The sequence below is a fragment of the Bos indicus genome, chromosome 1, assembly GCF_029378745.1.
Source record: "Bos indicus isolate NIAB-ARS_2022 breed Sahiwal x Tharparkar chromosome 1, NIAB-ARS_B.indTharparkar_mat_pri_1.0, whole genome shotgun sequence".
NCBI lineage: Eukaryota > Metazoa > Chordata > Mammalia > Artiodactyla > Bovidae > Bos > Bos indicus.
The window spans coordinates 97,889,681-97,950,628 of record NC_091760.1 but is presented as its reverse complement, the minus strand read 5'-3'; the positions used below and the strand labels follow the sequence as shown (position 1 = coordinate 97,950,628).

Below are 60,948 nucleotides of genomic sequence, written 5' to 3'. Positions count from 1 at the left end.
TTAATATGAGTCAACCTAGGTTAGGAGAAAGAGGAATCTACACTTCGATTTATCTTCCAACATGAAACACAAAAACCTACATTTTATGTTGTGTCACAGTGAGCACTAAATTTAATCAACTAGATTTTAATTTGTTTCTCTTAAGGATACTAAATCTGGTGACAGGTAAAACTCATACATTTTTCTTTCTTTTCACAGTATTTCAGATTTTGAATATTTGAACTTTCCATCAGAATAATGTCAAGTGACAGCGAAAAATATGAACATTCGTCTAGAATTCAGCAGAAAAGTGATCCACAGCAGGTCTCTGATAGGATATTTTTCATTGACGCTTCGAATCAGAGCTTGCTTACTATTCCAGAAGACATTTTAGCATTAAGAGAATTAGAGGAAGTGCATTTGGAAAACAACCTGATTGCAGAAATCCCCAAGGATATTCAGCATTTAAGGAAGATCAGGGTTCTCTACCTGAACAAGAACAAGCTGAAGAATCTATGCCCGGAGATGGGAAGGCTGAGCAACCTAGAGGGCCTGGACCTGAGCGACAACCCGCTAGAAGCCTCGTCCCTGCCGGTGCTTAGCGGCATCCGCCAGCTCCGCGAGCTCCGCCTCTACCGCACCGACCTAGCGGACATCCCCGTTGTCATCTGCAAACTCCTTCACCATCTCGAGCTGCTCGGACTGGCCGGAAACCACCTGAAATCTCTGCCCAAGGAAATAGTGAACCAGACCAAACTGAGGGAGATCCACCTGAAGCATAACCAATTTGCAGCGTTCCCTCTGGAGCTGTGTGATCTCTACAACCTGGAGATCATCGACCTGGATAAGAACAAGCTCACGGTCATCCCGGAAGAGATTGGGAACCTGACGAAGCTGAAGAAGTTCTACGTGTCCTACAACAGCCTGGCTGTTCTCCCGGAGTCGCTGGGCCGGTGCACCAGGCTGTCGGTGCTGGACGTCTCTTACAACCGCCTCCACGCCCTCCCGCACACCCTGGGCGAGCTCTCGCAGATGACGGAGGTGGGGCTGAGTGGGAACCACCTGGAAAAGATCCCGCGCCTCCTCTGCAGGTGGACCTCGCTCTTCCTGCTCTACCTGCATAACACCGGCCTGCGGGTGCTGCGCCGCTCCTTCCGGCGCCTGGTTAACCTGCAATTTCTCGACCTCAGCCAGAACTTTCTGGAACATTGTCCGTTGCAGATCTGTTCGCTAAAGAACCTGGAAGTCTTGGCCCTGGATGATAATAAAATATGCCAGGTACTGATTCCTTTCCTGGCTGTCACTATGCTGCCTGGCCCTACATTGGTGTGGTTCCGTGTCTAAACATCAGAAAATTCGAGTGAGTTTATGAGTGAAAATCGGGATTGACAGATCTCTCCAACAAGGTCATCATGTTACTTTTCCCGCCTGAATAGCAGTAGTAATCATAATGGTAGCTGATGTTTATTTGCAGTATGTAGGTGCCAGTCACTGGGCTAAATGTTTTTTGTGTATTATCACATTTAATCCTCACAATGACTTTTTAAAAATTTAAATAGTCTTTCTTTTTTAGGATAGTTTCAGATTTATAGTAAAATTGAGAACATATTTCAGAGAACTTTCATATATCCCACACTGAGATTCCCCAACAATTAACATCTTAGATTACTATGGTACATTTGTTACAATTAATAAACCAATATTGATACACTTTTATTCACTGAAGTCCATAATTTATCCATGTTTCCTTAGTTTTGATCTAATCTTTCTCCGTTCAGGATCCCATCCAGGTTTCTACATTACGTTTAGTTTTTGCACCTCCTTAGCTCTTCTTGGCTATGAGAGCTTTTCAGGCTTTCCTTGTATCTGATGACCTTGCCAGTACATCTCAAAACTGTAGGATTTGAGGATGTAGGATGCCCCCACTATTGGAATTTGTTTGATTTTTTTCTCATAAGACTGGAGTTATTGGTTATTGGGAGGAAATTAATTTATACATTTGTAATACAGTTATATTGTCTTGTTACACTCTGCTTTCCTTCCTGAGATCTTCTGACTTCCTGCATGATTTTTTTCTTAAATTGCATACATTACTCACAATGATTTTCTGATGTGAGTGATATTATCCTCAATGATATAGGAGGAGAGTGAGGCATGGGGCTTTTAATGTGTCAAGGCCACACACCTGTACGTGATAGAGTCAGAATACCAATCCATAGCATTGGACTGCAGGGTTCATCTTCCAGAGTTCTGACACATGCAACCTTAGGCCCTAATGTTCCAAAATCAGATATCTGCAAAACCAGATCAGTCCCCAGAGAAGCTCTCCCATACGTGTGCAGGGTGGTGTGTTCAGACATTCATCATAGTATTGTTAATAATCATGGCTTATGGGCAATAATGTGAATGTCAGTTGGGAGAGGAATTTGCAAGTAAATTGTGATATATTTATAAAATGGAATACTATACAATAATTTAAGTGAACTGGAGCTGTATGTGCCAATGTGGATAGATCTCAAAACTGTGATGTTTATTAAAAGTAAAATACCAAATTACAGAATATTATGCCACATAGAAATCTTTAATCACACAAAACTACATACACAACATATAAAACATATTTTATGTCCCCTGCATTGCAAGGAAGATTCTTAACCTATGGACCACCAGGAAAGCCCCTTATTGTTTTTTAATATTTGAAAATTTGAAAGAACAGAGTTCTGTTAAAAGCAAAAGACTATTCTGGAGAGAAAGAACAGAAGGTTTAGAAACCAACAACGCTAACCAAATATCATGTCTGTTTTTCCTGGTTGTGAACAACACTCTTAATGTGTATCTCATACATTATAAAAGTCGTAGCTTTAAAGTTGTTTTTTGTGTTTTTTTTTTTGAATCTTTTACTTGATTTTCAACTTTTAGAACTTTGGGATTTTTTGTTTTGTTTTCCTCATTGTTAGAGAGTTTCAAAACTGGAAGTAAACATTTTGATGCTGACTTTAAGATTTGGGAAGAGGATCTAGTACTTAATTTCGACTTATTATAGGTAGCAACCCATCTTGGAGGATTTTAGAGGTTCTACGAGAAGGCCTCTGCCCATCCCCAACTCTTCTGCTGCCGATGTAAGAATTCCTGTTACAGTGAGCAAAGTCTGTCATTCCATAGTGGGAGTGAAAGTATCAGAATAGAAAGTGCCCTTGGGAAGTATAACACAGTTCACTTAAATCCTGTTGAGTCATGAATGATACCTAATCCTCTCCTGTGACTTTTTAAGAGGTCAGGGTGGAGGAAAGAATCACACACAGATGTGTGTGTGTGATTAGCAAAGATTCAGTTCAGTTCAGTCGCTCAGTCGTGTCCGACTCTTTGCAACCCCATGAACCGCAGCATGCCAGGCCTCCCTGTCCATCACCAAAGATTTCAGTTCAGTTCAGTCTCTCAGTCGTGTCTGACTCTTTGCGACCCCAGGAATCGCAGCACGACAGGCCTCCCTGTCCATTACCAACTCCCGGAGTTCACTCAGACTCACGTCCATTAAGTCAGTGATGCCATCCAGCCATCTCATCCTCTGTCATCCCCTTCTTCTCCTGCCCCCAATCCCTCCCAGCATCAGAGCCTTTTCCAATGAGTCAACTCTTCGCATGAGGTGGCCAAAGTACTGGAGTTTCAGCTTTAGCATCATTCCTTCCAAAGAAATCCCAGGGCTGATCTCCTTCAGAATGGACTGGTTGGATCTCCTTGCAGTCCAAGGGACTCTCAAGAGTCTTCTCCAACACCACAGTTCAAAGATTAGCCTCATCCAATACCAAGCTTTACTGCAAGTCAGACTGCACCGAAACGTGGATATGTTCAGTGTTACTATGTTGAACATGGAAATTTCCATGTACCAGCATTTATGATTCTTCAGTTCTTATGATGGTATTACTGTGTTTTTTGTCTTCCTTTCTAAATTTCCTATTATTCCAGTTCCTCTAGGAACCTCCCAATCATTTCTCTCTCTAATGACATGTGACCTTTAAGCCAGCTTCTTCTCTCTCTCTCTCCCACCAGCCTGGTAGGCTGTAGTCCATGAGGTCGCTAAGAGTCAGGCATGACTGAGCGATTTCACTTTCACTTTTCACTTTCTCTCTCCCACCCCAATTTACCTCATGGACTTTTGGCACTTGAAGCCTAGCCAGTAGCTTTTTCTTGCCTAGGTGGAGACAAAAATGGCTGACTTTTCATGTAAACCTACATGGATTTTATGTGTATGGTCCATTCCTATTGTTGACTGCAAAAGTGATGGACAACCTAAAAGTTGAGTACTGTGTTTTATTTGGTGGACAGAACTGAGGACTTAAGCCCAGAAAGCAGCCTCTCAGATAGCTCAGAGGGACTGCTCCACCGAGATAAGGGAGGAGCCAGGATATGTAGGACTTTTCACAACAAAGAACACGTAGTCAAAACTTCATATGATTTAACTGTTAATTAAAGAAATTAATTCACAAATTCTGACTTCCCTGGTAGTTTAGTGGCTAAGATCCTGTGCTCTCAATGCAGGGGCCCAGGTTCAATCCCTGATTGGGGAACTAGATCCCACATGCCACAACTAACACCAGGTACAGTCAAGAAACAAAAACAAAACAAAAACATTCATCCCTAAAGAAAACCAAATTCTCAAGTTAATGAATTCAGTACTTTTCTATATATGGGAAGATGCAAGAGTCTGGGTTCATGGAAATCATGTATTTCAATGACTTCATTGAAATCATTCTTTTGATATGAGCCTTAGCTATCTAAGGCCAGTATTCTGTTCTTCCCATCCTGAGTTCCCTCAGGGTTCATGGTCCAGTGGTTGCAGTGGCTCAATGGTTGCTACATCCTTTGTTTACTGATTTGGCAGGCAACACTTTACATGCACACAATTAAGGGAGAAAACTCAAGTTTCAGAATGGCTACGGCTCAGTTATACTGTCAGCAATAATTGTTCTCACCTGATTCTCTGCAGGCTTTCTGTACATCCAAATTTATTTCTGCTATAATATGACTATGATGGTATTAATTATTGGCTCTTGAATATCTTGGGAAAAAAATCTTTAGATATTCAGTGGGCTTTTGAAAAAGTAATGCTAAACCCATGAGCTAAGAATATAGTAGTACGAATGAAATGACTGGGTTATAATGAAGTGGTTAAGTTGATAAATCTTTCCCTGTTATTTAGGACTGCACTAAATGCAGACACTTTGCATTGAAGGGATCTAAGGGCCTGATGAAGAATTTTGAAATAGCAAAGAAGGAAAGCTTAAACATCAGTTTCTCTGGACATTGACTTGTTCTGAGTTTTCTTTTTCTAGATGTAAATAAAACTGAAAATGTTTTATAACTTTTTAAGAAAATAAGCCCTCACCTTACATAACAAAGAGGAAAATGCCTTATGGTTTATTCCAAGTGTTTGAAACTTTTGCCTATAGGTCAAAAGAAAGCCTACTATGGGGATAATCTATTCACTAATTATTTACCTATTCCACCCATCTAGGGAGAGGTTGGGTTGAGCTGAACTCTACTAACCATTCTCATGAAAAATAGAATGGCAGGTTAGGGAATGGGTGGAAGGAAAGCCAAGGTTTAAGCAGGGACCTATGAGGAAAGGTTGCCCAGTGAAGAATCAAGCCAGGTAACAGAAGTGGTTCAAAATGAATTAAGTTATTAACATTCAAGAGTTGGGCCTTTTTTTCCTACAAGAAAATAGGCATCTACATAACTTATTCAGTAGGGTGATTGTGTCATGTATTTAAAGAATGAGATTTTCCATGTGGTTCCAGAGGTCCAGCAAGAGGTCAATAGGGGATGTATTAGTGACACAGATTTTGACAGGAGAAGGAAATTGAGTATGTAGAAGGAAATCCAAGTGGTCTTTATCCAATGATCTTTTCATCCCAGGAGGTAGTGTTTAAGTAAGAGCTGGATGGCTAGCTATGTAACATATCCAACCACCATAGAAGAGGGTAAGAACAGGGACCTTTTTAAGGCCTTCCAACTCTGAAAGTCTAGGAATCTGTGCAATGCCTGCCTAATACCAGGGCACATAGCCTTGTGATTCACTGCAGGGAAGAAGATATGATTATAATGGTCTTCATTGTTTCCTTCCAACTGGTATTTTAACTAAGGTTTCAAAATTGCTGACCTAAAGCCTTTTAGGATGGATATTACGTCACTAAATTGATCAGTGCCAATAACTGAATTAATTATGAATATTATAGTTGCAATAGTATACTAATAAGCTTTGTACTTTTTCTTTCAGTAGTGTCAAGCATTTGCTATACCATAGTTGAAAAATTTGCAATAACATAGGTTAAAAATTGCTCTAACTTTATCCAGAGCATGCAAGTAAAGAGCACAGAGGTTGGGGGAAAAGTAGAACTCCAGACTTTTGATCTACAAGTACAAATACCATAGATGCAAACATATGGGCCAACTTTGCATCTGCCGGAGACGCTAAATTTCTCCCTTTTTAAAAAAAAAATCTTCCTCAAAACTAAAAGCCCAGTTTATTTTCTTACTTTTAAAAATAATCCTGATCTGAAACTTATCTTTTTGAAATATTTCCAGTTACCTTCAGACTTCGGTTCACTTTCAAAACTGAAGATTCTTGGACTAACGGGAAATCAGTTCTCTTCATTTCCAAAAGAGATCCTTTCTTTAGCGTCTTTAGAGAAATTATACATTGGCCAAGATGAGGGAGCCAAGCTTACCCATCTGCCAGAATGCATTAAGAGACTACAGGTAAGCCTCCCCAAATGAGCAGGCAAAGAAGTATATGCCCACTGATTCCTTGGCTGATATGAGAAAACATGGTTGTATTCTCACAGGTTGCATGTGGAATCATCTATACTAGATTTCTAGCTCCCAACAAGTCATTATTACACTTTGAGGCTTCCACTGTCTTCCTGAACAACCACAGGATCCACACTTGAACATTTTATTGTGACTGGTCTTGTATATGTCAGGGCATACTCATTCCTTCTGTGTGGTTTGGCATGTTTTATTTGCAAAATTGAGCCATATCACTCTCCAATTAATTTCCACTTTTAAAAAGTATTCTCTGAAAGTTGTACTACTTTGAAGTTAAAGTGTCATATAGATGATGTGGCCAGGAATCTGCATTTTGCATGAGTCTGATTCCCCTTCCTGCATGGTGGAAAGCATATCATGGTTTATTTAACCATTGCAACAGGTTCATGCTGAAGATGGGTCCACAGAACTATGCTAAACCCCAGAAGAGCAACATAACATTATTCAAAGTAGCTATACCAATGTGTCTTTATGTATGCATGCTTTAAAGCATGATTTTTTCATGTTCCTGGTGCTACACTTTTAATAATAATCAAGTAGGTGTAAGCCACTACATAGCTCCCAGCCATGGACTGAGTGATGACATACACAGCGCGGGTACTTCTCACCTGTTCCTAATTCTTGGTTCCTTTGCTCTGTGTTCACAGAACTCCTTTCATCAATTTGCTCCTTATACGTGTCATGCCACACTCTCCAGAATTTTAGGGTGAAATGCAAACATTAAATTTTTACCCAGTGAATCTGAAAATAGTCAACCTGTTCTCTGTACATTTTGGCTACTTCCGCATGGGCAATGCTGGATTGATAACTGAGGCAATTGCAGTTCTATAGCAACTGCCACAGATAATTAACTATTAAAAGGGAACAAATTATATTTGTATTTAAATGATCCAAATTGTTTTTCTGCATTAAGTTATAGTGAAACAAATAAACACTAGATTCCCATGTTCTCTTTTCCATACATACCTGGAACCATGACTAATGGCTTAACTAAGAATAATTATATTTTTTTTGTTGATGATTCTTTAAATGTGTTTTCCCCTTAATCCTAATGAATAATATTCTCATTGAAAGAACATGGGAACTCATAGGTGATTCTAGTTACCATAATTCTTTTATTATGGTATGATAACATACTCTTCTGTTATTCAGAATCTTAAAGAGCTGTATATTGAGAACAATCATCTCGAATACCTGCCTGTATCCTTGGGATCAATGCCTAACTTGGAAATTCTTGATTGCCACTGCAATCTAATTAAGCAACTCCCAGATGCTATTTGCCAAGCACAAGGTGAGAAATCTTTGTAGATCTACAACCCAGTGGAGTTTGACTAGCATTTCCCATGATGGAAGGCATCCTTGTACTACTAAAGATCAGTCTGAATGTTGAGGAGACTTCTTTGGTGGCTCAGACGGTAAAAGCTTCTGCCTACAGTGCAGGAGACCTTGGTTCAATCCCTGGGTTGGAAAGATCCCCTGGAGAAGGAAATGGCTACCCACTCCAGTACTCCTGCCTGGAAAATCCCATGGACGGAGGAGCCTGGTAGGCTACAGTCCATGGGGTCACAAAGAGTCAGACATGACTGAGCAACTTCACTTTTCAATGTTGAGAGTTTAGACCTACCCTGTAATCTCCTTGCAGAGCTTCTTAGTTGGTGATATGGGGAAGGCGATGTACCTGATTGGTACAGCTAAAAGCCACACAAAGGCAGTTAGTTTATTGGGAATTGAAAAGAAAATATCGACTGCTTTGAAGATTGGCATTCATCCTCATAGCCATTATACCGTGAACCAGAACTTACTGAATACCTATTATCTGCCAGAATTTGGGCTTGGGGATCCTGTAGTAAATTTGCATTAGATCACTAAGTCACTTATGAGAGAAAGGAAAAGGATTGACCCAGAGTAATAATATTAGCAAGGCAGTTGGGGCTGAGGGGGGTGGACCTATTTGATTGCCATGAAAAATCATACATCATTCATATTTGAATATGCAAAGATTTTCCACTAGGCTAAACCACTCTGTGTTTGTAAAATAACAGGTTTTTGCTGAGATCCTCCTAGAACCAGATTTTAAAAAATGTTTATTTGCCATATTGTGCTGAATCTTCAGGTTTATAGATATATTTTAAAACTGTGACTATTTTTTAATGAAAAAAAGATGAAGGAATATGAGTGGATTCTGTTGCCTACTCATGGGCCATTCCAAGATTGGCAGCAGGACTTCCCTAGTGGTCTAGTGGTTAAGAATCCACCTATCGATGCAGGAGTCACGGTATCAATTCCTGGTCTGGGAAGATCCCACAAGCAAGTAGGCCCATGTACCACAACTACTGAAACCCAAGCTCCCTACAGCCAGTGCTCTGCAGCAAGAGAAGACACTGCAAAGAGAAGCCCACGCCCCACAGCTAGGGTGTAGCTCCCACTTGTTGCAACAAGAGCAAGCCTACATGCAGTAACCAAGACCCGGCGCAGCAAAAGATAAATTCAAAAAAAAAGCATGGCCACAGGGTTGGATCTGCGACACTCCTTAGTCATCTCCTGATTCTGTCCTTAATCTCTGGAGGAATGGAACAGTCTCAACATTTTTTAGTATTTACTATTTTCCTGTCTCTAACACTTATTTACACTGACTTCAACAACTCTGAGTTGTTATAAAACATTAAATTTTTTTGTTACATGGTCTAACAGGACATACACATTTCAAAGTGTTTGGACTAAGCAATGCATGCTTTAATTTTGCTAGTTTTTAAGACATTATTTTTTAAAAATTAATTTCAGCTTTGAAAGAATTACGGTTCGAGGACAACTTGATCACTTATCTTCCAGAGAATTTGGATAGTCTAGTGAATCTAGAAGTTCTGACACTAACAGGCAACCCCATGGAAGAACCCCCAATGTCGGTGTGTGCCAAAGGCACTGAAGCTGTGTGGGAATACCTTAGAGAAAGGAGAAATATGAAAGAATTGGCAACAAAGGTAAAATAAGCAACGATTTTGAATAACATATTCACAGTTGCTCGGAGTAGGGTATTGCTAAACTTTACAGATTATCCTATAGGGCTGCTCTTTGCACATCTACATTTTGAGAATTGTGATTCTTACTTATTGAATATTTTTACATCCCCAGGCCTAAGCAAGAGATTTTTAAACAAAAATCCTAGCATGTTTTTGTCTTTTCTGTTCCTTTTCTCTTTGTCAGATAAGAAGCCAACAAACAGGCAAAAGAAACCAAAACTTCAAACCCCTAAATGATCTAAAACTGTTGGACTAATCACTGGAGTGAAAGGCTTATGTTAACTCAGTCAGATAAGCCTGAAAAGTTAAAAATGAAAGCACTGTGGAGCACAGGTCTAGAGGCCAGAGTTGTGCTCTGCCACCAACATAGCTTCAAAGGGTTAAGATCTTCATTGCCTACTAAGCCAGTGGAGACAATAAGGATACCCCAGAGCCCAGGAATGTGTCCACTACAATCAGTATTCAGTATTCTCCGTTCAGCTGGTCCAGGCCTGCATCATCTCACACCCAGATGACTGCATTAGTCCTCCAACTAGTGTCCCTTGTTACTTGCCTGCTTCCCCTACCATATATTCTTCCACTGAGCAGTCAGACCTACGCTGTTGAAACCTAGGTCAAATCTTGCTGTACTTTGCTGAAATCAACAACTCTCCATTTTACCCCGAATAAAAATTAGTCTTTGGTTTGTAAGACTCTTTATCAATGGCCCTCAATCAAATCAGACCTAACACCCTCCCTTCTCTAATAAATATTATGTGAAACTTCCCTTACTCTTTTTAAATTTGACTCATAGATAACATAAACTACCACAAACATAATTTTAATAAATCAAAATAATGCCCAAACTGTAATACAAAAGAAAAGTAGTTTGTATTGAAATATTAATTTTAGTATGTATATACTCAGGGATGACTACACTGGAAGAATGAAATTATTTAACCATTTTTAGGATACTTCCTAGAAGTATTTTGAACAATGTGCCCTCTTGCACATTTTAAAATTGATATTAGACCTTTTTGTGTCATTAAGTTTAGTCATTGCAAAGGATTTACTTTGATATCAGTAAACATCAATTTACAAAATATTTGAACAAACTCTTACTTGACATGCAAAAATTTTGTCATTTATTTTTCTTCTTGAACATGTATTTCCATTCTACTTTCCCTTTAGAATTGACCTTAATATGTGTGTGTGTGTGTGTATATATATAATCTAAATAATTTACAGATCACCTTTCATATTTCTAGCTACAAAAGTTTTATGTAAATTAAACTTTTTTTCTATGATCATAGCATTTTAACATTCTGGATTGAGTCTTTGTGCAATTAGTAGTAGTATAAAATTGACCAAGACAATATAAAATCTGGTATAAATTTTGATATTCAATTATTTGATATATAGGATTTTTGGAAAGATTTTTTTTCACATAGTTTATATATTGTTGTTGTTCAATTACTAAGTTGTGTCCACCTCTTTGTGACCCCCTGGACTGCAGCAAGGCAGGCTTCCCTGTCCTTTATTATCTCCGAGGGCTTGCTCAAATTCATGTCCATTGAGTTGGTGAAGCTATCTAACTTTCTCATCTTCTGCTGTCCTCTTCTCCTTTCGCCTTCAGTCTTTCCCAGCATCTGGGTCTTTTCCAGTGAGTCAGTTCTTCACATCAGGTGGCCAAAGTATTGGCGCTTCAGCTTCAGCATCAGTCCTTCCAGTGAATATTCAGGGTTTATTTCCTTTAGGATTAACTGGTTTGATCTCCTTGCAGTCCAAAGGACTTTTAAGAGTTTATATGTCCTTGCATAAATATTACTTATTGCTAGAATGAAATAGGGTTTGGCATCAGTTCCATTCCTATTTTTTATTTTACAGAAGAAATGCTGAGAAAGCTTCTTCAAATTTATAAGTTGACAAGGAAAAGAATGGAAAAAATTTGTTTGCCTGTATTGTTTTGCTTTAAATGGCAGTGCTTCACACATCTCTGAATTCATTCCAGATATAGCCCCCAGAAATTAGATAGTAGGCTCTCAGCTGACCAATCAACTTCAATTTTCTTGAAGGCAAAGAGCTGGAAATCACCTCTCTTATAAAAGGATTGGTTATCCAGTCCTTAGAGCCAACATCAATACAACTGTTTTGAATTATCCCTTTTTCAGTGCCCCCAAGGTTTTTGGAGTCTTGGGCAACCCACCCTGGTCAGATTCAAATGGATGAGGGGCTGCCAAATGGGGAGTTGTGAAGGGGCAGTGGGACTCGAGGTGGGACTGGAAGGTCAGCAGTTGTGTTCCTTGTCAGACACATTTTAGGGAGGGGGACGGATGAGAGTTGAAGCTCTGGAAATGAGTTGCTTCTAACATATCCAAGCCTGCACAAGCTTGGAAAGTCTCTGTGGACCAAAGTAAGGGGCGCACAATTGAACTCTGTTGAATCTTAACACGCAAAAAGCCTTGTGAATTTCCAGAATCCCTCTCCTGGGCACTGCTGCTTCCCTGGAAAGTCACCACCTTAGCTGGTCTGCTGCTTTCAGGTTCCGTCTCATCCTTCCCATTTTCGCTCTACTTCAAGCCTCGTGCGTGCTTCTGCCTCTCTGTCCAGAGGTGCTTCCCCCCAGGTGTGGGCAAGACTGTGGCCCTCACTTAGTTCAGTCTCTTCAAATATCCATACACCTGTCCTCAAGCCCCCTTATATAAAACAGCATACCTCCACCCACCTCATTCATTCATTCATTCAACACAGTTACTGAGCTGCAACTATGTACCTGGCACCGTTCTAGGCGCTGGAAATACATTACTGAACAAAATGGGCAAATATTTCTGTCCTCTATTGCTTAAAGCCTGATGTGGTGAGAGTAAGAACATGAAGTGTAACACATAATATATGTTATAAAGTGATTTCTAAGTGATGTTAGAAAGTGATTATGTTGTTTCTAACATAATCATATGTTAGAAAGTGATTAAGTGGTATTGGAAAAAAGTTCAAGCTAAGGAGAACTGAGGTTGCCAAAAGTTGTGTGTGTGTGTGTGTGTGTGTGTGTGTGTGAGTGTGAGTGTGTGTGTGTGTATTATAGGGATTTTATTTTATTTTTTGGTCAAAACATGTATTTAGATAGGAAAACCCTGGTAGGGTTCAGACTGCTCTTCCATTTCACTGGACTACGAAAGTAGCCACTTACTCTATTTAGTCTCCTTCCATCTGATCTTGCTCTGTTAGCTGCTGCTTCTTTTTATTTTTTTTTTAATTTTTATTTTATATTGGGGCCTAGTTGATTAATAATGTGTTGATCTCAGGTCTACAGCAAAGTGATTCAGTTATACATATACATGTGTTAATATCCTTTTTCAAATTCTTTTCCCATTTAGGTTGTTACGTAACACTGAGCAGAGTTCCCTGTGCTATATAGTAGGTCCTTGTTGATTATCCATTTTAAATATGCAGTGTGTACACGCCAATCCCAAACTTCCAATCTATCTCTCCCCACAACCCTTCCCCTCTGGTAACCATAAGTTTGTTTTCTAAGTCTGGGAATCTATTTCTGTTTTGTAAATAAGCTCATTTGTATCTTAAAAAAAAAAAAAAGAACTTTATAGAAGTTTCAGTTTAGTGAGATGGTCAGTGTAGGATTCTTTGGGAAATTGACTGTCTCAAGCACCTATTACAATATATTACAATAGATCATAGACTGGGTGGCTTGAACAACAGAAATATATTTTCTCACATTCTGGAGGCTTGAAGTCCAGGATCGTGGTGCCAGTGTGGTGAGAGCTTCCCTTCCTGCCTCACAGTTGCTGCCATTTCACTGCATCCTCCTATGACAGAGAGAGCAAGCTGTCTGTCTCTTCTTGTAAGAGCACTGATTCCATCATGAGAACCTCACCCTTACGAGCTTATCTAAACCTCATTACCTTACAAGGCCCCGTCTCCAAATACCAACACATTAGGGTTTAAAACTTCAACACATGAATTGGGGGGAACATAACTCAGTTCAAAGCAATGACAATCAAGCAGGTTATTGAAGAAGTGGAGGCACGAACCATCTGAATATTAGGAAGAGTGTTACAGGCAGAGAAAGCAGCAAAAGCCAAGGCCCTGAGCTGAGATGGTGCCTATGTGCATCTGAGCAGCAAAGAGGCCTGCATGGCTGGAGCGAGTGAGCAAGGGGAGAGTGAAGAGGTCTGGAGGGTGGGGAAAGATCGATAGGGCTTTGTAAGCAAATGCAAGGACTTGAATTTTGGGTTTTTGTTTGTGTTTTTAAGAAGTGGATTTATTTAGAGAGATACACATTCCAGGTGGTGCAGTGGTAAAGAATCCATCTGCCAATGCAGGAGACGAAAGAGACACAGGTTCAATCCCTGGGTTGGGAAGATCCCCTGGAGAAGAACACAGCAACCCACTCCAGTATTCCTGCCTGGAGAATCCCGTGGACAGAGGAGCCTCGTGGGCTACAGTCCGTGGGGTTGCAAAGAGCTGGACAGGACTGAACTGACTGAGCACACACGTATACACATTCCACAGACAAAATGCTGTTGGTCTCAAAAGGTGAAAAGGACCTTGGGAGAAACACTCCACAGAGAAAGCATGGGCTGTCTCAGAAGGCAAGAGACCAGGACTTGAGTTTTATTCTGAGAGAAATGGGGAGCCACTGGCAGGTATGAAGAGTCTACTAGAGAAGGGATGTTCCTGAGTGGATATTAGGAAAGACGATCTCAAGAACAAGTGAGGGCTGTATAGCACAGGGGACTCTGCTCAGTATTATGTGGCAGCCTGGGTAGGGGGGCATTTAGGGGAGAATGGATATTTGTATTCGTTTGGCTGAATCCCTTCTTTGTTTACCTATAACTATCAAAATAGTAATTGGCTATACCCCAATATAAAATAAGTTCAATTAAAAAAAAAGAACAAGCGATGATTACCTGTAGGTAGGAGCACAGGTGGTCCCAGAACAAGAGAGAAGGCAGAATACAGGCACACCCATTCCCCTTGCTGTGCACTGTTATCTCCGTGGCACTTGTCACCATCTGTCAGATTATACAGTCATGTGTTTCTTGTTTATCGTCTTTTCCCCTCACTGGAATGTGAGCTCCACCGACTAAGTGATACTGATAATTCAACTGCTGTTTCCCTAGAACCATGCCTGGCATGTAAGAGCACCAAATACTTCAAAAAAAGTCTTTGCCTGGATGACTGGCCAACTGAAAAAGACAGAAGATAAGGTTTAGAGTTCTAGCTATATTCCATTCTCCGTATTTTGAAAATCACATATCGCATACCAGAACAAAGAGCTGTAACCGTCCCCAGTCCATTGTGATGTGAGCTGATGCTGTTCTTATTTTCAGATTCAGGCTTGGTGGCGTGGAATGATGGTACGCAAAGGACTTGGGAGATTTGAAGAACTGCTAAAATTGCAAAAGAAGGGAAGGAATTCTCCAAAAGATAAGAAAGGAAAGAAAGATGTAAAAGGAAAACCTGTAAAGAAAAATAAATAATTCTATAAATGTACGAATTGAGGTAATGAAACCTGGTGGATTAAGAAGGCAAAATCTCTAGGAATTAGATGCCTATCATACAAAAATTACTCACAGAGTTACAGTTACATAGAAAAATAAAGATTCTTTTACTGAAATGTTTATGGATAAAATGCTTTGATGTCTGGGAATTGCTTCAGAATAATATCAGAGAGAGATAAGTGTAAATGATCCAAATGAACCAATATGTGTGCTTAGTCACTCAGTCATGTCTGACTCTTTACGACCCCATGGACTGTAGCCCACCAAGCTCCTCTGTCCGTGGGATTATTTTCCAGGCCAAAATACTGGAGTGGGTTGCCATTTCCTTCTCCAGAGGATCTTCCCTACCCAGGGATCGAACCCAGGTCTCCTGCATTGCAGACAGATTCTTTACTGTCTGAGCCACCAGGGAAGCCCTAAAATGAACCAAGATCAGCCATAAATTGGTAATTGTAAAAGCATGTGATAGGTACATGGAGGTTCACTATACTATCATGTCTACCTTAAAAACTCTTAATTATGAAACAATTCATAGGACGTTCCAAAGAAATGTACAGAAAGGTCCATGCACCCTTCACCCTTCCTCAGTGCTGACATCCTGCATGACTATGGGAAGTACCATCCACAGAGCTTGTTCAGATTCCATCACTTATACACGCACTGGTCACTTGTGTGTGTGTGTGTAGTCCAGTGCAATTTTCTTACATGTAGCTTTTGTGTAGCCACCACCACGATCAAGATACAGAATTGTTCTATCACCACTTGTGCTATTACTCTCAGTCCCACCTACCACCTCTCTCTCTTCCAGCCCCTAACCTGTAGTTTTGTTATTTGAGGAGGCTCATATAAATGGAATCACATAGTAAGTAACATTTGGGGACCGGCCTTTTTATTTTGCATAATTCACTTCCAGCCCATCCAAGTGGTGCATGTAACAATAGTTCATCCTTTCTGGTTGCTGAGCGGTATTGCATAGTTTGCTCATCATTCACCCATTGAAAGGTTTTCTCTGTTTCCAGTTTTTGGCTGGTTTGAATAAAGTTGCTCCGAACATTTATTCAGAGAAATGAAGAATTATTACCTAAAACATCCCCATTTATACTAATCAAGACCCCCTCACCCTGATGACTTTTTCTTTTGGAATAATATTGATTTCAAATTCAACATGTCCTTCAAGCAATGATTATAATATGAATTATTAGTGTAGCAAGAAAAAAGCAAAACATAATCTGATTAGAATATATCAGAATAGAAATGTGTGAGCAGATCCCTCTGCCATGCAATGAATTTCATGCTCTAGTAAGAGAAAACCAGAAATTTCCCAAATTACGGACAGCAACACAGGAATTTTAATGAATTAAATAGATTTTATGAGGCAAATTCCATGTCAAAGAAATGCTCAGAAATATTAATAATATGTTAATTTGTTTATTTTAGCAACAAAATATTTTACTTTAACAAGGTATGTTTTTGTTACTGGGTGTTGAATTTTTGATCACTTTTAATGAAGATCTGTGTGTCGTTGACCGTTATTTGTATTCATGGTTTGTATCTGAGATAAAAGGCAAGAGAACATAAAACAATAAACAACTGAAGGGCATACTTTCTGATGAAAATTACATTTCCATCAGACCACATTGAGACACATATAATGATAAAGATAATATTAAAATGTTCCACAGTTAGTGCCTTTCACATTTTACACACTCACATAAATACACACCCTTATATTTAAAACAGTAAAAGAGGCAGAAAATTCTAGGGAAAGAAAAAAGGAAATGCATTACTGGAATCTAAACATTTTGTCAGTCCTTCTAAATAGAAAGTGAACTAACTATATATCCAAACAAATGAAAACCCATTGAAAAATGTCACCATTGTTTCATAAAATAGAGCATAAAGGCATGTTCATATTAGATTATCCTAGGCATATATTTACAAAGCTCTTGTAACATAAATCACATTAAACAGCCCAGAAGCTGGTATTCCTTTGACTTCACCAGGATTCACTCATGTTCTTTTCTTCTTCCTTTGGGTGACGTGTAGCTTAGTTGAGCCTTGGAAAGTCAGCTTCCTGAAACCCACCATGGTCAAAGTGAATGCTGCTTCTGTGATCTTGGTCAAAGCCTTGTAGTTCCTCCTCCTGTGAAGCTGGGAGAAGCCACCTCTTCGTTGCTACCTCAGTGATCTTGGGAAGTTTGGTCACGGCACTTATCAAGTGTCTAAACCATTGTCCGCACTTCCTAAAAGTTGATGGCCGAAGGCTGATATCCAGCTCAGTTAATTCCTTGAGGAGCCACAGGTTTTGGCAGAAGATGGTCCATCCTGCCTCACAGATGCTGTCGTTATAACTCAGGTCCAGCTTCTGCAGCCTGGCCAGGTGACCTGTCTGAATTACCGATGCTGAAAAACAAAATCACTCTGCTAAAAGCCAAGAACACTTTCTAGTGCAACTGTTTCCCACTTCCAATAACACAACACACTGGCTCCAGGATTTGTAATAAGAGTGGCACTAAGTAATAGAATGTTATTAGCTAGCAGTTTTTTTTTTTTTTTCAGGGCATTTGAAATTACTCTGGTAACACCTCTCTGCATTCCATGTACAGCTTGAAAATGGATTTTTTTCTCCTTCCAAATTCCAACCCAAAGAATGTCTTTTCTGGTTGAGTTCATGCTCTCTGCTCTCCTGGAGCCCCAGCTCTTGCTGCAGACCTTCTCTAATTAAATGTGAGGAGTGACTGCTCACTGGCTTTAACTCAGGATCATTTGTGAATAGGCTTCTTGCTGTTTAATGCTGTTTCATTATTCATTGTTTATTTATTCATTTTTTTATTCAACAGTTATTTGAGTACTTTCCATGGACAAAATATACTTGGATAATTTCTAATTCATGGGTCAATTCAAACCTTTCACACATGGGCCAATTTTTCCTTTGAATAGCACACGTTAGGTAGTATCACAGTGCTACCTAAAATGGCTCTTAATAAATAATAGTTAATGAGGAAGCTAAGAAAAGGAGCAAGGAGAGACAGCCAGAGCAGACATGTGCTTCCCTTTTCAGCCAAAAGCAGGAATGGGTTACAGAGATGAGATGGGCAGAATCTCAGAGCTGGAAAGGACCCTGGAGGGCTCCTCATTCAACCTCTAGATGGATGATCAGAGAAGAATCCCTCTCACAGCCTCTCTAAGGGGGACCAGCCCAATTCTGCCTTAGGCCCCTTTCAGGCTGCCCCAGCACAGGGAAGCAGCTCTCAGCTGGAGGAAGCCACGCCTCTGGGCCCCATCTGACCTTGCCACTGCCTATCTGCTGGGAATCTCAGCTCCAGCCACGTGCCAACCATGCAGTGTTGGACAACAGGTCCCCTCGATGTCCCCCTGTTAGGACTAAACATGCCCTGGCCCTTCAATCATTTGCCACACATCATGGTTTCCAGACCAAGCAGGATGCTCCATTCCCATCAAGGCTTACTCTAAAGCTTTAGTAACCAAGACAGTATGAAATTGGTAAAAGAATAGATGCACAGACCAATGGAGGCTTCCCTGGCGGCTCAGTGGTAAAGAACTTACCTACATTTTCCTCTCACCCCCCCTTAACAGTATCTTTTTCATAGCATAACTCACAGTTTTGATAAAGATCTATTTATCAATTTGCTAATTTGGTGGGTAGAGCTTTCTGTGTTGTATCTTAAAAACTTTTTGCAAAACTCAAGTTCCCAAGTATTTTTCCTAGATTTTATTCTAAAGGTTTTACAGTTACATTTTGCTTATCCATTTTGAGTTATTTTTGTCCAAGTTGTGAGATATAGGCTGAAGTTAGTATTTTTGTGTATGATAGCTCAGTTAATCAAGCACCGTTAGTTGAAAAGACTTACTGAATTGCTTTTGCATTTTTGTCAAAAATCAATTGACCAGTTTGCAACCCCATGGACTGTAGCCTGCCAGATTCCTCTGTCCATGGGATTCTCCAGGAAAGAATACTGGAGTGGGTTGCCATTTCCTTCTCCAAGGGATCTTCCCGACCCAGGGATTGAACACACATTTCTTGTGTCTCCTGCATTGGCAGGCAGATTCTTTACCACTAGCACCACGTGGGAAGGCCTCATTAGTCATTGCTGCCGCTGCTGCTAAGTTGCGTCAGTCGTGTCCAACTCTGTGTGACCCCATAGACGGAAGCCCACCAGGCTCCAGTGTCCCTGGGATTCTCCAGGCAAGAACACTGGAGTGGGTTGCCATTTCCTTCCCCAATGCAGGAAAGTGAAAAGTGAAAGTGAAGTCGCTCAGTCGTGTCCGACTCTTAGCGGGCCCATGGACTGCAGCCTAGCAGGCTCCTCCGTCCATGGGATTTTCCAGGCAAGAGTACTGGGGTGGGGTGCCATCGCCTTCTCCCATTAGTCATTAGGGAAATCCAAAATAAAATCACAGTGATTTGTCCCCATCTTCTAATTACAGTGTTTGGCCATAACACTTGTTTTGAAAACACGTATTTATTCCAACTAGATTGAAATATCAGAGAACAGTGTGGACGTAACACGAATTTCTTGTTTGCTTACACATAATTCATCCACAGGAAACACCAGGTGAACAGAAAAAACTACACCCAGCTGAGCAAAGCCAGGAATAGGCGTAAACAAAATCCACACATGCACAGCCCTCCCAAGGACAAGGAGCCTTGCCCGTCCACATCCGGTTCCAACTTTCTATCCTATGTCAGATAATCCTCCTTCCACCACCATATCTGTATCTATCTCCTTTTTCTTTTTTTTAATGGTTAGCTGCACCTGGTGGCTTGCAGGATCTTAGTTCCCCAACTAGGAATAGAACCTGCACACTCAGAAGTGAAAGCATGAAGTCCTAATCATTGGACCACAAGGAATTCCTCCATCTCATTTTATGAACCAGTCTCTACTGTGTATTTGGTTTTAGAATTGCCTGTGTCTATTTTCGGAGAAGGCAATGGCACCCCACTCCAGTACTCTTGCCTGGAAAATCCCATGGACGGAGGAGCCTGATAGGCTGCAGTCCATGAGGTTGCTAAGAGTCAAACACAATTGAGCAACTTCACTTTCACTTTTCACATTCATGCATTGGAGAAGGAAATGGCAACCCACTCCAGTGTTCTTGCCTGGAGAATCCCAGGGATGGGGGAGCCTGGTGGGCTGCCATCTATGGGGTCGCACAGAGTCGGACACAACTGAAGTGACTTAGCAGCAGCAGTGTCTATTTTAGGGCTTCCCAGGTGGCTCAGTGGGTAAAGAATCTACCTGCAATGCAGCAGATACAGGAGATGCAGTTTCAATCCCTGGGTTGGGAATATCCCCTGCAGGAGAGCATGGCAACCCACTGCAGTGTTCTTGCTGGAGAATGCCATGGACAGAGGAGCCTGTTGGACTACAGTCCATGGGGTTGCAAGCAGTTGGGCATGACTGAAGTGACTGAGCACAAACCAGCTTTCTCCCAAGCAGATGTCAGGGAGCAGAGAATGTGCACAGGCCTCCTTGCCTCCTCTGCCTCCCTTCCCCCAGGCTGGCAGGGCAGGCACACTGGGCTCTGAGTGTCAGGACAGCTTTGGAACCAGAAGATACAAACCCAAGAGAGCCATGTCCTCTGTCACCAGGGAACAGCTGCTCAGCCTCAGCACTTGAAGAGACATTGAAAGCTTTAATGTCTCCAGGAGCAGCTTCAGGTTACCGCCAATACACTTATTCCAAGAAAGGTTGACTATTTTCAGAACAGGGAGGTGAATGGAGGCTTCAGCTGAAATTGACAGCGATAAGAATAGTAATAACTTAGACTTCCTTAGAGGTCATAAACTTTGAACTTGAGCAACCTAGGCTAAGGCAACATATTATCACTGAGTTAAGACAGTTGTGGGCTTCCCTGGTGGCTCAGATGGTAAAGAAACCTCCTGCAATGTGGGAGACCTGGGTTCTATCCCTAGGTTGAGAAGATCCCCTGGAAGACCCACTCCAGTGTTCTTGCCTGGAGAATCCCCAGGGACAGAGGAACCTAGTGAGCTATGTCCATGGGGTCACAAAGAGTCAGACATGACTGAGCAACTAGCACTTTCACTTTCAGAGACATCTTAGTTGCAGCATGTGGGATCTAGTTCCTGAGTAGGGATCGACCCTGGGTCCCCTGCATTGGAGTGTGGAATCTTAGCCCAGGGACCACTAGGGGCGTCCTGAGATCCAGCAGTCTTTGGATTGAATTGGGTGAAAGAGGGACATCATTTCTGGGTGTGGGCAGTACCCTCCACAATTCCTTGTTTCTCCTGCCTGAAATCCATGGATTCAATTTATGTTTTCTATTTTCATTTGGAAGAAATTTGGAAACTTTAGAAAAGTAAAACTTGGTTAAATGGTTAATTCACTATCAACTGGCATTTCTCTCCTTCATCTCGTGTTTAAGAAGGAGAAAGAGATAAACAGTTTTCTCATCTAGTCAATATTTCCAGAGTGTGTCCTGGTTTTACATATCCCACTGGCTTCTGAAACTGAGACAAGGCCACACCTTCCTAGAACTCTGAAACACCAAAATGTATTGTGTTTACTTAACTGCAGTTACAGAAACAAGGAAGGGAAATAGTGTATCTTGGAAAGATGTTTAAAGGAAATTGAAAGATTTTCTGCATAGTTCCCAGTTTTCCCTAACATTAACCAGAGCAACTTATTCACAAGGTATAGTCATTAATTACATTTTATATTTTCTTTCTAAAAAAGGTTTGAGGGGTAGATATATATTCTTTTTATAATATCTAATAAGAACACCTCTCCCACTCATATGATAGAGACCTATCAATAAGAAATTGAACTTTTTCTTCTAAAAACGATATAGAGAAATATGTGTATATTTACTTGATTTACTTCTTTTTTATTGTTGGTTTACTTCTTAATTCAAATGGAATAAAACAGATCTTTCTTGACTTATGGTGGGATTGCATCCTGATACGGAGAAGGCAATGGCACCCCACTCCAGTACTCTAGCCTGAAAAATCCCATGGATGGCGAAGCCTGGTAGGCTGCAGTCAATGGGGTCACTAAGAGTCGGACACGACTGAGTGACTTCACTTTCACTTTTCACTTTCCTGCATTGGAGAAGGAAATGGCAACCCACTCCAGTGTTCTTGCCTGGAGAATCCCAGGGACGGCGGAGCCTGGTTGGCTTTCATCTATGGGGTCGCACAGAGTCAGACACGACTAAAGCGACTTAGCAGCAGCAGCAGCAGCATCCTGATAAGTTGAAAATATCTTAAGTAAAAAATGAATTTAATACACCTAGGTCATCAGTATAGCTTTGCCTAACCTGGTGGGCTACAACAGTCCATGGGGTTGCAAAGAGTTGGACAGAACTGAAGTGACTTAGCAAACATGCACACAACCTACCTAAACATTCTCAGAACACTTATATTCATCCACAGTTGGGCAAAATCATTTTACACAAACCCTATTTTATACTTACGTGTTAGATATTTCATATACTTTATTGACTATTATACTGAAAGTGAAAAACAGAGCTGTCTGGGTATTGAGTGGTTGTTAAGTTTGCCTTTATGATGGCATGAGAGAGTATCATACCACATTATGTATCACTAGCCCAGGGGAAGATCAAAATTTTCTAAGTGTGATTTTTACTGAATGTATATTGCTTTTAGAAAGTAAAAGTCACTCAGTCATGTCCGACTCTTTGCAACCCCATAAACTATGTAGTCCATGGAATTCTCCAGGCTAGATTACTGGAGTGGGTAACTGTTCCCTTCTCTAGGGTATCTTCCCAACCCAGAGATGAAACCCAGGTGTCACACATTGTAGGCGGATTTTTTACCAGCTGAGCTACCAGAGAAGCCCTTGCTACTGCTGCTGCTGCTGCTAAGTCGCTTCAGTCATGTCTGACTCTGTGCGACCCCATGGACTGCAGCCCACCAGGCTCCTATGTCCATTGGATTTTCCAGGCAAGAGTACTGGAGTGGGGTGCCATTGCCTTCTCCAAGAGAAGCCCTTACATCATCTTAAAGTCAAAAACTGTTAAGTTAAACTGTTATAAGTCAGGGACTATCTATAGATTCATGTCACATGATGCAATTTAGTGTAATATCTACTTGATTATGATTTTTTGATTGTGTAGCTATAATTGAAAAGAGTTATGCCTTCTGATGGCCCATCAGACTCACAGCAATCCCAATTTATATTGACCTCAGTGAAATTACAAGGTACTACAAATGTGAACCTCCAAAGTTGGTTATACAGCCATCCCTCAGTATAGACAGGGATATTGTTTCCAGAACCCATCCATACTGAAGTCCCTTATGTAATGTGGCATAGTATTTGCACATAATATATGCACACCCTCCCATATATATACTTTAAATCATCTCTGTGCTGTGCTAAGTCGCTTCAGTTGTGTTCAACTCTTTTCAACCCTATGGATTGTAGCCCACCAGGCTCCTCTGTCCATGGGATTCTCCAGGCAAGAATACTGGAGTGGGTTGCCATGACCTCCTGCAGGGTATCTTCCCAACCCAGGGATTGAACTCGCAACTCTTATATCTCCTGCATTGGCCGGTGAGTTCTTTACTACTAGCACCACCTATATAATACCTAACACAATATAAATTCTATCTATATAAACAGTTGCCTGAATGAGGCAAATTCAAGTTTTGCTTTTTGGAGCTTTCTGAAAATTTTTTTTCCAGAAATTTTTTCCAAATTATTGTTGACCTGCTGTTGGTTGAATCTACGGATTTGGAACCCCTGGATACAAAGGGTCAACTCTGCACACTTTAAATGTTAAAGGTTAAATTTGCAAAAGCCAGAAATCATCCATGTGGCCTTGAAAGTCACTTTTAAAGAGCGTATTTCTTGAAAAGAAGACGGATTGATACTTCAATGTGCCTATGGCTGAGTCTTGGAATGAAATTCACTTGGAGGGAAACAGAGGTCTCCCTTTCGGGTGTTACTGTGCCAGTGTCTGCAGGGACCCAGAGAATCGCTTACCCAGGGCAGTAAAAGTCTTACTCTCCAAAGCACAGTTGCTGATTATCAATGACTTCAACGCTGGTAAAAATCGGAGCCTGCTGAGTAGGTTTTCAGAATAGCTGCCCATCTCTTTGTTGGCAGATAAATCCAGTTCTTGAAGACTTGAGAGTAAAGGGATAACCTGAGCTGTTAAAACATCAGGGGTGACATGGCTTAGGCAGCATCTCACAAGGGGTCTCGGGAAGTGCCACAGTCTTCTTGATCAACAAGCATGGCTCTTGCCTATGTGACCCCTGCCCTTCCTTACACACCATTCCTCACCACACACGCCAGCCACTTTCCCCAGCATGCAGCTTGGGCTCTTCTCTAAGCCTCTCTCCAGGCTGGAAGTAAAGAGCAAAGACTTCGGAGACAGAGGAAACTGGGTTCTCATCCTGTTTGTTGCTAAAGAACAGTGTGACTTTGGGTAAATTGCTTAACTTCTCTGAGCCTCAGTTTTCTCGATGATAATAAGAACAATAACTACTCCATAGAGACAACGGGAAGATAAAATGACTTGGTATAAATAAAGTGCCTGGTACAGTGCCCGGCTCACATTAACTGCTCAGTTAATGTTTGATATGATCATTCTTTCCTCGGAATATAAGTCAGAAGTACTAGGAAGGCAATGAAATCAAGCAATCAGAACAGATGTCTGTTGGGACTTCCCTGGCAGCCCAGTAGTCGGGACTGCACGCTTCCAATGCAGGGGGCCCTGGTTCAATCCGGGTTGGGGAACTAAGATCCCACATGTGGCTACATTTTTTTTTAAATTAAGGTATGTACATTGGTTAAAAAAAATAATAATAACCAGATGTCTGTTGGTAACAGCACCAGAGTGGGGTCCTGAGGGCCCCTGCTGTGCCAAGAGGGACCCCTGTTTCCCTGTCTTTCTGCTGCTTTTCGTTCTTTCAGGCCTTTGCCCTAGTTCTTCCCAGTGTGGGAAATCGAGTTTCCTGGGACCCCTGTGGGGCTGACTCACCTCCTCAGAGCCTTCCAGGGCCACCAAAGCCACAGGAACCCTGTGGTCACAATTACATCCCCCTATTCTCTTTTCCTCCCGCCACCCCTATTACGTGACTTGTTTGTGTATCTATTGTTCATACGCAAATCTTCCGCCCTCCCTCACTGAAGGTGAACTCCGTGTGCCGCGGCCGCTTCCTGCCCAGAATGTGCATCAGAGTCTGGAAATCTGAGGCACAAACATTAGTGGAAGGAGAGAAGGACAGGAGAAAGGAAGGGAAGGAAAGGAAAAAAGAGGGCAGGTACTTGTGATCCCATAGATGCAACCATCTCTCCCTCGTCTGATGCCCACAGCACGTTGTATTCACCACGTGTACCAAGTCACTTCAGTTGCATCTGACTCTGTGACTCCATGAACTGTAGCCCGCCAGGCTCCTCTGTTCATGAGATTTCCCAGGCAAGAAAACTGAAGTGGGTTGCCATTTCCTTCTCCAGGGGATCTCCACCATGTATTTGGTTTATTTCTGCCCCCTTCCAAACTGAAGCTCCTGACTCTGAATTTCCCTTAGCCTGCAGCACAGGGCCTCGAACAATTAGATGATTAATCAGATATCATTGGCTAAGTGATCCATAATTCCCTTTCTTTGAAGCCATTGAGAATGGTCAGATAAAAGAACCATTCAATTCTTTAACATCACAAGGTAGAAAACAGGATGTATTCGCAATTCTGCCTTTTTAAAATTAAGCAGGAGGACCATGAAATTCTTACTAAATAACCATTACCTTTCTGGGGCCATTTACTCCTGTTGGTGGCTGTGAATCCAGATAATAGAGGCTAATCTCTCCATTGCACTAGCAGTGACAATTCAAGTCCTCTAGCACTTTAATCTTCATCCGAGCAGCAGGATGAGATGTGAGGTTTTGTGTTATTCAGTTGTAGCAGGGGAAATTCACTATTTGGAATCCGATGGACTGATAATTCAGGAGTGTCTCCACAGGTATGACACTCATAAGTAAGAGATGCTGATCCCATCACACTCTCCATTTGAAGCTCAAAAAGGTATTGTTTACTATTTTTAAATCTTCATGAAAGACTCGAACTCATCTCATTTTCCCAAATTGAAGGATAAGCATCTAAGAAACAAATTAGCAGGGCTAAAAAAATTGATATTAGACCCAAAGACCTATTTTGCTGTTTTCTTCCCCCAATTGTACAAAAACTGACAAAAATTTCTTTTTCTCGTTCTTTATTGATTGATTCATTCAGTCATACATTCAACAAGCATTTGCTGGGTGCCAACTACATGCCAGACCTTGTGCACAAGCAATAGAGAGATACTGAAGAAAGCCATCCCTACCTAGGAGGAGCCCATAGTTCAGAGAGAAAGCAGAGCATGGCTGGTGTGCGTGGGAGTCAGCACAGTGTAGTTGGAGAAGTTGACAGGGGAAAGAAATAGAGAATGCAGTCAGAGTCAGAGCAGCAGGAAAGCCATCTAGACTCTTGCAGTAATCTAGGCATGAACTGACAGTGGGCTGGAGCAGGAGGTAGAGGTCTAAACAGTGAGCCATGGTCAGATTCAGGGTATATCCTGAAGGTTTATTGTGGCTGCAGATGGAATAAAACCCTTCATCTCTACGGCTATGCTTGCTGTTTGTTAGGGGAAATTGCATATATGTTGCCTGTTACAGGACTGTATCTGTGGTAGGAAAGTAAAGGTAGTGACTGACCTAAAACTGTAATTATGCACTGTCCATGGACTTTTTGTAACTTCATCTTATCTAAGTGCCTTGGCATAACTTGTGAGAGAGAGTGCCTCAACACCCTTCGTTTTGGCTTTCCCTCTACATCCTTCTTTGTAATATGCTTTGTGATATTAACAGATTCATTTCTAAACAGCCACAGGAATTCAGAATTTCTTCCTCGAGTGCCACATCTATCCTTCACAGATGTGTATAGGAGTTTAGATTCACTAACATTCACCAACTGAACAAACTCCAGGAGATGGTGAAGGACAGGGAAGCCTGGCCTGCTGCAGTCCATGGGGTCGCAAAGAGTCGGACATGACTTAGCAACTGAACAACAACATTTATTGGGCACCTAATATTTGCCAAATACTATATTGGGACATTCACAGAACTTTTATGATGTGATCCTCCCAGTAACTTCATAAACAGTACATCTCAGATTTGCCAGTTTCCCAAATGGCAACCCACACCGGTACTCTTGCCTGGAAAATCCCAAGGACGGAGGAGCCTGGTAGGCTACAGTCCATGGGGTCGCAAAGAGTCGGACACGACTGAGCGACTTCACTTCACTTCAAACATATGCCAAGGCTCTGAGAGCCCTCCCTCAGCTCTGCAGCACCTACCCGCTCAGGGACAACACGTCGTCAGCCGTCATCGAGCACTGGCGGACATCCAGCCCCTCCAGGTGCTCCAGCGTGGCCAGCCCTGCGATGTCTTCAAACCCTCCACCCAACTCCTTGTTGCAGGAAAGGTCTAGTGTCCTCAGCTCACACAAGTATCTAAAGGCAGCATCTACAAAGAAGATCAAAATCCCACTCTGACATATTACAGGACAGGCAGCAGGAGTGGAGCAGGGCAGGGGGCAGGCATGGAGAAGCGAGACTAAGAAAATACATACACTGTGATGACAAAAGCCCAAATGGAGGGATAACTGTCTGCTTTGCACCACTAACCGCTTTGGACCTGACAATGGCTTCAAACACTCTCCCTATGACCTGCATTGATTGCTAGTGCTTTTGCTCAGATTTCTGCAACTAATGGCTCTTCCTGTACTATCCTTGAGCATTGGTACATTAGCAGCATTCTAGACTTAAACTGCCAAGGAGAAGGATAGGACAGGCTGTAGAAGATGCAAGGATAAAAATACATTTCACTTCGTATTCTCATGTAATGTGGGTACTCTATATAGCAGAGTAAATTTTAACTACAGATGTCACTGAAGTTGTTTTTATCAGCACCAATTCCTTCCTACTACTAAGCATAAAATAATGCTGGCACTTTCAAAAGTAAGAGAGAAATGGAGAGCTTTAGTAGCACACTTTTATTTTGCTCACTGTCTCTCTCAAATCTAAAATACCCTGGGCTTTTCGGAGCTGGCCATTTAGTTTTGTAATTGTAAAAATACATACTCACTGTAAAGGACATGGAAAATCAATAAAACTTGAAGATTTAAATTACCAATGATCTCATTCCCCAACCTAACCTCTGTTTCTAGTTTGTTATATTTCCTAACAGCTTAAAAAATTAAACATAAAATAAAATTATATAGAAGCTTCAGTCATTGCTAACTCACCTAGTAGCTTGACACTCTTTTGTGACAATCCACATGAATGTAACTTCAAGACTTTCAGGTTTGAAGTACTTTTTAGTCCATGAGCAATACTATTGAGACTGCCACCAATGTTTCTGTTAATAGAAAGATCGAGTACTTCAAGGTTTTGCAGTCTAAGTAGCAACTGATCTGGAAGGAAAGAAATCCAAAGAACAACTCAGTAAAGATGCAGGGTGTGGGACTTCTCTGGTGGTCCAGTGGTTAAGAATCTGTCAGCAATGCAGGGGACACGAGTTCCATCCCTGGTCTGGGAAGATTTCATAAGTCATGGGGCAACTAGGCTTGCAAGTTGCAACTATTAATACTAAAGCCGGTGCTCTGGAGCCCACAAGCTACAACTACTGAGCCCATGCACCCTAGAACCAGTGCTCTGCAAAAAGAGTGGCCCCACTTACTGCAACTAGAGAAAGCTCACTTGCAGCAATGAAGACCCAGCGCAGCCAAAAAAAACAGATGTGGGTATGAAAGTTGGGGTGGGTGGGGGTGGGGTGGGGGGAGTGTTACATCTTCATGTGACCTGGGATATAGTGAGCTACTTTTTCAATTCAGGGTGAGAGGAAACATGGCCATATCAGCTCCCAAGCTCTCCAATTATGGGCATCTTCACATTTTTCCTGGGAAGGACTCTACCAAATTCTACTTACCTACGAACACCCCATCTTCTGATGTGAGGGTACAGTCCATGAGCTCAAGTGTTTGTATCTTGCTACCTTGTTGCAACGTCTGGAGGATCAGAGGCAAGTTTCCTCCCACTTTACTGTTCCAGGACAAATTCAACTCTTCAAGTTCAGGCAGCACTTTAAGTGCTTCTCCTGTTTAAAAAAAAAAAATGGTCCAAAGATCAGGTTGGTTGCCAGGTTCACAAAGCAGGGAATTCATTTCAAAGTCAATACAACCATCATTTATTGAAGCCAGGCCAGGTCCTGGTTAGATGCCAGGGAACAGGGAGGAGAAAAGGACCCAGTTCCTACCCATGACCAGCAGGGTGAGCTTCTAGGCACAGCCAGAGTTCTGAAACCACGCTTATAAGCAAAACTTGTAAAAAAAAAAAAAAAAAATCCACCTGTCGGTAAGATGCGTGTATGGGTGTGTCTTAGTCACTCAGTTGTATCCAACTCTTTGCAACCCTACGGACTGTAGCCCGCCAGGCTCCTCTGTCTGTGGAATTCTCCCGGCAAGAATATTGTAGTAGGTTGCCATTCCCTTCTCCAGGGGATCTTCCTGACCCAGGAATCAAACCCAGGTCTCCTGCATTGCAGACAGATTCTTTACCTGAACCACCATGATTTTACCAAATCGTTTTTATGGTAGTAAATATTTCTACCAGTCCATCTACTTTCTCTCATCCATCCTCTTTAGGGATCATTATTGCTGAGAAGCTTGTCCAGAGGTAGAAATATAAAAGATTTAGAAAATAAAACATGAAGATTTAAATCACCCATAATTTTATTCCCCAACATAAACACTGTTATATTTCAGCCAGAGGTAGAAGCAAAAGCAGGGCACTGGCCATCACAGAGGAAAAGCTCACTCTGACATCAAGAATGTCACATACAACTGATCCAACCACGGCAGGGAGGAATGAGTAAGAGAGCACAATAGGCATTAGCAGCTCATAATGCCCTAGGATGCAAGCAGCTCATGACAGCCCTGGGGTAAAGAAGGATGCGGTGAGCAGGGATGAAACTTAACATTCCCGGGACCACTTCACACAGGAAACACTTGAGGGCTACAGAGTGGAAGCCGGGAGAGAATGGGGGGTCAGCCCTTAGGAATGATTGTCATTGCTTTGGGGGCAGAACAGAATGGTGAGCTGCACACACGGAAAATGTACTTTCTCAACATGTGGAGTCAATCCGAACACCAGTTAAGAGTGTTGGAAGGTCCACTGAGTCCAGAAACCTCTATTCTACTGCTGGATACTGGGTGTGAACTTCTGCCACTGATTATTTATTCTATGGTTTAAGGTTTTTCGGGCTTCCCTTGTGGCTCAGCTGGTAAAGAATTCACCTACAATGCGGGATACCTGGGTTCGATCCCTGGGTTGGGAAGATCCCCTGGAGAAGGAAAAGGCTACCCACTCTAGTATTCTGGCCTGGAGAATTCCATGGACTGTACAGCCCATGGGGTTGCAAAGAGTTGGACTTGACTAAACAACTTTCACTTTAAGGTTTTTGGAGTCCAAGAGCCCCACTTAAAAATGCAAATTCTTCAGGAAGTTTAACAACATAAGCCGATAAATGTATCATTTTGTATGCCATTGCCAGTCAATGTGGAGAAGGCAATGGCACCCCACTCCAGTACTCTTGCCTGGAAAATCCCATGGATGGAGGAGCCTGGTAGGCTGTAGTCCATGGGGTCGCTGAGAGTCGGACACAACTGAGTGGCTTCCCTTTCACTTTTCACTTTTATGCATTGGAGAAGGAAATGGCAACCCACTCCAGTGTTCTTGCCTGGAGAATCCCAGGGACAGGGGAGTCTGGTGGGCTTCCATCTATGGGGTCGCACAGAGTCAGACATGACTGAAGCGACTTAGCAGCAGCAGCCAGTCAATGGGGTGTGGCTTTGAATAGCCCTGAGGCATGTCCAGGATCAGGGAGAAAGGGCATGATTGTCTGTAGTACATCTAATATTGGAGCACTATACACTTGCCATCCTACACTAAGCAATTGTAACAGGTGTAATAATGTTGCAATGACTCCTGATTTATGCTTTCTTAACAATAAACCATTTACTCTCCTACTCTTCTTATGCCCCATCTGCCATTAAGGCTAAGCAGAGTATGGATGATAAGAAAGCTCCTCCTGGTAAAGAGGATACAGAAGTCCTTCCAGAGAGGATAAATTCTTGAGGAGAGGGAAGAGGACACAAAACATCAGTGACAAGGTTGCAGACTCTCCTGGACGAGATGAGTTTGGAGTGAGTCCCAGGGTAGAAATTCCACTTGCTGGGTTTCCCTTGTGGTCTGTGGTAAAGAATCTTCCTTGAAATGCAGGGGACACTGGTTCGATTCCTAGTCAGGGAAGATTCCACATGCCTCGGGGCAACTAAGCTCCTGTGCCACAACTACTGAAGCCTGAGTGCCCTAAAGCCTGTGCTCCTCAACAAGAGAAGCCACCACAGTGAGAAACTCACGCACTGCAACTGGAGAGTAGACCCTGCTTGCCACAACTGGAGAAAAGTCTGTGCAACGAAGACCCAGTGCCTGCAAAAATAAAATTAAAATTAATTAAATTTAAACATTAAAAAAAGAAAATTTAATCTCTGGTTCCTTTAGGTTGGAGGATCATGAAAAAGATTAGATTAGTCCAAAATAAAGAAACTGTACTTCTTTTCATGCCTGAGTAACAGTATGTTAAATTTGAGACTCTGCTACATGATAACCAGCTGCTAACCTGTGAGGCTAGAAAGGCAATGCCAAAGAATGCTCAAACTACTGCACAATTGCACTCATCTCACACGCTAATAAAGTAATGCTCAAAATTCTCCAAGCCAGGCTTCAGCAATATGTGAACCGTGAACTTCCTGATGTTCAAGCTGGTTTTAGAAAAGGCAGAGGAACCAGAGATCAAATTGCCAACTTCCGCTGGATCATCGAAAAAGCAAGAGAGTTCCAGAAAAACATCTATTTCTGCTTTATTGACTATGCCAAAGCCTTTGACTGTGTGGATCACAATAAACTGTGGAAAATTCTGAAAGAGATGGGAATACCAGACCACCTGACCTGCCTCTTGAGAAACCTGTATGCAGATCAGGAAGCAACAGTTAGAACTGGACATGGAACAACAGACTAGTTACAAATAGGAAAAGGAGTACGTCAAGGCTGTATATTGTCACCCTGCTTATTTAACTTATATGCAGAGGACATCATGAAAAACTCTGGACTGGAAGAAGCACCAGCTGGAATCAAGATTGCCGGGAGAAATATCAATAACCTCAGATATGCAGATGACACCACCCTTATGGCAGAAAGTGAAGAGGAACGAAAAAGCCTCTTGATGAAAGTGAAAGTGGAGAGTGAAAAAGTTGGCTTAAAGCTCAACATTCAGAAAACGAAGATCATGGCATCTGGTCCCATCACTTCATGGGAAATAGATGGGGAAACAGTGGAAACAGTGTCAGACTTTATTTTTGGGGGGCTCCAAAATCACTGCAGATGGTGACTGCAGCCATGAAATTAAAAGACACTTACTCCTTGGAAGGAAAGTTATGACCAACCTAGATAGCATATTGAAAAGCAAAGACATTACTTTGCCAACAAAGGTTCGTCTAGTCAAGGCTATGGTTTTTCCTGTGGTCATGTATGGCTGTGAGAGTTGGACTGTGAAGAAAGCTGAGCGCTGAAGAATTGATGCTTTTGAACTGTGGTGTTGGAGAAGACTTTTGAAAGTCCCTTGGACTACAAGGAGATCCAACCAGTCCATTCTGAAGGAGATCAGCCCTGGGATTTCTTTGGAAGGAATGATGCTGAAGCTGAAACTCCAGTACTTTGGCCACCTCATGCGAAGAGTTGACTCACTGGAAAAGACTCTGATGCTGGGAGGGATTGGGGGCAGGAGGAGAAGGGGACGACAGAGGATGAGATGGCTGGATGGCATCACTGACTCAATGGATGTGAGTCTGGATGAACTCCAGGAGTTGGTGATGGACAGGGAGGCCTGGTGTATTGCGATTCATGGGGTCGCAAAGAGTCGGACACAACTGAGCGACTGAACTGAACTGAACCTGTGAGGCTAAATTGATCATAGAAAACCAGAAAGGTAATTTTGGTTGGGGAAGTAGGGAAAGAAGGCATTATCGATTATTGAGTGCCTACTATGTGTTAAGCATGTAGTAGGTACTTTATAAAAATTATTTAATTCTCACAATTTTTTGAGGTGGATATCATCCTCATTTCAGAGATAATAAAACCAAGGCTGGGAAAGGTTGTTTAGTCCATGGTCACAAAAATAGTTAGAAGTGGGACCAGGATTTGAACTAGGATCTGGCCATTTTCTAGGGAATGATTAGAAAGAAGTGCATCTGTGCATGCTCAGTCGTGTCTGACTCTGTGACCCCCATGGATTGTAGCCCACAAAGCTCCTCTGTCCATGGGATATTTCTGACAATACTGGGGTGGATTGCCATTTCCTCCTCCAGTTTAGAGAAAAGACATTGGCATAAATTTTGTTGCTTTTACAGAAATCTTTGCCGAGATGTAAATGATCAAAATACATAATTGAAATAAAGACTTGAGATGAAAAGAAGACTAAAAAAGTATGTCTGGCATCTAAAATCAGCAAGCGTTCCAGTAAAGCAGCTGGGTTAGCAGCATGACAAATTTTAGCCTACATTTTAGGTTATTCAGTGTTCAACATACAAAACTAACTTAATTGAGGTTCTGGTTCTACTTAAACCATTGCTTTTATTTGAAAAATCTTGTTTTGATCAATTTTTAAAAAAATAGGAATGGGAAAAGAGAAAAGCATTTTGAGATTGGAAAGGATCTTAATTTATCTATCCCAACTTCTCTGTGTTACAGATGAGGTAACGGATCCAGAGAGAGCAAATTTTGCAATTATCATTTCCATTTAAACTCCCTGAGACCAGAGGCTTGGTCAGCCTGTTCCCCTCTTTATCCCAGGGCTTAGCGTAATTCTGGGTGCAGGTTACATAGTTCTCTAGAAAGTGCAAATGCTCAACACAGCATTTCATCATGTACAGACAGCGCTCTCGTCCTCGTCCATGGGAATCCAAGGGGAGTGGTCACCCAGGTAATTTGCCCTTGAGGGTTTGGATTGCAGAGATCCTTCCAGGCAAGCACTCTCTCAAGGGAAGCATTCATCATACCCAGTGCCCAAACATCATCAGCAGTACATCTGCAACTACTCAGCCTCAGGATTTTTAACTTGCTGACAAGATGCATTTGCTGGGTGAGTACATGGAGGTTTCCACGTGTGACATCATTCCAGGAAATATCCAGTTTTTCCAAGTCTGGGAGAGAAGGCAGCAAAGCAAGTAGAAGTGAACACAAGAAAAGACAGATTTACATGTGGAATTTGTGATTTGTAGTAAACAGGATTCATCTGCTGCCTGTTGCTCTGTAACAGGAGAGAAGGAGGATGGACGGGCTGACTTTCCACACAGCAGGGCTCCCTCAGGTGTGCAACTGGAGACGTTGTGATATTACATATCCTATTTCTTGGGACCTTTTTTATTTCTGCCAAATAACTGCATTCTGAAAAGGCAGTGGTGTTTCTGTGAGATTTCATAAGAGTTCCTTTACTGTAGAGGAAATGGCAATTCAGCTACAACTGTTACTACCGCCGTCACTACAATGTGTATCCTGGTCCTTTTATTTTGCAAGCCCTCTAACAACCATCTCTCTGTCATTCTATTGGATCCTCAGGCCGAAGGCCGGGGAACACTCTGTTGGCCAGGACTGCTCAGACAGTGCCCGTTAACTATTTTTTTCTTATCTAGATCACCTGGGTATCACCATCTTACAAAACTCCTTTTATACCTACATGGGCCAACATGTGGAGGTTTAGACAGGTACAAAGCCTGACCAGAACCTTCTCTGAGTCTCCTCCATTGCTCACGAAAAATGAAGTTACTCTCTGTGAATAAAATTCTCCAAGGTTATCTTTATCTCCTGCGGCAACAAGACTTGAGTGGAAATGCCAAAGTCAAGGCTGGAAGGTGTCTTTGCTTGCTTGCTTTTAAATCTGTCTTGGATGTAAAAATAGTGGCAGCAGTTAGACCTCACATGGTGAGCTTCTAGAGTTACAGGCACAGCAATTCCTGACCTTCCACCATTCTGAAGAAATTCTGAAGACGCACTTAGGGGCAAAAAAATATGTTTATGTTTTCTTTTTACCAGTGTTCAAAGTGTTAGTCACTCAGTCATGTCCTACTCTTGGCAACTACATGTACTATAGTCCACCAGGCTCCTCTGTACTTGGGATTCTCCAGGCAAGAATACTGGAGTGGTTTGCCATTTCCTTCTCCAGGGAATCTTCCCAGCCCAGGGATCGAACCCAGGTCTCCCACATTACAGGCAGGTTCTTTACTGTCTGAGTCATCAGGGAAGCCCAAAGCACTTCAGCAATTTAATTTTGTTTACCATGATCTTAACTTTACAAAGTACGAAAGTCTATTGAACACATTAGAAGGCAAAAAACTAGGATTCCTGGGACCCGCTCTGGAAGATTTCAGTTTAGTGGGTTTGGATTGGACTCAAGTTTATGCATTTGCACAGGTTCTGCAAGATTCTGACATGTACACAGGCATTTGAGAACCACAGGCACGGTTACAGTTTCCTGTTAAGAGATCTGTCTCAAATGTAATGGCATGGATTTTAATTAAAATAGTCAAGGACAGCGCCCCCTCACTCAAAACGCAGTTCTTTTGATTCCTCTGTTGGTAGACACGTTTAATGTGATTAAATACTTGACTTAAGATGTCCAAAAAAAGAGAATCTTTAAGAAGGTGATGATGGTATTTTGGGGAGAGGGTTCTTTGCAATCAAATTCCTGCTGGAGTGTCACAAACAGTAGTTCTTGTTTTGTGTAAAAAAAGGTGTGAGCACTAATCACTGGGAATGATACTTTTCATTCCACAGACAACATGATGCCCCTTTAAACTCCCAGCAGGGCTTGGTTTTATGGATGAGTTCATATCATATACAGGAGGAGATGAGTTTCAGAGAGAGGTAATTAGTGGAGAGGTAAAAGCGCTTAGGAAAAAACAAAGCTCCCTCCTAAATTTGGGCTCAAATCTTTGAAACTTGAGGAAGAATCAATTGACTTTTTTTGTTTTTTAATAGTGATGTAGCTGCTCTTCCCGAATTCTCTAGGCCACCCTGCAGACCTCGGGTTACCAAGTGAGGATGGAGCGTTTGCCTGCTCATCTCAGCCCTCTGTGCCCCCGTGCCTCTGGATAAGGTCAACTCCATACAGACCCGTGTTCCTCACATCCGCTGTTGTCTGTCTGCAGTTGTTCAGGTCCAGACACTTGCTGACGGCCTTTCTGCCCAGCTTCTGCGGAAACCGCTCATCTTCCTCCATCCTGGATCCCAGTTCTGTTTCTGAAGTGAGAGTCTTGGCTGTATGACAAGAATAACGAAGAATTTGCCGTGAATGACAGTAAAAAGATGAGACACAACTCAGAAGGGGACAAAACCTGACCTCTGTCCCTGTGGCTGGTGCTCAACACTGGCTGCTCTAGGGACGCTTTTCCTACAATGGAGCCTGAGGAGCTCAGGGGCTTTTCTTTCATGGCCTGACCTGGGCTTCTTGCATGGAGACTGAATCATGTTCCTAGACGAAGCGGTAAACTTGTTAGCACGGCGTTTACGACAGCTCTGGTGGAAGGATGAACAGACATCTTTGGTGAACGCACTGCTGGGGGACGTGCCCACATGCTGGCCTCCTAACAGGACAGATGAGGAAAGGGGAACATTGCAGATCCCCTGATGAGCCTCAGATGGCTAAAGGGAGCAAGTGAAGCACTTGCTGCTCATTTCCTAGACCCTTCAACTAACAAATCCAGAGACAGTAGTGCCTAGAAGAGCTTTTGTATTTTCTCAACTCCTGCCAGAGAATATATTCAGAAAACCTCATTTGTCTTTGTTATTAGGTACTTTTTTTTTTTAGGGACATATGTGACACCCTTGCCAAGTTCCTCTCTAATAATGCTGCACTATGTCACTAACATTTAAAAAGATTAAATAAAAATAAAAAGCTATAATTTTGTGTGTGTGTGTTAGTCTCTCAGTCGTGTCTGACTCTTTGTGACCCCATGGACTGTATTAATTTTATTAATAATTAATTTTATTGTCTACTACTGCATGTGTCAACATGTAAGCCACGTGTAAAACATACTTTACTTTTGTAAGACAAAATGAATAAGCATGTACAGACAGTGACTTTAATGAGGTCCTGTAGTGATAACACATATAGGGACTTCCCTGTTGGTGCAATAGTAATAGTCCAGGCTCCCACCACAGGGGGCATGGGTTCAATCCCTTGTCAGGGAACTTAAATCCTGCATGCTGTGTGGTGAGGCCAAATAAATAAATAAAATATATGCAAACAGTATGCACACTGGAATCCAGTAGGAAAGCATAAGTTCCAAATGTACAGTAATACTCTACTAACCCTGAGAAAAAAGTATACAAATCATATAGAGAAAAATGAAATATATTGGCACCAGTGAAAATGAAAAGATAGCAGCATTACCATAGTAGTAAATTTAGACTAAAATATTAGCAGGATAATAGACTCCATCTCTCTTCTGCAGCGGGTCTAGTGGCTTGCCATTCTTAAGAAAACCGCCTACAGGCTGTACCTCTTTGATAGGATGGTTGGTGTTGCCACATTCTACCAGTAAGAGGCAGCATCATCCACCCACCGTTTACCTCTTCACTCTGGCCTTCAATTTTTATTATAGTAAGTTGTATACAAGGTATTTTATTTTGGGTAGGGTTGCAGATTTAAGAAAAACAAAAATACTGTGTCCAATTAACCTTAAACTTCTGGTAAACAAAGAATCATTGTTTAGTAAAAGTACATCCCAAATAATGCAAGTATTTTTCTTTTTCTGACAACCCTAATTTGGGGTGGATCAGAGGAGAGTTATGGATGAGGGGGACGAGGAGGGAACTGCCTCTTACATGCCAGTGAGGACAGAACATTTGTGTACACTTGATGCAAGGAGTCATCAGCACACCGTCTCATAGATTTGGAAGCCGAGACTCAGACTGTTAATTGGTCAGCAGCAGAGTCAGAATTTGAACCCAGAACAATCTGCTCCAAAGCCCATTATGTGTGTGTGCTTTTCAAATTTTTGTGCTTAAAATTTTTTTCTCTGCATTGTGTCTTATTGCACTCCTCTTTGTCTTTTAGCTTTTTTATCTCTGTAGGTTCAACCTACAACCATGCTCAAGTTCCAGCTTCACCAAGCCTTCTTTTTCTTTGTTTTCTTCTCAAGCCACTGTTCTGTCAATCATTTCCTTTACTGTCAAATGTTTGAAAAGAGTGGAGTGTGCTTGCTGGCCCCACTTCTTCAACAGTTACCAATTAGTCCTCTACATTCTAGTTGCCACACTCACCTGGCCAAATAAATTGTTTCTCCAAGGTCACCACCACCAATGATGTATGTATTGTCAGGCCATTAAGGATGGTTGTTCTCTTGATCTCTATCCATCCCCTACTTGACCAGGCCCTGCTTCCCTCACATGACTATCCAATCCTCTTAGATCAGATCAGTTGCTCAGTCGTGTCCGACTCTTTGTGACCCTATGAATCACAGCACGCCAGGCCTCCTTGTCCATCACCAACTCCCAGAGTTCACTGAGACTCACATCCATCGAGTCAGTGATGCCATCCAGCCATCTCATCCTCTGTCGTCCCCTTCTCCTCCTGCCCCCAGTCCCTCCCAGCATAGAGTCTTTTCCAATGAGTCAACTCTTCACATGAGGTGGCCAAAGTACTGGAGTTTCAGCTTTAGTATCAGTCCTTCCAAAGAAATCCCAGGGCAGATCTCCTTCAGAATGGACTGGTTGGATCTCCTTGCAGTCCAAGGGACTCTCAAGAGTCTTCTCCAACACCACAGTTCAAAGGCATCAATTCTTCGGCGCTCAGCCTTCTTCACAGTCCAACTCTCACATCCATACATGACCACAGGAAAAACCATAGCCTTGACTAGATGAACCTTTGTTGGCAAAGTAATGTCTCTGCTTTTGAATATGCTATCTAGGTTGGTCATAACTTTCCTTCCAAGGAGTAAGCGTCTTTTAATTTCATGGCTGCAGTCACCATCTGCAGTGATTTTGGAGCCCCCAAAAATAAAGTCTGACACTGTTTCCACTGTTTCCCCATCTATTCCCATGAAGTGGTGGGACCGGATGCCATGATCTTCGTTTTCTGAATGTTGAGCTTTAAGCCAACTTTTTCACTCTCCACTTTCACTTTCACCAATCCTCTTAATTACAGGGTTTAATCAGTAACTGCCTGCCTGCTTGCCCCCTGCCCCAGCTGCTGGTTTCCCTGGTTACTGATGAGCCCACCTCCCCTATAGATGGTAGCCTCCTTCTCCTGGTGAATATCAAAGACTGCTGCCATGTTCTGCCCGTTGTCTGTCACACATGGTGGGGTGTGACTCCAGGACCTTTGTGTAAGATGCCCCTAACCAATGAACACTGATGTCTCTATTGCTGTCACCAGGCTTTTTCTTTGGTCTTAAGTCTGGGCAACTACAAGATTTGCAGGCCAGCGGGGTGCAGCCCACCAACCAACCAACTGACAGATTCTGCAATCCCTTTGCAGACCACATCCTACTTGCGTGCTCTGTAATATATGTTTTATATGATTGGCAAGTCCAAGGCAGCACAACTGGAAAACCTAGATCAACTCGTGGGTCTGTCAGGTAACCAATTCATTTAACTTCTCTGAGCCTTGGTTTACTAATCTATAAAATGGAAATTATAATTCCCACCTGGTTCATTTATCAGGCATGTAGTGAATTAAAGTTGCTGAATCTTCCCAGGAAGATGGGACTCTACAATACCTTTGACATGATACATACTTTGTAAACACTGTTGAATGAACAAATAGCTAAATGAGTGAATGAATGAATGTTAGCTTTATAGTTCCTCAATTACCAAAATCAAGATGATAAATCTTTATAACACCTAAGTACAAATATGAGTACCCATTTTTGAGGCCCCCACATATCGCCTTACATACCGTATGTATGTTTTTTTTAATCTATGAAAATTTTCCTTCAAAAAATATCTTATGTCACAGCTCAATATATATAACAGATGAGTCAGATCTGCTACAGGTTGGCTGTTGCTAATGGAGGGCTGGCACTCCGTGGAGGGGGCAAAGTGACCACATGTGAGCAGCTCCGTGGAGCAATGAGGGGCCTTTTCTGGCTGCTGTTCTGCTGAACCAAATTCTTGCTTCTGGGGAGATTCTGTGAGCCAAGCAGGATCTTCTCATTAGGTTCTTTTCCAAGCTAAACCTGGAGAGGTTGGCTTCTGTTGTTTACAACCAAGAATCCTAATGGTCTCATAAAACATGATTATCTGTTTGTAACGTGGGTGGTGTGGTACAGGGAATCAAGATAACAAGTTCCTGTTATCAAGGAGCTACCTGTCTGATGGAGGAGACAGATGAAAGAGCCACAGTCACAGTGCAGAGGAGAAGTACAATGGTGGAGGCCAGCAGGGGTGCCAGGTGGCTCAGGGTAGAGACAATAAGTGCTTCAGTTCTTGGGATGGGTCTTGGCAAACTTCCAAGTGAAAGTATTAGTCCCTCAGTCATGTCTGACTCTCTGCAACCCCATGGACTGTAGCCCACCAGGCTTCTCTGTCCATGGGATTCTCCAGGCAAGAATACTGAAGCGGGTTGCCAATTCCTTCTCCAGGGGATCTTTCCAACCCAGGGGTCAAACCCAGATCTCCTGATTTGCAGCCAAGTTCTCCACTGTCTGAGCCACCAGGGAAGCCTAAGTGAAAGTGGTAGATAAATTGTACCTTAAAGATGAGTTGGAGTCAGCCAGGTGGGTGGTCAGGAGGGAGGAATAAGTGGGGGAGGGGTGCAGAGGGAGGGTAGAGACACAGGGAAGGTCTTTTTCGGCACAGGGAACCACTCCGGGGGAAGGTGGCCAGATCAGGAAACTGCAGGCAAATCACAATATCAGCAGTAGAGGATGAATGTGAGGTTGGGGGAAGGCAGAGGCCGTGAAGAGATATTCAGCTTACCACAAACACCATGAAGATGATGCTTGAGAATATAGACTTTCTCTTCAAGGCAAGAAAGACTCAGTGAAGAATTTCAAACTGGTGGAAGACATCTGTGGTTTAGAAAGAGCACCTGGCGGAAGTGTTGGGGACAGGCTGGCAAGAGAGCAAGACCAGGAGGAGAGAAACCAGGTAGGAAACAGCGGCAGCAGTCCATGCAATAGACAAGAAAGCCAGGACGGCAACAGAGAGGACCAGCTAGGCCCCAGAGCCATTTGGGGGACAATTCATGTAACTCCAGGGGCCACTGAGTTTGGGGAGAAATGAAAATAGAGACACCGCACACATCTTGAGGGGCTGGTATTGGCCAGCTGAGATAACCAGCTGACCGCACTGTTAATTTAATCATGATAATAGGTATCCACTGGGGCTTTCCAAGTGGCTCAGTGGTAAAGAATCCGCTTGTTGATGGAGGAGATGCAGGTTTGATCCCTGGGTTGGGAAGATCCCCTGGAGGAGGAAATGGCAACCCAATCCCGTGTTCCTGCCTGTGGAATCCCATGGACAGAGGAGCCTGGCAGGCTGCAGTCCATGGGGTTGCAAAAAAGTCAGACATGACTGAGCACTACTACATGGGTATCCATTAACCATGTTCCTAAAGCTCCAAATCATGCTTTAGAACATAGCAACAACCTTCTGATTACCTTCTTTTAAAGATAGACTTCTTAATTTTCTACTTTCAAAAATGTGTTCAAACTGCTCACAGGTAAAGTGATATTTCTGGTATTTGGTGCAAATAATCTGACAGACATGGGGGTAGGTATAAATGAAATAAGACTGGCCGTGGGTTGATAATTGTTAGAGGGTGGTAATCAGGGACTCATACTGTTCTCTCTTTTATGTGTGTTTGCATGAAAAGCATAAATGTTTTAAAAATACGTTTATTTGAATAATATACTGATGACACTGTATGTGTCATGAGTTTAGAGAGAGAGAGGCAATATTTTCATAACCCTTGAATTTGTAATCTCTGTGCTGGGAACTTTCAGCTGTTTAGTGTAACACAGTGAAGCAGAAAACAAGGGACAGGGAAAGCCAGATATTCCCCAAAGGGCAAAAAAAGGAACTTAAGTAATTATGCCATAGGCATGGAATGGAATATTATGCCACTGTCAAAAGTAGGCACATGAACGTCATGTAACCATGTGAGAACTGAACAGTATAATAAATCCCAGAAGTAGAATCACAGTTCCATGTAAGCTCAGGAGGGTTTTATAAGCTCTTCTAATTGTACAAAGTATGTCCGTTTGGCCTCTCCTAGCTCTCTGACTCGGAGAAGGCAATGGTAACCCACTCCAGTACTCTTGCCTGGAAAATCCCATGGATGGAGGAGCCTGGTGGGCTGCCGTCCATGGGGTCTCACAGAGTCTGACACGACTGAAGTGACTTAGCAGCAGCAGCAGCAGCAGCACCTCTCTGACTAGTCTCCTACTACTCTCATCCTCTATCCCTCTCTCATCCTGCTTCAGCATCCCTAACCTCCTGGCCAGCTCTCAAGCACTCCAGGCTCACTCCCATATTGGGCCTTTGCATTTACAGATCCCTTTGCCTGGAAAGCTACTCCCTAAAATATCTATATGGCTGGCTTCATTCATTCTACGTGGCTGCCTTTCAGATCTCCTCTCAGAGTTTCTGTTACTAAATCAGAAACTCCTTCCTGCAAACTGCATCTAAAATTACCCCAGCCCATCATTCACTATCTCCTTAGATTGCTTATTGGTCTTCATATGACTTATCACACAAAAAGTATGCCTGCTTTTCGTTCTTTGTGTACATGAGGTTCTCTTTTTCATGGCTGTATTTCTAATAAGTGACTGGCACATAGGAGGTACTCAATATTTGTTGGCTGGTTGGTTGACCATAAATATATGCATATGAAAAGAATCTGAAAAGAATCTTGAAGAGATAGCACTTTGTGTTAAAATGAAAGGAAACTGCGTATTTTTCTCTAAACCTTTCTGCAACATAATTACTTTTGATAATTTAAAAGTAAAATGAGCAAATTATTTAAAATATTCAACAAAATAAATGTTTAGAACAGATTTCATTATATTAGGTGTCATTTAACTCATGTCATCTCTTTAGGGGAGAATGCTAAGTCACTTCAGTCATGCCCAAATCTTTGTGACCCTATGGACTGTAGCCCACCAGGCTCCTCTGTCCGTGGGATTCTCCAGGAAAGAATACTTGAGTGGGTTTCCATGCCCTCCTCCAGGGATTTTTCCAACCCAGGGATCGAAACTACTTCTCTTGCAACTCCTGCATTACAGACTGATTCTTTACCTCTGAGCCACAGGGGAAGCCCCTAGGGGAGAAAATTGATCTAAAAAATTAAGAAATATCAGGCAGAAGCTCACTAGCGTCTAAAGAGATTGTCTTCAGTGTCTTGTCCTAGGGTTGGGAATCAGTTGTTTTAGGGTCAATGCTCTCTTTTCTGCTTCCAGCTTTGGGGAACCTGGATTTTGACCCCCTGATGCTCTCGTTGACAAGTGGAGCCTGGGGTGTAGTTTCTCCATCTGAGGAACTTTTCTTCCCTGTTTGACTCATGGTCAAGTTGAATAGGGTCTTTCTCAATAAGCCATCTTCCTGTGGTTTTCTGTTTTCTAGGATTTCAGAAAGAGAAGAGAATAAGACTGTCAAGCCTCTGTGAAATCCAACTTCCCTACACAGGTTTTTGTTTCCCCTTTCTGTTCTTATTGCTGGTAATGTTTAACATAGAAATAAGAAGGACGTATCCCAGGATCCTGGAACTAACAGATGGCAGCAGATACAAATCCTAAGCAAATTTGAGTTTGAAACTTAGCCCTATTTTATTGTGAGAAACGATTCTTTAAACACCTCTTCAACAAGTGCATTGAATGTGTCGATACTTTCTAAATTTCAACAGTCATAGTTACCTTCTGAGAGATTGTATAGAAGTTGGCATGCCTCTAAGCTCCCCGGCCCTTTGCAAACTGTCACCCAGAGGAAACTGTTTCAGGGACTCCAGGTGCATCTCTTGGCACGCTGTTTCTTTTCCTCTCGGCATTTTCACCTTCACTACTCAGCCCTGCACTTGTTCCCATAAAAACACATCAGCAGTCAGGAATGAATTCACTCCACGAAGTGAACGTACTCTGGGCCAGATACTGTTCTTGATGCAAGAGAGTCAATGACCAACAAGACACAGCTCATGTTACTTAAGTCTTAACCTGGTAGAAAGATGGCCCCATATGCCAACAATTACCCTGGGACAAGGGCCGTCAGGGAGGAGAGACCCCTGTGGTCAGGGGACCCACCATTGGACTAAGCCTGGCTTGGAGCACAACTCTGAGCAATGAGTGACGTTACCTCAATTTTGAGATAGTTAAAAAGAGAGAAGGGAAAGTGTCCCAGGTAGGAAAAATCAGGCTCAAAAGCTTCCAGGTATGAGGGCTTCCCTGGTGGCTCAGACAGTAAAGCATCTCTCTGCAATGCAGGAGACCTGGGTTCGATCCCTGGGTTGGGAAGATCCCCTGGAGAAGGAAATGGCAGCCCACTCCAGTATTCTTGCCTGGAAAATCCCACGGACAGCAGAGCCTGGTAGGCTACTGTCCATGGGGTCGCAAAGAGTCAGACACGACTGAGAGAAGGGAAGAAGAAGATGAAGACCTAAAGGAGCCTGGGGTTGCCTCTAGGAGTGGATTCTGGGTGCCTGGAGCAAGGGATGTGGGGGATGGAGTTTAGGGGTGGGTCTGGTGTGACTTGAGGCTCAAGATTCATGAAGGTTTAATCTATAGTCCCTCCTGGGATCTCCTTACATTTTAAGGGAGGATTAAAGACTGAAACAGGGTTTCCCAGGTGGTGCTAGTGATAGGAATATGCCTATTAATGCAGAAGACCCACAAGAGATACTGGTTCCATCCCTGGGTAGGAAAGATCCCCTGAAATAAGGAATAGCAACCCACTCCAGTATTCTTGCCTGGAAAATCCCATGGACAGAGGAGTCTGGAGGGCTACAGTCCATGGGGCTGCAGAGAGTCAGACACAACTGAGCAAAGCAATTAAGTACTAAAGACTTAAACTAAAGGGATAAAACTATAAATGGAATTTTAGATTCTGCTATTAAAGTTTACATTCTGTCCTTAGGCTAGGGCCTAATAGATATTCTTGAAATAACAATGTTCATGGCTCCCCCCCTATAAAATAGGTCTTTCTGTAATACTGCATTCCAGAATGGTTCAAGAAACATTTTGCACACAGGAGATTTTCAATGACCTTGCAGAGCCCACCTCCATGCTTGAGGGATGGAATGTTCCTAATACCTAGAGTGCTACTTTAATTATTTATTTATTTTTGGCCCTGATCAGAGATGGAACCCATGCCCCCTGCAGTGGAAGCTCAGAGTCTTAATCACTAGACTGCCAGGGAAGTCCCCTGGAGTACTATTTTAGAAGTAACAGTTAGGGGTGTTTTTTTTTTTTTTTTGGTCTTTTCAAACTAGAGCAGGATTCAGCCCAGGTTTATACAGGAACAGCCAGCCATAGGACCAGACAGTTGTCCAGCTACAGCCCCACAGCTGACCAAGCCTCAGAAGGTTAGGTGGGAGAGACCTTCAGCTTGTGAATCCAGCCACAACCTGCAGCCATGCCTGCCCCGTTTCAATTCCACCATCACCCAAGGGCCCTTTTCCTTTCACTGCTGCTCTGGCACCCACCCAAGACTTACCTCCATGGTCACTTTCACTCAATTTCACTTTTTGGAGTGTATACACAGCCATTCTCTGGAGAGCCATCCCAGTAAATGCTTTCCCCTTTTCTCCCTCCTCCTTAAATGTTGTGACTTCAACTCCCAAGTCTTAAGAAAACACTGCTGGATGGTGCTCCAGGATGTGGTCATTTACCCACAAGAAACCCTGCCCGGCTGGTGAGGCCCTGCTGGATTCTCTGTGTACATGAGGACATGACAGAGCAGAACGCGAAGGGCCAGGAGCCAGGAAGGGTTAGAAACTACGCAGAGGAAACAACACACAGTGGGGAACGAGAAAAGCAGAAAGGAGAAGAAAGCTGCTGAGAGCCAACAGGGAGTCAGAAAAATTCCAAGTATGAGGAAGGCGGGCTTGTGAGATCAAAGGGGAAAGCACCCGCCTATTTCTTGGTACACCGTGGGTTAAGCAGTCAGTTACCATGCTCATGCTTAGAAATATTTTCAAAATGTCTTTGGGAAATTCCTCTTTATAAACAAACTTGAACGTTCTCAGGCTTTCTCACAGCAACTCAAGCAACTCAAACTCTGGCTTCCCCCTCATCTCTGTGCTGGGTTTTACACGGTGAAGGTAGACAAATCCTGGAAACTGAATTTGGGGAACTTTCAGATCATAGCATAATTAGACTATAGCCACAAAAGAAAACTGAGGTTTTGCCTCTTCTCTCTTAATCAGAGGCATTCACTTAAAAGCTCTTTGGGAAAACCAATGGCTGGCATTTAGTTGAGTAATTATTGTTGATAATTTACTGATAAGTTGGCGAGGCTATTTGCCATGAAACCCCAAGGATAATATATATTTGACACATTATTTCTCTTATTTTTAAGTGATTTTCATTTATTTTTGCAAAAGTGAGGAATACCTTTTTTTTCCCCCATCCTTAGGTTTTGGCTTAACATTTATTTAAAATTTTCAAGGAATGCTTTCAAAGGCCTAAAAATTTTGATCCAATGTTTTTAGAGTGAATCATACTTTCAGTGTTGGTTGTTCAGGGGAAATGTGTTTTTCTTTCTTCCCCAAACTTATTTCATTAAAAAGCATGACACATACTACAACATGAATGAAGTTTGAGAATGTAAGAGGAAAAAGCCAGTCACAAAAAGGCAAATACTATATTATGATTCCACTTGCACGACATATATAGAGGAATCAAATATATAGAAACAGATTGTAGAACAGTGGTTGCCAGGACTTGGGGGAGAGGAAAATTGGGAGTTGTCTTAATGCGTACAAGGTTTTATTTTTGTAAGGTAAAAAAGTTCTGGAGATCAGTTGTTCAGCAATGTGAATATGTTTAACACTACTGAATTGCAGATTTTGAAATGGTTAAGATGTTAAATTTTATGTTTTGTGTTTTAAAAATTTTTTAAATTAAAATATATTTTAAAAATATTCAGAAGGCTGACTCTAAATGTAAAGAAGTTTTAAAAATGCTTTAATCACTTTTTGCTTTTTTCTCCTTATGTATTTACAAGTATGGCATAATTTTTAAAAATCCAAATGTCTAAATGGGTTTTAAGAAATACAAAGTAAAACTCCTAGGTAATTTAAAAACTGACTCAGTCACTCAGTTCTAAAGCATTCTGGTGGCACACGGTATCTTAGGTCACTTGCCTAATGGGCCTATTACTTCAGCCCTATTCAGAACTCTTGTCTTGAAAATGTATTATTGTAGATACATTTCTCAGTTCAGTTCAGTCACTCAGTCATGTCCGACTCTTTGCAACCCCATGAATCACAGCACGCCAGGCCTCCCTGTCCATCACCATCTCCTGGAGTTCACTCAAACTCACGTCCATCAAGTCAGTGATGCCATCCAGCCATCTCACCCTCTGTTGTCCCCTTCTCCTCCTGCCCCCAATCCCTCCCAGCATCAGAGTCTTTTCCAATGAGTCAACTCTTTGCATCAGGTGGCCAAAGTACTGGAGTTTCAGCTTTAGCATCAGTCCTTCCAAAGAACACCCAGGACTGATCTTCTTTAGAATGGACTGGTTGGATCTCCTTGCAGTCCAAGGGACTCTCAAGAGTCTTCTCCAACACCACAGTTCAAAAGCATCAATTCTTCAGCGCTCAGCTTTCTTCACAGTCCAACTCTCACATCCATACATGACCACTGGAAAAACCACAGCCTTGACTAGACGGACATTTGTTGACAAAGTAATGTCTCTGCTTTTGAATATGCTATCTAGGTTGGTCATAACTTTTCTTCCAAGGAGTAAGCATCTTTTAATTTCATGGCTGCAATCACCATCTGCAGTGATTTTGGAGCCCAAAAAGATAAAGTCAGCCCGTTTCCACTGTTTCCCCATCTATTTCCCATGAAGTGATGGGACCAGATGCCATGATCTTCGTTTTCTGAATGTTGAGCTTTAAGCCAACTTGTTCACTCTCCTCTTTCACTTTCATCAAGAGGCTTTTTAGTTCCTCTTCACTTTCTGCATTGTTAATACTACTATTCTCAATGAACTTAAGCAAGGAAAGGGATTTACTAAAAAGAATGACAACACTTCTATTAAAAAGGTGGTAAGAGGGAGAAGACATATGTGTACCTATGGTTGATTCACATTCATATGTGGCAGAAACCAACACAATATTGTAAAGCAACTATCTTCCATTAAAAATAAAAATTTTAAAGATTACAACGTGATCTGTTTTGCAAATAATAACAGAAAAGAAAATTTATTTAAAAAAAAAAAGATGGCAAAGGTAAACATGTGTTTACCCATGTTAGGATTTTAAAAAACACAACCACTTAAGAAATCTGTAAGGATATAGAAAACTGGGTAGATGCCAACAAAATTTTGGAATCGAGAGAGCATGAAGACGGCGTTTACCTGACTTTATACTTAATTCCCTGAAAAGGTTGGGGTAAATATTTTATAATTTTTCAAATTTCAGAAACCCAAAGGTTCAGTAAGTGTACCAGTAATTGTACCAGGTAACTCTGAAGGAAGACGTGGGTATGGGTAGGGGTGAAAACAATATGATTAATTTAAAAGTGTAAGAAGTTAAACCATCCAATTCCATTTCTCACCCCAGGGCAGACCGAAGACTGCTCTTTTTCCCACCCTGGAAGAGACAAAGTTTATTTTCAGAACCAGTTGAAACACAAAGGATCTGGATTCAGAGATCTGGTCATGTTTTGAGTACTTTAGTGGATACAGAGGTTGAGTAAAGTCTATGTACTGAAAAATGAGATCTCTCCCTATTTCCCCTGTTGGTCCTCAAAGAACACACTGGCAACCAAACATAGTCACCCTCTTCCCCCACCCAGTGGAGGCAGGTGGAAGGACAACTATGTAGGAAACGGACCAACCCAAGAGAAGAACCCTACAGATACTGATTGTGTAGATAGAGTCCCTCAACTAAATGAAGCTGAAGCTGCCCTAGCAATTACAGAGAAGCCCACTGATTGACACATCCTATGGGCTTCCCTCCTGGCTCAGATGGTAAAGAATCTGCCTACAATGCAGGAGACCTGGGTTCATTCCCTGGGTCAGGAAAATCCCCTGAAGAAAGGAATGGCTATCCACTCCAGTATTCTTGCCTAGAGAATTCTGTGAACAGAGAAGCCTGGCAGGCTGCAGACCATGGGGTCACAAAGAATCAGGCATGACTGAGCAACCAATACACTATTATGTATATACACAGAGCCCTTCATTCTGTTCCCCTGGAGGAGGAAATGGCAACCCACTTCAGTATTCTTACCTGGGAAGTCCCATGGACAGAGCAGCCTGGTGGGCTACAGTCCACAGGGTTTAAAGAATTGGAAACGAGTGAGCACACACACAGTTCATGTTGTATATGCTTGGTTTGGGCCAAAGATCTCAAGGTAGTTGAGGAAAGACTCTGAGAAGAAAATGAGATGCAGAAACAGTAAGAAAAAGGAAACTTGGAGAAAATAAGGGCAGTGTAAGGAGAAGAAAAGAATTTTTTAAATCACTATTATACTTTGAGAGTTCTTGGGTCCATAAACCAAGAATCAGAAGATGAACAAGAGGGGAACTCCAGGGGACAAAGGAAATTTTAGAAATTAAAAATGAGATAGTTTCTGTGCTAGATTAAAGTGACATTCTGTAGTTTGGAATCTACCTAATCCTACAGTTCATGGGGTGCGAAAGAGTGGGACATAACTGAGCACACAATCATGCAAGATTAAAAGATAAATGGAAAAAGCAGAATAAAACAACATGTTAATCCTTCAACAATAACATCATCACAACAAATGCATGACAATCATCTACTATGAAAGTAGTAAGATATCCTGTGAACTCTGAAATACAAGGAAAGGGCTGATTAACTGACATCAATGAGACCTACAGGGTATCAGCAAGTGGGCAAGAGGAAGCAGAAAGCAGGCAAAGGGCCTTGGGGTGACACTGAACAACAGCAAACTCTAATCAAACTGCCAAAGGCACTTCCGCTAAATGCTAAATGTGCCCACTTGGTACAGAAAGATAACTGGGTTTTTTCTGGGAACAGTGCCAGAGCTGGGTTCTAAGGGTGAAGGCAAAGGAAAGGTTAGATGGTATGGGACAATCTGGGTCCTGTTAAATCTCAGAACTAACCAACTGAATCTCCTTTCCAGGACAGAGTCCTTCACAGAGAAGGATCTGTGGTGGTAGAATCTAAATTGAATAGCACAGGACTTCCCTGGTAGTCCAGTGGTTAAGAATCTGTCTGCCAGTTCAGGGGATATGGGTTAGATCCTCAGTCTGGGTAGATTCCACATGCTGTGGGGCAACCACACCTGTGCGCCACCACTACTGAGCCTGTGTCCCTAGAGCCCACGCCCCACAACAAGAGAAGCCACTGCAGTGAGAAGCCTGCGCACTGCCGTTAGAGAGCAGTCCCGGCTCACCACGACTAGAGAAAGCCCATGCATAGCAACGAAGACCCAGTGCGGCCTGAAATAATTAATTCTTTAAATTATTTAAGTAAATAAATTGAGTAGCACAGAGATACTATGAGCAAAGGCAAGAGAAGATCCGGATAAAGTGAGAGATGGGGCAGAAAAAGCAGCTTCAAAAAGCCCAAGGCAATATTGTTTAACTACCATAACAGTAGCAAAGCTATCAAGCTAGGAAAGCTGTCCCATTGTACCCTCCTCTTCGAAGATAACTACGTGGGCCTTTTCACAGGCTGCCTGATATATTCTCACAAAACCACAGCTGACTTGCCAGAGCACATGATTCACGGATCACACACCATCCCTCCCACCTTATTCCAGGTGTTAGAAGTGAGTCCGTAAGTCCAGTCCATACTCTGGGTGCAGGGAGTTTCACTCTGTAAAAGAAGGCATGTCAAAGAATTTGTGGCATTTGAAAACTGATCTTTTTATATCTATGATATAAAAAGACTAGAGAGAAACTGAGAGATATGAATAGAAGATAGGCAAAAACAAACAAACACTTGTCAACAGTTTTGAGGAATTTGGCTGTGGGATCTTCAGTCTTCACTGCAGCACTGGGAATCTTTAGTTGCTGCATATGCAATCTAGTTTCCTGATCAGGGATTGAACCCTGGTCCCCTGCAATGGGAACTTAGAATCTTAGCCACTAGGCTATCCAGGAGATCCCACGTGGTTTCTTTCTTTTTTTTTTCTTTTATTTAAAAACATTTTCTTTTGCATTGGAATATAACCAATTAACAAACAATAGTTGTGATGGTTTCAGGTAACAGCGAAGAGCCTCAGCCATCCATATACATGTAGCAGAAGGTTTCGTTTTGATGTGGTTAAAATGGCCTAAAATTGTCTGTAGAAAAGGTTGCGCAACTCTATGAATCTATTTAAAAACAGTGAAATTGTACACATTAAATAAATTGTATTTTATGCGACTCACATCTCACTAAGGTTGTTACTAAAAAATGAACTTATTACTAATTACGGGAAAAATGTGTACATATTTTTGGCATACTTTATGGTTAAGTTGTGAACAGTTTTTTACAGAACCATAACAAAATAATAGTAACATTATATTAAAATTCCAGAATAACCATGTTGAAGGGCGGTGGAAAGGGGAAATTTGTAGAGGTTTACAGAAATAAATTCTCATCTGCCCTACTAGGAACACCATTCAGTTCAGTTTAGTTGCTCAGTCCTGTCTGACTCTTTGCGACCCCATGGACTGCAGCACACCAGGCCTCCCTGTCCATCACCAACTCCCGGAGTTTACTCAGACTCATGTCCATTGAGTCGGTGATGCCATCCAGCCATCTCATCCTCTGTCGTCCCCTTCTCCGCCTGCCCTCAAACTTTCCCAGCATCAGAGTCTTTTCAAATGAGTCAGCTCTTCGTATCAGGTGGCCAAAGTATTGGAGTTTCACCTTCAACATCAGTCCTTCCAATGAACACCCAGGACTGATCTCCTGTAGGATGGACTGGTTGGATCTCCTTGCAGTCTACGGGACTCTCAAAAGTCTTCTCCAACACCATAATTCAAAAGCATCAATTTTCGGAGCTCAGCTTTCTTTATAGTCCAACTCTCATATCCATACATGACTACTGGAAAAACCATAGGTTTGACTAGACGGACCTTTGTCAGCAAAGTAATGTCTCCGCTTTTTAACATGCTGTCTAGGTTGGTCATAACTTTCTTTCCAAGGAGTAAGCGTCTTTTAATTTCATGGCTGCAATCACCATATGTAGTGATTTTGGAGCCCCCCAAAATAAAGTCAGCCACTGTTTCCCCATCTATTTGCCATGAAGTGATGGGACCAGATGCCATGATCTTAGTTTTCTGAATGTTGAGCTTTAAGCCAACTTTTTCACTCTCCTCTTTTACTTTTGTCAAGAGGCTCTTTAGTTCTTCACTTCCTGCCATAAGGGTGGTATCATCTGCATATCTGAGGTTATTGATATTTCTCCCGGCAATCTTGATTTCAGCTTGTGCTTCTTCCAGCCCAGCATTTCTCATGATGTACTCTGCATATAAGTTAAATAAGCAGGGTGACAATATACAGCCTTGACGTACCCTTTTTCCTATTTGGGACCAGGCTGTTGTTCCATGTCCAGTTCTAACTGCTGCTTCCTGACCTGCATACAGGTTTCTCAAGAGGCAGGTCAGGTGGTCTGGTATTCCCATCTCTTGAAAACTTTTCCAGTTTATTGTGATCCACACAGTCAAAGGCTTTGGCATAGTCAATAAAGCAGAAATAGATGTTTTTCTGGAACTCTCTTGCTTTTTTGATGATCCAGCAGATGTTGGCAGTTTGATCTCTGGTTCCTCTGCCTTTTCTAAAACCAGCTTGAACAGCTGGAATTTCATGGCTCACATTCTGTTGAAGCCTGGCTTGGAGAATTTTGAGCATGACTTTATTAGTGTGTGAGATGAGTGCAATTCTGCAGTAGTTTGAACATTCTTTGGCATTGTCTTTCCTTGGGATTGGAATGAAAACTGACATTTTCCAGTCCTGTGGCCACTGCTGAGTTTTCCAAATTTGTTAACATATTGAGTGCAGCACTTTCACAGCATCATCTTTTAGGATTTGAAATAGCTTAACTGAAATTCCATCACCTCCACTAGCTTTGTTCACAGTGATGCTTCCTAAGGCACACTGACTTCACATTCCAGGATGTCTGGCTCTAGGTGAGTGATCACACCATTGTGGTTATCTGGGTCATTCAGATCTTTTTTGTACAGTTCTTCTGTGTATTCTTGCCACCTCTTCTTAATATCTTCTGCTTCTGTTAGTTCCATACCATTTCTGTCCTTTATTGTGCCCATCTTTGCATGAAATGTTCCCTTGGTATCTCTAATTTTCTTGGAGAGATCTCTAGTCTTTCCCATTCTGTTGTTTTCCTCTATTTCTTTGCATTGATTGCTGAGGAAGGCTTTCTTATCTCTCCTTGATATTCTTTGGAACTCTGCATTCAAATGGCTATATCTTTCCTTTTCTCCTTTGCTTTTTACTTCTCTTCTTTTCACAGCTATTTGTAAGGCCTCCTCAGACAGCCATTTTGCTTTTTTGCATTTCTTTTCCATGGGGATGATCTTGATCCCTGTCTCCTGTACAATGTCATGAACCTCTGTCCATAGTTCATCAGGCACTCTGTCTATCAGATCTAGTCCCTTAAATCTATTTCTCACTTCTACTGTATAATCATAAGGGATTTGATTTAGGTCACACCTGAATGGTCTAGTGGTTTCCCCACTTTCTTCAATTTAAGTCTGGATTTGGCAATAAGGAGTTGATGATCTGAGCCACAGTCAGCTCCCGGTCTTGTTTTTGCTGACTGTATAGAGCTTCTCCATCTTTGGCTGCAAAGAATATAATCAATCTGATTTCGGTGTTGGCCATCTGGTGATGTCCCTGTGTAGAGTCTTCTCTTGTGTTGTTGGAAGAGGGTGTTTGCTATGACCTGTGCGTTCTCTGGGCAAAACTCTATTAGACTTTGCCCTGCTTCATTCTGTACTCCAAGGACAAATTTGCCTGTTACTCCAGGTGTTTCTTGACTTCCTACTTTTGCATTCCAGTCCCCTATAATGAAAAGGATATCTTTTTTGGGTGTTAGTTCTAAAAGATCTTGTAGGCCTTCATAGAACCATATATCGTATCTAAATCTGAAATAACAGTATAAGTGTATTATGTAGAAATGTAGAGGTAAATAGTAGGCAAAAGAATAAAAGAGCTGAAATATGTTGCCCAAACAAAGTCTTACTTATTTTTCAACTACTATTTTGTGTAATCCTAGACATTTGTAATCTGTAAATCTCAATATCTTCTTCTGTAAAATAGAAGTTATAATAATAACAATTTTAGCTCAGTTGGTAAAGAATCCACCCGCAATGCAGGGGACCATGGTTTGATTCCTGGGCCAGGAAGATCTGCCGGAGAAAGGATAAGCTACCCACTCCAGTATTCTTGGGCTTCCCTTGTGGCTCAGTTAGTAAAGAATCTGCCTGCAGTGTGGGAGACCTAGGTTCAATCCCTGGGTTGGGAGGATCCCCTGGAGAAAGGCTATCCACTCCAGTATTCTGGACTAGAGAATTCCATGGACTGTATAGTCCATAGGGTCACAAAGAGTTGGACAGGAGAGTGACTTTTACTCACTCACTGCTTGTACCCAAGGCTCCTCTGGGGTCCCAAGGTAACAGAAGACAGAGACCAGTCTTGAGAGCAGGATTTTCAGTGTAGTCAATACATTCCTGGACTCTCTACAACCCCTAACACTTAGTCCTTTCTCATTATCTTCCACCCATGCATCCCTTATTATGCAGTTACCATAAGGATATAGTGACAAGCCTACCCATGGGATCTTCACTCCCATTGTGGGGCTGTTCAGTCAGTTCAGTTCAGTCGCTCAGTCGTGTCCGACTCTTTGCAACCCCATGAATTGCAGCACGCCAGGCTTCCCTGTCCATCACCAACTCCTGGAGTTCACTCAGACTCACATCCATCGAGTCAGTGATGCCATCCAGCCATCTCATCCTCTGTCGTCCCCTTCTCCTCCTGCCCCCAATCTCTCCCAGCATCAGTCTTTTCCAATGAGTCAACTCTTCTCATGAGGTGGCCAAAGTACTGGAGTTTCAGCTTTAGCATCATTCCTTCCAAAGAAATCCCAGGGCTGATCTCCTTCAGAATGGACTGGTTAGATCTCCTTGCAGTTCAAGGGACTCTCAAGAGTCTTCTCCAACACCACAGTTCAAAACCATCAATTCTTTGGCTCTCAGCCTTCTTCACAGTCCAACTCTCACATTCATACATGACCACAGGAAAAACCATAGCCTTGACTAGACAGATGTTTGTTGGCAAAGTAATGTCTCTGCTTTTGAATATGCTATCTAGGTTGGTCATAACTTTTCTTCCAAGGAGTAAGCATCTTTTAATTTCATGGCTGCAATCACCATCTGCAGTGATTTTGGAGCCCAAAAAAACTTATATGCAAAGTACATCATGAGAAACGCTGGACTGGAAGAAACACAAGCTGGAATCAAGATTGCTGGGAGAAATATCAATAACCTCAGATATGCAGATGACACCACCCTTATGGCAGAAAGTGAAGAGGAACGAAAAAGCCTCTTGATGAAAGTGAAAGTGGAGAGTGAACAAGTTGGCTTAAAGCTCAACATTCAGAAAACGAAGATCATGGCATCCGGTCCCATCACTTCCTGGGAAATAGATGAGGAAACAGTGGAAATAGTGTGGGGCTGTTGGTCCTCAGTTATTTCCTACAGTGAACTCATTTCCTGATTGGAAAATTACAATGTGAAGAATGTATCCATTTGAGCTCAGAAGTATCCAGATGGATTTAGATACTCCCAACAGCACCGACTCGATGGACATGAGTTTGAGTGGACTCCAGGAGATGGTGATGGACAGGGAGGCCTGGCCTGCTGCAATTCATGAGGTCGCAAAGAGACAGGACTAAGCGACTGAACTGAACTGAACATTTTCCCAATGTTGGAAAGAGTACATCATGGGAAATGCCAGGCTGGATGAAGCACAAGCTGGAAGCACAAGCTGGAATCAAGATTGCTGGGAGAAATATCAATAACCTCAGATATGCAGATGACACCACCCTTATGGCAAAAAGTGAAGAAGAACTAAAGAGCCTCTGGATGAAAGTGCAAGAGGAGAGTGAAAAACTTGGCTTAAAACTCAACATTAAGAAAACTAAGATTATAGCATCCTCTCCCATCACTTCATGGCAAATAGATGGAGAAACAATGCAAACAGTGACAGACTTTATATTTTTGGGCTCCAAAATCACTTTAGATGGTGACTGCAGCCATGAAATTAAAAGACACTTGATCATTGGAAGAAAAGCAATGACCAACCTAGACAGCATATTAAAAAGCAGAGACATTACTTTGCCAACAAAGGTCCATCTAATCAAAGCTATGGTTTTTCCAGTAGTCATGTATGGGTGTGAGAGTTGGACTGTAAAGAAAGCTGAGCACCAAAGAATTGATGCTTTTGAACTGTGGTGTTGGAGAAGACTCTTGAGAGTCCCTTGGACTGGAAGGAGATCAAACCAGTCCATCCTAAACGAAATCAGTCCTGAATATTCATTGGAAGGACTGATGCTGAAGCTGAAACTCCAGTACTTTGGCCACCTCATGTGAAGAGTTGACTCATTGGAAAAGACCCCGATGCTGGGAAAGATTGAAGGTGGAGGAGAAGGGGACAACAGAAGATGAGATGGTTGGATGGCATAACCAACTTGATGGACATGAGGTAGAACAAGCTGCAGGAGTTGGTGTTGGACAGGGAGGCCTGGTGTGCTGCAGTCCATGGGGTTGCAAAGAGTCAGACATGACTGAGCAACTGAATTGAACTGAACAGAACATTTTCCTTACCTAGATATTACCATCTCTGTGCCCAGCACCAAGAGAGGAAGAATTCTGAGAATCGAAGTTCTATCTGGACATAGCCTGATCAGGAAAGCAGCCTTAGGTAAGGGAAATACAAAGAAAATTAGAGTTATAAAAGCACTGTCCAAATAGTTACAGAAAATAATATAGGCCCAGAGACATTTGAAGTATCTCCCTCCTCTGGTCCTTAAGCTGGATGCTCAGAGTAGCTCATCCCAATTACATTACTTCTGCTCCCTTTTAAGTATTCTCAAATAGGAGCAGCTTCCTTATAGAGAAACTTAATTAGACAAATAACCTTTGTATAGTAGGCATGTGTATTTACATTACACAGTGCTAGGTTCTGACAAAGCTCATTTGTGAGGAAGAACTTGCTCTCTTACAGCTTCTAAAGTTCCTAAAGCAAGGAATAGATGGATAGAAAGGCAGGGACATGATTTAGCCAAATGCAAAAAAGTGGAGAAATAGACACTTTTACAGTGACTTGATTCTTGATAGGGGAAAAGACAATGGGAAGACGAGGAGAGTGGCACTAGGTAAGGACAGGATTTTAAAGAGCTAAAGTGAGTACTGGAAGATTGTCAAAAGCAGGGACCTCACTTTTATTCTTTTGATACGTGGTGTGATGAACACCATGAATTATATGCTCAAAATCTCGTCAAACCCCCTCACAGCAGGTTTTCCCTATTGCAGAAACTACAGACTTAAAATGCCTTTCCCCAGCCTCCCCTCAAGCTAGGCTCTGGTTGTGATTTAGGTTCTGCTGACCCAGTGCATTCGTGCAAGCCTTGAATTTGCAGCTGAGGTGCATGGGGACAGGGGCAGGTCACGTGATGTCTAATTTCCCAATGCGTGTGGTTTTAAGTTAACAGATACAGCAGCTGCTGCCAGTTGAAACTTCATTATGACAGGGCAGCAGTTTTCTTGGTGGCCCAGTAACATGGGGTGGCTTTGTGGTCTTCCCGGAAACACAACTCACAATCCATTTCTCCATGATTCCATAACCCATATACTACCGGTTATAAATCCCTTTTAATAAATAATATCTATTTTTATTTATTTAATTATTTGGCTGTACTAGGTCTTAGCTGAGGCATGGGGGAATCTAGTTCCCTGACCAGGGATCAAACCGAGGCCCCCTGCCCTGGGAGCTCAGCGTCTTAGCCACTGGACCAGGGAAGTCCCAGATCCTGGTTCCTTCTGAAGAACCCTGCCTGATTCGGTGGATGGCACAGTGGGAGCTGCAAAGGAGTGGGAGATGCCACACAGGGACCTCATCAGACAGGGGTACCTGCTCAACCTCTCAACTTGCTTAAATATCCCTCAGCAAGAAGGAACTCAGTACCACTCCACAAGGCTGCTAGGGTGGAGAAAAGTATAATAGGAGAGTGATACATGACCATTAATGTTTGCTTCAAGAATACCCGAATAAGTTTTAGAAAAGAGATTGAAATCTTTAACAAAGCCCACAAGGCCGTACCCAAAAAAGTTTTAGAATAAGAGACTGAGATCTTTAACAAAGCCCACAAAGCTGTACAATGTAATTTCTACATGTTTCATCAGCCTGGTGCACTGTGCCCTCAGTTTTTCCTGTCCAGCCATGCTGGTCTTTTCTTCAGATTGAATACTCTCCTTCTGTGCCTCAGAAAACCAGCCAGGGATATTTTTAAACTGGTAACTCCTCAGTTCAGTTCAGTTCAGTCGCTCAGTCGTGTCCTACTCTTTGCAACTCCGTGAATTGCAGCAAGCCAGGCCTCCCTGTCCATCACCAACTCCCGGAGTTCACTCAAACTCATGTCCATCGAGTTGGTGATGCCATCCAGCCATCTCATCCTCTGTCGTCCCCTTCTCCTCCTGCCCCCAATCCCTCCCAGCATCAGAGTCTTTTCCAATGAGTCATGCTTTTCGCATGAGGTGGCCAAAGTATTAGAGTTTCAGCTTCAGCATCAGTCCTTCCAATGAACACCAAGGACTGATCTCCTTTAGGATGGACTGGTTGGACATCCTTGCAGTCCAAAGGACTCTCAAGAGTCTTCTCCAACACCACACTTCAAAAGCATCAATTCTTCAGTGCTCAGCTTTCTTCACAGTCCAACTCTCACATCCATACATGGCCACTGGAAAAACCATAGCCTTGACTAGACAGACCTTTGTTGGCAAAGTAATATCTCTGCTTTTCAATGTGCTATCTAGGTTGGTCATAACTTTCCTTCCAAGGAGTAAGCGTCTTTTAATTTCATGGCTGCAATCACCATCTGCAGTGATTTTGGAGCCCCCAAAAATAAAGTCTGCCACTGTTTCCCCATCTATTTCCCAGGAAGTGATGGGACCAGATGCCATGATCTTTGTTTTCTGAATGTTGAGCTTTAAGCCAACTTTTTCACTCTCCTCTTTCACTTTCATCAAGAGGCTTTTTAGTTCCTCTTCACTTTCTGCCATAAGGGTGGTGTCATCTGCATATCTGAGGTTATTGATATTTCTCCCTGAAATCTTGATTCCAGCTTGTGCTTCTTCCAGCCCAGCGTTTCTCATGATGTACTCTGCATGTAAGTTAAATAAGCAGGTGACAATATACAGCCTTGACGTACTCCTTTTCCTGTTTGGAACCAGTCTGGTAACTCCTACTTGTCATTAAATCAACATTCCCGTTAGACTTCAAGATGTCCACATAACATGCTTTTTTGACACATTCTACTTCCCTTCATAACATGAGCCACAGACAGAGTTAAATGCTGATTTACATAAGTCAAAAATAGATTTCTGCCCTGCAGACAGGAAAGTCCATGTGCATAGAGACTGCTATATTCCATCTGACAGTGCTTCACTCCAAGACTGGTGCTCAGTAAGTGTAGCTTAAGTGAATGCACTCCATCAGCATGCTCTGATTTTTTTGCATCTCTATCCAAATATCTGCTGCCATGATTGCTGCAGCAAAGAAAGATAGGTTGGAGACTTGGCCACAGATTCTTAAATGCTTCTGCTGAGGAATGACATGCATCGCCTCCATGAACATTTTGTTAGCCAAAGCAAGTCACAAGGCCACCTCCCTTCAAAAGGACAATCCAGGAGGGGGAGGAGAACTGTGACTACTGATCTGCTGTAGCCCCGTACCCAGGAAGCTGACCTAAACATTAGGTTGGGGAAAGTATTGATTATTCTATAACTCATGTTGTGAGTCTTACTTCCTAAAGCAAGCGCATTGTATTCTTTGTTTTGAGGCATTTATTTTCCCCACATCACTTTTATTGTCATGTTCTCTACTGGGTAATGTGCATTCTTATCTAGGCAGTGCTAAGCTCAGGGCTTTACCAGCAATGTCCCTGTGAAGATGAACTTTAGGTCAATAGCAAATTTGCTTACCCAAGCTGGCTCATCATCTATTCATTGCCTTAATGAGGACAAGCAGATTTAGTCCCTTTGTTATACATGAACCCTGGCTGTGCTGTTGTTCTCATTTGTGTTG

The 60,948-nt window shown here is 42.3% G+C and overlaps 2 protein-coding genes across 2 annotated transcripts; one reads left to right on the top strand and one right to left on the bottom strand.

The window, feature by feature from the left end:
* Nucleotides 1-202: 202 nt before the first annotated feature.
* Nucleotides 203-15,353, top strand: LRRIQ4 (leucine rich repeats and IQ motif containing 4). The gene is made up of 5 exons (XM_019967850.2): nt 203-1,257; nt 6,565-6,738; nt 7,960-8,098; nt 9,589-9,785; nt 15,152-15,353. Exons 1-5 carry the CDS (start codon nt 238-240, stop codon nt 15,299-15,301), a joined length of 1,680 nt encoding a protein of 559 aa, XP_019823409.2. The 5' UTR covers nt 203-237; the 3' UTR covers nt 15,302-15,353.
* Nucleotides 15,354-16,810: 1,457 nt separating this feature from the next.
* On the bottom strand, nt 16,811-43,991 carry LRRC31 (leucine rich repeat containing 31). Its single transcript, XM_019967843.2, is given in 8 exon segments — nt 16,811-17,725; nt 20,909-21,076; nt 24,313-24,480; nt 27,670-27,834; nt 28,616-28,783; nt 29,299-29,466; nt 36,597-36,740; nt 43,802-43,991. Coding segments are annotated over 8 exon segments (1,527 nt in total). The 3' UTR covers nt 16,811-17,369.
* Nucleotides 43,992-60,948: the final 16,957 nt, after the last annotated feature.

Coding starts and splice junctions, on each gene's coding strand:
- LRRIQ4 (XM_019967850.2), top strand. CDS start 238: ATGTCAAGTGACAGCGAAAAATATGAACATTCGTCTAGAATTCAGCAG. Junction 1,258..6,564: donor ATGATAATAAAATATGCCAG/GTACTGATTCCT, acceptor AAATATTTCCAG/TTACCTTCAGACTTCGGTTC. Junction 6,739..7,959: donor AATGCATTAAGAGACTACAG/GTAAGCCTCCCC, acceptor TCTGTTATTCAG/AATCTTAAAGAGCTGTATAT.